General features: G+C 47.8%; 1 protein-coding gene and 1 long non-coding RNA gene across 2 annotated transcripts; both read left to right on the forward strand.

The window, feature by feature from the left end:
• Positions 1 to 3,142: 3,142 nt before the first annotated feature.
• LOC149326122 (uncharacterized) lies at positions 3,143 to 9,208 on the forward strand. The gene is made up of 3 exons (XR_016286416.1): positions 3,143 to 3,249; positions 5,196 to 5,365; positions 8,279 to 9,208. It is a non-coding gene; the product is annotated as an uncharacterized LOC149326122 (long non-coding RNA).
• Positions 9,209 to 27,125: 17,917 nt separating this feature from the next.
• On the forward strand, positions 27,126 to 52,306 carry LOC149326123 (uncharacterized). Its single transcript, XM_089565127.1, has 3 exons — positions 27,126 to 28,509; positions 48,319 to 48,488; positions 52,266 to 52,306. The coding sequence occupies exon 1, from the start codon at positions 27,159 to 27,161 to the stop codon at positions 28,392 to 28,394; it is 1,236 nt and encodes a 411-aa protein (XP_089421253.1). The 5' UTR covers positions 27,126 to 27,158; the 3' UTR covers positions 28,395 to 28,509; positions 48,319 to 48,488; positions 52,266 to 52,306.
• The last annotated feature ends 19,783 nt before the right edge of the window (positions 52,307 to 72,089 follow it).

Genomic DNA, 72,089 nt, shown 5'->3' on the forward strand with positions numbered 1-72,089 from the left:
TGGCGAATCCCATAGCAAAAGCCAAAACGCTCACCCGTGGAGAAAGTACGATGTCGCACGGTCCATCCCAGCTGCTGCCAACCAGTGTTGAGAACGGGGCCTCAATCCCACCGCTGCCACCAGTGTTGAAGATGGGGGCCACAATCCCACCGCTGCCACCAGTGTTAGGAACGGGGCCACACAACCCACCGCTGGAACCAGTGTTGAGGACCGAGGGGTCCTGGAGATGACTAACTCGTTTAGCCTCGCAGGTACCGGCTCCGAATGACGATGTCGGACTGCGTTATCGAGGAAACTGTACAGAAGGGTTTATTCTACATATTTACAGATGAGAATCGAATCGAATGCAATGCAATATCGAATGCTCCGATCACACAACAACATCCCGTTAAATACGGTTCGCGTTCCCTAGATCCCTGACTGGGGAACTTGGTTCGAATAACGTTGTCCAATCGGATGGGCCATTGATGACGCTGGCGGTACCACCCACGGCACGGGGCGGTGCTGAAGCTCTCTCGCTCTCTCACAGCTCGGGGGATGAGAAGGGGAAGACAGTCATCAAACACAGATGCGTCACCTTGACCACTGCCGCAAGTGTTCTGTGCGTTGCCTCCGTGGGAAAGCAGAATCCCGCCGACTCCTCGCAGGTGGTTGAACCTTCTCGAACTCCCCCGCCGGATGGCCGAAGCACGAGACCCATTCGACACAGCGTCTTTCAATTAGCAGCGTGACCTTGCGTAGCATCATCCCGTTCGGTGACCCGAAGGCCGACTCGGCCAACGTATACCGCTGTCCGCCGTGCTTCATGTGCATCTCTGCTTCCAGCGTTGCTGCTGCTGTCCCAAGTTCTCGCCACATCGTTGCCTAACGACGACACTCGTTTGACAGTAATTTCTCCCAGGCCCGTGGTAGACAGCGTCCTTCGATCGGTTAGGTGATTTGGAGAGCAACAGCCCCGGCCGTCGTCGTCTATGCTTCTGCCGCCGGCGCCAGGCCTCGTTGTCCACTCTTAACAGTGCAAAACGTGCGTCGTAAAAGGTGCAGGGAAATTAAATGATCTATACCGCTAATAACGAAATACGCCTCCATAATGCAACCGTCTCTCCACCGCGTTCCCAGGTACAAATTATGTAGCTCCACTTTGAGCGTAACTATACTTCCGCATAGGTATTATACAGATTGCTGTTTCAGTGTGCCTTAATCTATAAATTGAGCTCTTACGCAGAAGAGCTGGAAAGCAAACAAAATAACACTGTGCTATGGTTTTCCACGTCACTTAGAGCTGCGGGGGTTTGCTTGGTTGGCTTTATGCACACCCTCTCTTCCTCCGTTGCGCGAGACCACAGCTTACACAGGTGTTGCAACGAGTCTCACGCGCGAGCCAAACGCACACTCCCGGTAGCATATTGGCCCCGCGCTCGTGGTAAATTGGTTTTTAAGGCGGAAGCCTTTAATGCCTCATCGTTGTAAGCAGCAGTTGTCGATAGAAATGCCACGCTTTTCAATTGGTACAAACGGTCGTGACGTCACAGTGCGCGAATTTCAAACGGGGCCAATTGTACTTTGGCTACAAACCATGCAACCAATTAAAGGGACCGTATATTGATGTTCCAAGTAAGTGGGACTGTTTAGTTAATTGCTCACTTAACCAATTAGCTTAATTAACCTTTCTAGTAAGACCAGATAAATAAATAAATGAAACCGAGAAGGAAATTGGCCGAGCTCGGGAATCGAACCCCGGTCTCCGGAGTGCGAGTCGAGCACGCTACCACTCCGCCATGCCAGCCCGATGGTTTGGAATGAACAAAGGCGCGTCTAGTGAATACGGTGTCTTCTTTCACTCCCATCTTTCTCCCTTTCCGTTACGGCGAGGTTTAGGTGTCCACCGAGATATGAGAGGCATACATTTCCTTTCCTCAAAAACCACTTTACCGACGAGCAAGGGGTAGAACCGAATGGGCAATGGCGTTCTATGGACTCCCTGGCAGCGTTGCAAGATGCTGTCGCGTTCCGCTCTTAGAGGCGGGTTGGTTGGTCGGTTGGTTGCGAATGAGAGAAGGACGAAAAGGAAAGTGCACGGGGCCTGCCTGCCGACTGGCTCAAGCCGAGCCACCACCGCTGCCACGTACAGAAAGAAGAGAGTTGAAAGATGAGAAGAAAGAGAAAAACAGAGAGAGTAAAGACGCGCGTCGCAACAACCGCGTCTGCCGAAGCGGACGCTGGCTGAAAAAACAGATAAGCGGCCGTAGCCCGAAGGCTGCAACACCCTCTTAGAGGCGAAGCTTAACATCTTAACCACACATCAGTGACCCAAGCAGCAACACGAAGCTTAAGGCTTTCGCCTCACCGCACTTCAGGTCAACAAAGTGCCCCCCTGAATTTTTGAGGAAAGGAAATGGCGCAGTATCTGTCTCGCATATCTCGGCGGACACCTGAACCGCGCCGTAAGGGAAGGGAGGAAGCTAGGAATGAAAGAAGAGAAAAAGAGCTGCCTTAGTGGAGGTCTCCGGAATAATTTCGACCCCCTGGGGACCTTTAACGTGCACTGGCATCGCACAGCACACGGGCGCCTCTTGCGTTTCGCCCGCGGTCGGGTTGGCACCCGGGTACTCCGGCTCCCCCGCGCTCGTGCAGAATTGGTTCTGAGGAAAAGAAGCGTTGAAGTAACTCTCTCACTTATCTCAGTCGACACCCGAACAGCGCCGTAAGGGAAGGGAGGAAGGTGGGATTGAAAGAACAAAGGAAGAAAGAGGTGCTGTAGTGGAGGTCTGCGTAATAAGTTCGACCACATGTGGATCTTTAACGTGCAGTTATATCGCACAGCACACGGGCGCCTCTTGCGTTTCGCCTCCATCGAAATGCGGCTGCCGCGGTCGGGTTTGAACCCGGGTTTGACGGCCCTCCTTTTGTCAATTTTGACGGTGCCTCAGCGTCATTCGGAGAAGACGCTGCGTTCGGCGTGAATCTGGGGGAGAGGGAAGAGACGAGGAGTGCAAAAAAATAAACAAAATGCGCGGCTCTCTGATTGGCTACCGTTTGCAAACGTCATACGACCGGTGGCCTATCGCGAGGCCGTCGCGTTGGCGCCGCGCGAACCGGGCATGTTTTTGGCGTCCTCGTGTGGTCGGTAGCGTGGGGTGTTGTTTTTTTCCATGTCCTCGCGCCTTTTTTTTTTCGTGTTGGTGTGAAGACTCCAGTCTTGGGTTCATGGAAGCTGCTGCAGTCATACACCAAGTGCGCCTGATTACGGTAGGTGTACTGCATGTTTACTATGTTTGTTTACAGTTTCCTTTCGGTACGTGGTATGTCAAACAAGCGTGGAGAGTCTCGTTCGAGCCGCCGTGGGGTGCACACAGTGGCGGCCGGCGTAGTACGTTTTTCGCCTCGGGCCCGTCGTGGATTCGTCTCGCGCTGTGCTCGCCCGCTAACCTGCACAAGGGTTACCATCACTGCAAACTCTCTTCTGTGCGTTCCTTGTGAGCCCGCTCTTTCATAACGCGAGACGGCCTGGTATGCTTGTACACACAGGTGGAGGGAACACGCGAGCCCGTTTCGATGCGAGCCGATCGCGTGCTTGTGGCTGTTGTAAACAACGTGCTTTCGTGCGCTCTGCTTTAAGAATATATGTGGTTTGACAGCTGTGCACTCCATAGTGCTCCTTCGGTGCGTATTCCGCGTATTCCTGCAGTACGTGCGTTCGCCTCTCCCTCCGTCCTTTCCGGGGACATCAGAGCACGCCTTTACGCGCTCGCTCTGCCGCGCCTATTTCATCTTTCCGGAACTGCCCTGCAGCTCTTCGGTGGGCTGAATACTCGCCCCGGATGCCCCGGATCCTCACGCTGCAGCCGTGCGAGGCGGCGGCGGTCGGCCCGCTGGTTGTTGTATATCTTCCTGCTGCAGTGGCCGCAGTTTGGCGTGATCACTCCGAGGTCCGATGTGTGCCTGCAGCGAGCTGAGTGAGCTTCGTGCAAGCTGGCCCCGAATTTCTAGAACCAGCATTTTGCTAGAAATAATAATAGTGATCCTTTTATTTATGTCATATAAAGCTAGGACACTGGAGGCCGGCAGTAAAAGCTGTCATGCAAGACAGCTTCGCAGAGCCGCAGGCCCCCATCACACTAAACAGCATCACACCGGCATTTTTTTTTTGCTTACAAGAGAAGAGGAATAAAGTACAATACATGTTCACAATTGGGAATTCTCTTTCCTAAAGTAAATGTAACAGACATGAATATGGCGGAATTGTGGAAGAGGAGGCAATTACCAAATTACAGTTTTTCTGATGCAATAGAAAACCAGGAAGAGGTGCACAGTGACGGAGCAGTCGACCAAAGGAACAATCACAAATGCAGTTTCAGTTATCCGGCAGAAATAATAACAATACATATACAGTGATGGGGAGGTAAGAATAAAAGAAAAATGAATAAAACGCACATTGTCATTTCAAACAAGTGACGAGAGGACGGAAGCTAACCAGACACACAATTGGGAAATATCCGACTAGACAAACACGGGGGGCTGAAAAGGAAATTAAACAGCCTACAATGTTTTAAAATGATGCTGAAGTGCTAAAAATACGTCATATCTACAAGGTGCACTTGTTCTAGATGGAATCTGTTTAGTAACCTGGGCAAGTTGTCCTGTAGTGTCTTTGAAGCATAGGTTGTTTTGTAAGTTCTTACTTTCGAGGGCTCAGTGTTACCTGTCTGGCGGGCTCTAGTGTTTTCCTGCAAGTTGGCTAATTGTTTTAAAAATGAGCTCTTATTTATTTTTTCGTTTTTAAATTATTTGCATGAAATGTAGTCAGATCAATTTGGTAACTGGGATAACACTGTATTTGTCAAAAAGGGGCTGTATTTGAGAATAAAAATGCAAACATTCTGTTATTCTGAGAAATCCTTTCCGCAACTTGCGAAGCCTTAGAAAATTTCCATGTGTTGTGGTAGACCAGATTAAATGGCAATAGTTCAGACTGGAGGAAACCAATGAGTTATAAATTAACATGATAAATTTGGGGGCAAGTATGTGACGATTTCGGTATATTAACCCAATACATGTTCGAAAGCAAGAAGGTCAGGCTAGACCACGCCCACAGCCTTGCTTGCCGTATGCGTTGTCTGAGTTAGTCTCGAAATTACGTAAAAAAAAGTTTTAACTCAGTACTATTAAGTGCCAGTAATTTTGTTCTCATGCAGGCTCAGGTGTGGACGACATGCACCTAGTCGCCCTTGCAGCCGACAGAGAGGAGTGCATCTGCAGAACCACGCAGTCTGGACAAGGCAGTGGGACTCCTTCTTGGAGCCTTTCTTGTTTTCAAGACCTGTTATCCAGCCGGCTGCCCTCTCACTACGGAATGTTTGCACAGGTAAATGAGTATGAAATAATGGGAAGGACCCTTTTGATAAAGGTTTAAATTTTAGGACCAGTAAAAAATTTATTCAAATAGTATGCTTTACTGAAAATCAAGTACTTTTTCTACGTACAAAAAAGATAACCTGACCTCTGGACAACTTCCTTGGTTATGTGGGTTTGGATAGGATTCCTCAATACAAGGTACAGGACTGGAATCTTTTCTTTCAGTGATTTCTGGTTTATGCAATACTGAGTAATCTGATAACTCGGCAGCTAGTAGCAATATTGATATCATGCATCATCACTTACGATGTGTACTAAATTTATTACATTTCAGTTCGTGTTCCAGAGAAAAACAGTGGATACTGACACACAAGTTGATGACAAGGTACACACACACTACTGCCAGACTTACAGCTGATTTATTTCAGCACGCTCACATGCAGATCAAAAAATTAAGTCCAGTCATCATTTCATTCCCGATAAAAAGCACCACTCTTTCTCTGTGATAAGGAAAGACATGTTAATTATCCAGGACAGCTCATTTTTTAAAAATAATTTTTAGAAGTGCCTCAAGCAGTTCTTGCTCATGCCTGGACTTCCCCCTGCGAGTAATGCTCGCATAGTGAAACAGAGGCGGGCATTTGCTATAGTCCTGCACTTGCAAAGCAAGGCTACTACCTGTGCCTGCTTGCAACTTGTTGCTGTGTTGTTTCAGGCGTTCATTCAGGCATTGCCCAGTCTGACTGATGTATTGTTTCCCACTGGACATGGGGATTGAATACACATCCCACATTGCACACGTGAACTTCATTTGGTGGTTGTTCTTGCAGGCTCGTTCTCTTGCAGAGTCGGAGATGCATGTACAAAGACCAGATAGCTTGCAGGTGGCTCAAAACACCAAGTTGATACCAAAATTTCGTGACACTGTTTTCAACCCCTGGAAATGTTAATAGCACACACGAAAACAGCGCAAACTTCCCAAAGGACGCAGAACGAGGAGACAAGACACAGACGCTGAATAACAACTGAAATTTATTGCTCTGACACATCCGTAAATATACTCAAGTTCTTTTTATAGAAGTATGGGATAAGAATCATTGATCGCGTACTTCTATAAATTTTTCCATAGGCGGGAAAACAGTGTTAGAAAATTTGGTGCTAACGTGGTGTTTTGCAAAGACCAGACAGCCCCTCATGAGCTGTCTGGTCTTCGCGGCCGCATCTCTGGCTGTGAAAGAGAACATGCCCGCAAAACAAATCACCAAACGAAGTTCTCAAAGTGTTCGGCGAGGTTTGTGTATCAAATGCTCATGTGCTGTGGGAAAGTAGACATCGGGCAGACTGGCTATGCTTGAATGAACGCCGCAGGAAATACATTGCGTGACGGCACAGGGAGCAACCTTGTGTTGCATTTCAGGACTGTAGGAAATGTTTGCCCTTGTTTCACCGCACGAGCATTACTAGCAGGGGGAAGTGCATGCACGAGCGAGAACTGCTTGAAGCAATGAGCGGCCCTGCATAAGCCAGCTATCTATCCTCAGTATAGGGAGAGAGTGGCGCTTTTTATCGGGGATGGAAAGATGAGCGCATTTGATTTTTCATTTGCATGTGTGCTTGTTGGAGAAAATGGCTTCAAGTACGCGGATGAGCCAAAAATAAATCATCTGTAAGTCCAGCAAAAGTGCGTGTGACTTGTTCTGGTCCTGTGTCTCGGTTTTCTCAGGGTTTTTTTTTTGCTAGAACTTGAATAAATAGCTTGCTCAGCAATTCAAATTTTAGTTGATATGCTTCATGGATTTTTCAATCCTGAACATTTGTGAACATTTATTATTCATGCTAGTGCTTTTATCAAACTCGGTGCCTTTTATTCTGTTTGCAGATCCAAAGGCACCGAATTTCGGAACTCTAGGCAATGTGAGAGATAGTGAGATATGGTGTTAATTGAAAAGATTTTCAAGCCATGCTACCATTAAATATTGCACAGTGCTCTGAAGCACTGCAAATATCTGCAAAGCTGTGGTTATAACAGTGTACTGCAGGAAACACCTGGTGTAGTTATTTATGTAAATTCAAAATATTTTTGTCAACTGTGCAGCTCGCTCGGGCTTGAAGAAAGTACAGCGCAAATCTATCAGTACATGTGTTGTACACCGTGTGATGGTCACAAGTTCTTTCCTCCAGAGTGACGCATGGATCTGCCGAAGTTGTCCAGTTGAATGAGGTGCTTCTAATGCCTTCCACTTCCACACCTGGTGGCTTAAGACTGCCTAAGTTGGTTTATGTGCCGTTGCCTCCTGATCAAAGCTTTGCCTCAAGGAAATCTGATGTGTACCTCCCTCGAGGCATCCATACCATATCTGAAGTTTTAGAAAATAACAACTTTAAGCCTTTTTTCTCTTCTAACCTGAGGATCAGGCAAGATAAGTCAATTGACAAATTAAAGTACAGTGACTACATATCTTTCAAGTGATAAATGTGGAGGTAACCTCGTGGATATAGCCTGAAAGAATGATGGAATAAGGGAACAAGACAGTATACGTTTTGAACTGACATATTGTCAAATTTTTCCGCAAGCTGCGATATAGTTCAGCGGTGAGCTGTCGTCGCAGCTTGACAAAGCCCATGCCTTGCACGCCACGTAGCAAGAGGCATTTTAAAATTCCTTATGCCGAGCAAGACACTTAAAATGCAACACATTTCGCAAATGAAAGTTTTACATATGTGTTGTCTCTCTTTTATAGAAAAGTGAATTATGTTTTTATTTCACTATGAAGTATGTAATTATGGCAACAAAATTGTTCCTTGTCATTTTTTGGCTTCGTGTGGCCCTTTTCTGATGCCTTGATGCTATGCAATTTTGCACATATTCTTCAATTACCATCCTTGTATCTAATCTGGCTCTACATTATGTTCCGTTTTTCAGATGCCAGGGTCCATGGATGTTCTTGGGAGGAAGCACCTAAGGCAACAGAGGGAATTAGCAAGTTTAACGCTTTTTTTTTATTTCGGCAACTAGCAAAGCACTTATGAGCAATAAATGCCTCGAAAAGATATTTTTTGTAGCGGCTTTCATAAGATATTGCATAATCCAAACAAATTTGACTTCAGAATTATAACAAAAGATAGAAGCAAGCTTGTAGACTTCCAGTATTCTGGAAACCCTTCATCAGGAAGCCAGAGAAAATCCAAACGAAAGACAGAAACTACAGTTGAGATCATTTCCAGAACAACGAATACCAGCTTCTTAGGCTTTTAGTAACATACACAAGTATGGACCGTAAATATACAGAATTATAGATGGACTGCACAGAAAAGACACTAGGCTGTCTTATTAACCTATATGTGTTTCAGATTGACAAAGTAAACTGGAAGGATAGTCAGATTTCTGCTTTTGTGTTTTGATCTGTATAATAATTTGTAATACATTACAATAAATGGATCACAGCATGGTATCCAGCTACAACAGCTAAATAATTCAATTATTACTGTTTTCGTGTCATCAGCCAATTGATGGATTGAGATAGCTTAGGTGCATTTTCCTGTGTTCCAGAGGCAGGTTCTGCAGCATCTGGTTGGCGATGCCGTCGGGAACTGATGCACATCTACTCCGCAGGCCACTGAGCGCTGTCTGAAGCTCTCGAAAAGTAAACGGGGCATACATAACAGATGCCAACGCAGCAGGTAGAGTAGAGGAGTGAAGTCCTGAACTTGCACGCACAGACGCATCATCAAATTCCTCTCCCAAGCGTGCAACAGGTTTCTGCTTGCGAGTTGCGAGCGCTTCGAAAGGCTTTGTAGGGCGAGAGACGCCATCAAAACTGCCAATAAGTCTCCATATTTTCATCATCGGTGAAAAAACACTCACGATAAGGATTCCCATTGCTACCTGTAGAGCTCGTTTGTATATCGTCGAGTGACAGAGTTAATCCTAATCCCTGTGAGCTTCACTTTTTCTTCGTTTGTTTCTGTGTGTGAGTGTCCGCCGTAACATTCCGCGATATGTTAGATGCCATGTTTTGTAATTTCTGAAGGTGGGATTTTGATGTTTTGTTTTGTGGGATTTGCTACATGTGCATTTTTTCAAGTTCTTGTTCCTACCCATTTTTTTTCCCATTGCTCTTATTAACTTGTACCTGGCTTCTTATTTTGGTTATTTCTGTTTTCAGCCGTTTATATTTTGGGTTGTGTATTTGTTAAGTTTTCTTCGAAGAATCCCCACCTTATGTAATGCCCGCTGTGGGCCTTTAGAATATTGAAAGAAGTAAATAATGAGAATATCGTCTTCAAAGCTTTCTTGTCCTTTTTGCGTATCAGTTGTTGTTCCGCTCTTCGACGCGCTGCGCAAAGGTTCCGGAGTTTTAAACCCGGAGTTGGGAAATGATCAAACAACTTGACCGCCGTGGTTTCTGCCATTTTACTAGAAATCATTTTGTCTATAACATCACCAGAAGCACTTTCTAGATGTTCCCTGTATTTGTCTCAATTAATAACTTGACTGATTTTAGAACCACTCATTCGAAAGTCTGCAGTGAACACAAGGATTGGATAATGGTCACTTCCGATGTGGTCAGGTGCCGTGGACCACATCACACATACGTCAGGTGAATGCAGAGTTAGGTCCACAGCTGCGGCTTAGGCTGGGGGTCGAAAGAAAGTGTGACTTCCGTCATTGGCCACACGCAGCTAGGACCAAACTGTCGAAAATTTCTACAAGTTTGCGTCCTCGGAAATCTGTTCCTATCACCCCAGACAGCAATGAAGTCACCACAGGTAATTCTTGGCGCTGGGCTGCGATCACAAAGCTGCTGTAGAAGCAAATCCAATGATTCCTTTCTCCGCGGAGACACATACACTGCTGCAACAGAGAGATTTCTGGAGCCGAGGCATATCCTCAGAGCCGCTACTGCAATATTCTCAGTGCAAAGATCAGTCAAAGCCACATGAGGAAGCTCTCGGCATATGTAAAGCGCGGCACTTCCTGCAGGAAGACCTGATGCTGCAATTTTTATGTGTGAGTCAAAAATCTCCCTCTTGCCTGGTCAGCTTCCGAGAGCGCCAAAATGGGAACATGTGTGTGTTTCAAAAACAATTTCAGCTCTGCTAAACAACCTATAATCCCAGCGCAGTTCCACTTCATAATAAACTGCTCTTTTGGTGGTTTTAGTAGCATGGGGATGAATACCAGCCATATTAGTGGCTAAAGTTCGCTGCGAAGGTGACAATCATGGCCTCAAAGGAAAACAACTGGAGAAAGTTCTTCAGGGTGCGAGGCTGCATCGCCGGGACATGTGACCAAAGGGCTTGAAACAAACTACTTGGACAAAAGATGCAGGCTTAGACGCGCTCATGGCCACTGCAGCTGTTTTCCTCGCATCTTTTGAGGCAAAGGAATGACCTCCAAGTCGTAGAGAAAGATAGGCCCGTAGCGGCACTGGTCTCAAGGAAGCGTTGCGTCAATCCTTTAATCTGGGGAAATAGAGGGCACACAAACGCACATTTACAGAGAGATTTTACATGGATTGCGCGAGCGGGCGAGCGAAGGCACAGGAAGCCGCGCGTCGGCACTGAAATTGGTCAGACGGAAAGTAGACTGTAGGGGGGCCCCTCCCTTACGGCGCGGTTCCTCGGGTGTCCACCCAGATATGGGAGACAACTCCGTGATTTCTTTTCCTCAAAAACCAATTTTCATTTCACTTGCAATAGGCTGCAGCCGTCGTTCACTGGCGTTGGAGTTGACAACATCGTAGACTCCATTGATTTCGATGAAAGGAAAGGGTCATAACTCTCCCTGGGTCAGTGGACACCTCAATCTGGCTTTGAGTTACGTGGCTTTGAATTCCACCTGCAAAGAACAATGCTTTCGCGCAATATTCGGCATTCATCAAGGTAACGTTTGCCAATTTTGTTGGGGAAGCAACACTGCGGTAGGTGTGAGTGATTTCGCGGAGCCCCGGAGAGCCCCAACTGCGCATGCGCTAGGAGCGAGTGAAGTCGCTGCGCCAGCAGTGCATTCTCCAGGAGGATTGACGTCACACAGCGCACAGCTGCGGGGCTGGGGCCACCGCCGACCCCTCAGCTACGCGGGTGACTCAGAGCTACCGCCGCTAGCTATTAGAATATCGGGAAATTGACTATCGATAGTATCGATAGTTTCTTTAAAGGGACACTGAGGAGAAATTGAAGTTGGCTTGTATCGACAGAATACCAGCTCCTGATTACAAAAACGCTACTCATACTGACAACAAAGCTCTTGTAACGTAGAAAAGAGCAAGAACCAAAATACAGGTATCGCCGCCACAGGCCAAACTCGCAAGCACAAGCGTGATGACGTCATAGGACAAAGCAGTGTTGCTAGAACCAATGGTTCTATCAACTCTAGGACCCGAGAAGCCACAAATTCCTGAGGCGCAGCTAATGCATGCGCAAATGTCCTTGACGTCGCCAGATGGCGCCACGTGCCCGGCAGCTACGCGCGCTCTTGAAGCATCGGGACCAATCAGCGCCTGTTTTCAGGCGGTAGGCGGGCTCCCGGTATTCCGCTAGCGGTAACAAGGTACACGGTATGCTAAAGGTGTCTATTTGCGAGAACTTCGTTGACGACTTCGAGAACGAGGTCCATCGTAACGCTGGCAAAACGCCAGTGCAAACGTAATCGAAGCGACTGTAGCGACGGCCGCAATAGCCGATAGATGCCTTCAACGTGCGGCCGGCGGTAGCTTTCTTTTCGACTACTGCTAGGCCGCACTGCTGGCCGCTAGAAATCACGGAGTCTGCGTAACGACATGCGCACGTCATGTTTCACGTCACTTAGTCCTGTGTCGTCATAGGAGAATCCCAAGTTTGAATCAGAGCGGCGGGAAAAACTTTTTCAACTTCGAATCCAAATTTCTTAGAAATAAATGCATCTTTCGCTGCCGGCCAAGTGACAACAAAGCCATGACATGCCGAACTATCGGATTTTACTATAAAAAAAATATTAATAGTGCTCTCCTCCCTTTAAACTATCACTCGGTTCGCGCATGCGCAGCTATGGCAAATTTTGGCTCCAACGGCTCATGCGAAACGCGGCTTTGGTGCGGCTGGTGAAGTTTTTCGCTTCAAAAAAATTAACTGCTGCTGAACCTGCTTAGAGAGCGAAAGCTGTCGTATATCACGAAACGCTGCATGGCGTAGGTAACGCTGAGTGTGTATACCAGTCGAGAGAGGTCGCTCCCGCTGTGAACGCTGCGGCCTATTGCTGCAGTGCCGCGTGTCGGACACAACGTTGTCAGCGCGAACGCATGCAGCGCAAATCTCTCACCCCACCGCCGCGCACCTCAAAGCGCTATTGAGGCGTCCCCTGACCCAGGGGGAGAGCTCCTTACCTCAAAATCATCGGTGTCCACAATGTTGTCGACGACAACGCCAATCAACTCAATGAACGCCGTCGGTCTATAGCTTCAGTGCTGCGTTTCAGCCGCAACGCTGTCAATGCCAACGTATGCAGCGCGCATCTGTTTTCGAAACTCACACACTTGGTGGACACCCGAACCGCGCCGCAAGGGAAGGGATAAAAGAGGCAGTGAAAGAAGAAAGAGAGAATAGAGGTGCTGTAGTGGAGGCCTCCGGAATAATTTCCACCACCTGCGTTATCTTTAACGTGCACTGGCACCGCACAGCGGACGGTCGCCTTTTGCGTTTCGCCTCCATCGAAACGGGGCCGCCCAGGTCGGGTTAGAACCCGGGTACGCTGGCTCAGTAAACGAGCGGCTTAACCACTGAGCCGCCTCGGAGGGTTGTTGATCACTTTTTCTGACGGCGCAGAGTATACGTGTCCCCCTTGAGTCTCCTTTCCGTCTAGCCAATTTCTGTGCCGACGCGCGGAATCCTGTGCCTTCGTTCGCCCGCTTGCGCGATCCATGTGCATTTGTGTGCCCTCTATTTCCCCAGATTAAAGGATTGGCGCAACGGGTCCTTGGGACCAGTGCCGCCACGGGCCTATCTTCGAGCGAGCGGCGAGAAACGAAAAGATGAGGCTCGAAGCGCAGCCAGGACGGCGCAGCTACACGTGTCCTCTTCAAGCAAGTGCTGGAAGCGCACCGGGTGTTGAATTGATTCTGCTCCAGCGATTTGTGTCATGGTCTTTGAGGAAGTGACTGTGTTCCGGGGAAAAAAAAAAAGATGTTTCAGAACCGGATAAAATGACGGCGTGCAGTTGAGCGTGCGCACTGTAATAACTATAGGCGTCACATTGACGGTGAAATTGACAAATTGATTTTTGTCTGGGTCGGCTTCGACCCAAGGTTTGTCGGTCCTGCTTTTGTCAATTTTGACGGTGCCTCAGCGTCATTCGGAGAAGACGCTGCCTTCGGCGTGAATCAGAGGGTGGGGGTAGAGTATCGAGAAGTGCAGTGCAAAAAAATAAGCAAAATGCGCGGCCTTCTGATTGGCTGCCGTTTTCAAACGTGTACGACCGATGACCTATCATGAGGCCGTAGCGTTTGGCGCCGCGCGAACGTCGCATGCGAAGTGTTTTTTGGCCTCCTCGTGTGGTCTGTAGCGTGGTTGGTTTGTGCGGGTGTTGTTTTTTTAGTGTTCTCGCGCCATTTTTTAAAGGCGAAAGCCTTTTTATGGCTCCTAGTCGCGGTAAAGGTCACGTCCGGTGTAACGCTGTCTTCCACAGCGACTACTAAGGATAGGAGAAAACGAATCTGAATTTGCCGCGCTTGAGTTCATTTCCCGACAGAATAGAGAACGTGGTGCGAGGAAGCGGTGACGTCACGCTGCGCATGCACAGCCCGTCGGCAGTTGTTGCTTGGCGGCGGATCACACTGCTTCGACATCATTTCGTCTGATATGACGTCATCAACCAGTTTACCTCGTTTTTGAGCAATTGTTGCCCAAATTATAGATGTTTCGGGGACCTTTAGTACTAATTACGCTTGATTACACATTTTTCAATCTAATTTGACACAAATCCGGCGTTTTTCCTCCCGTTCTGTGATAATTTTCATTATGCTGTGAACACTTCCGTTGGATGTCACGTCACACCTTTCCCGTCGCTATATCTACGTCTGCGGTATACCGACCGATTTCATTGTTTTCTTTGTTTTTTCGCTATAATTGGGTTTAAATTGGTAACTATTCACTCTACAGTCATCAAACTTGGCGTCGGGGTTACATTTTGTCCCCTCTATCTGAGGCTACCATTCGTTTTCTTCTTTCAGCGGCGCTCGTCGATGAGTCGCCCCAGGCGCTGGATTTAACGCCGTACGGACAGACCGGAGAATGAGCCTTTAAAGCCGTTCGCTATAATATAGAGTTGCTTTTGTCAGTGCCTTAGTCTGTGAATTTAGCTGTTAGCCAATGAAGCTGGAAAGCAGACACAACTAAAGCGTGCTATGGATTTCCTGGCCACTTAGAACTGCGGCGTCTGCTTTGTTCGCTTCACGCACACCCTATCTCTATCCACTGCGCGTAAGCATGGCTTACAAAGGTGTTGCCTCAATTCTCACCATGCCGCCCTCGGAGGACCCGGCCGCCCAGACCATCGCCACCGGCCGAGCTGCCAGTATTATGGACCTCAGGAACATAAACACTTGAGTGCAGTGCTGTGTTACGGGAACCCAGGGGTGTGCCCCGAATTCCTAGACATAAAGTTTATCTCTGTCTGTCTCCTCAATTCTCACGCGCGAGCCACACGCACACTTCTGGAAGCAGTTGCCCCGCGCTCGTAGCGTCCACCCTGTTGGAGAAACGGTTGGCTGGAGTACGCTTTTAGCTGAAAGCACTGTTAGCCTCCGAGCCCGCCAAAACCGACTATTTGCGTAAATCCTCCGAGAGTGTCACGAAAGGAAAGGCGAATAACCGGCTCCTTTGGTCAGTGGACACATCTGTCGCGCTTTGAGATAGAGAAAAAACAACTATTATTTGAAAGGAATTCGGGGCACGTTCCGGGGTCCCCACACGACCGCACTGCACTCAAGTGTTTTTGTTCCTAAGGTCTATAACACTGGCTGCCCGGCCTGTGGCAATGGTCGGCGGGAACTGGGTGCTGCGTGCGCTAAAGGGTCTCCCAGTCCTTCCAGGTCTTGAGATTGTCTAGGCCCCGCGGGGAAGGGTGCGCCAGGCAGAGGGAAAGGATGTGGAGGGAAGAGGCGAAGGGTTCCGGGCATAGGGCAGGAGTGGGAGTTGAGTTTCCCCTTCACGTGGCGATGTGAGGAAACACTTCTTGATGATGAAATCGGGTTTCTTCATGGATTGATGGTTCGGACTCGCAAACATTCACATTACTCGACGGCAGGAAAAGAAGGTTAACTATTCACTTACACATAAGTAAACAAGAAGAAACGAGCAAGGAGAAAACTATTTACAGCATGACTGAACCATTGATTAGACGAAATCAGCCCTCTCTTAACCTAGAGCGCTTAGATTTAAGCCCTCTGTGTCCACCCTTGGCGGGGACAGAAACCAACAATAAATCAGGCGACATTTCTCACATTTCGCTGGTTAGGGAAAAGAAAATATCCGTCAGCTAATCAAGACTGAGGAAAGGATATCGGCTAACCATATACTTGGGAAAGGAGGGGTTCTGATACAAACACCACTGAATTCTCTGCATTCCGAGCCCCTGCCTTCCTCTACGTTTTCTTTTCCGCACACGTGCATACGGGACACACGTATTTCCCGGGAACAATCACTTAACTTTCTTTATAAAAAAAAAAAGAAATCTGTCGTTGAGGTGTCAAGCGCTCAGTGGCAACTCCAGCTTAACCAGGCACTTCTTCTGAGTACCCAAAGCTCAAACGACCCATTGGCGCCGCATCGCGTACCAATCGGCCACCGTACACATCCGTCCTCACAATAAGCTATGTATATGAGCAGAACCACGAAAGCACAAAAAGAAAAGTCCACTGGCCATAAAAATGACGACTGCAGGCGTTCAAACACTGAACACTTCACAAGGCTACGCACTGAAAACATATCTGTGGTAGGAATGCAAGACAGAGACCGAACGAGCGCTCTGGCGGCGGTGCCGCCGGCAACAATAGAGCAGCCACCGAGCCCCTGTCGTGCGTCCGTGGCTCCATGAATTAGGTAACCCTTCGACTGGGAACAGGTGCACATCTCAAAGTAGCTACCTCGCGCCGTACACTCTGTGCTGGAGACTGAATCGCGCATCAATAAGTTCAGCGAACTTCACACTTGGGAAAGAGGGTTGGTGGTGGGCTAGGGCAAATCTAGGGTGAGGGCAGAGTGTGTACTGTAGTCTGCGCCAGAGTGTTGTGTGTGTGTGTTGTCTAGGGAGGGGTGGTGCGGGGGACATAACTGGCGCGACGATAGGCCTGCGTGAGCTCGCTGAATGAATGCATGCGCTCCTTCGTGCATCCCCGATAATATGATTCATTGAACTACTTTTATTTCCGTGAGAAAATTCATTGCTCCCCGGCACGCAGGCCTGGCCAACAGGGAGTTGCGCCCCTCCGTTGGAGGCTTGCTGGCACTCCTTGACTGGTAGCGGCCTCTTCCGCCAGATGGATGCTGGTGCTGTGGAGCTCAGGGTCTTGTTTCTTGGCAGGGTCTCCCAAACAGCTCTGCTATCAAAAATTTTGCCAGTTCCGGTAAAATTTGGGCACTCCCAAATCATGTATGTGGTCGAGGGTCCCTCTTGCCACAAAGTGTGTACATATATATCATGCGACCCCAACTCTGGCTACACGTGGTACGCCCATACTGGGTTCATGAAAGTAATTGTCTGTAGCCGGCACTGCGGCACAGCTTCTCTATTGTTCAATGGGTCTGCTAGGGTTACCAGCCTACGTCCCAGTTTGTAATGCTGAATAATTTCGCCGTAATTTTGGAGACGCTCCTTTTTCCCCCAGCGCTCTGGGGGCTCTACGGCTAGCCGGAGGTAAGGAACTTGGGCTAGCCTCGTACCGGGGACGGTGGCGAGTGCGGCTGTCCAAATTAACTGATTCTTCCTATGCAGCGTTTGTTGGCTAAGGATGTTTGCCGCTTCCGGAGAGATCCTGCCACTTCCGAAATTTCGAATGGCAGTCTTAATGTCGCTTACTACGAATTTTGCTTTTGTTCCTACGCAGGCAAACGCTAGAGCAACTGCCTCTATAGTTTCTACGTTTCGCCTCCGGACGGCCTCCTCGAAGACTGGCGCACCTCGGCCGTTGACGACCCAAGCTACTGCGCTCCCTCCTGCCACCTGCCGCATCTCATATACGCTACGTCCTCTCTATTACCGAACCTCAGCTCTAGAGCCTCGGCTCTCTTGGCCCTGCGTTTAGCATTGAACTCAGGGTGCATATTTTTGGGGGGAGGGGGCACCATAAAACCATTCCGGCGTTCCCTGTCGATTTGAACTTTTATTTTGATCCGTCTTTCGGCATTTATTACAACTTTTGCTAGGACTACCCTGCTTGTATCCATCGTGCTGAGCCTCTCAATTTGAGACGCCCGCACCGCCTCCACTATTTCTATCCACGTGTTATGTAGCTCTAACCCAAGCAGTCGCTCCGCTGATGTATCCATGGGTGACCCTATAGTGCCTTTTTAATACGTTTCCAAATGGGGGCATCTATTTTATCACTCTCCCGGCTTTTATATCCAAGTAGGGCTTCGCGTAACTAATTCTACTATTTACGTACGTCTGTGTTAGCCTCATCAAATTCCTCCTTTTCAGTCCCCTACCTCTAACCGCAATTCGTCTTATGAGGCCTAGAGTTTGCATCGCATTGTGCTCCAACTTGATAAGGACTTCCCTGTTGTATCCGTGGGACTGGATGATTAGACTCGAGATCCTTATTTTATCCACCTTTGGCACGTGCATATCCACCACCTTAATTTTAATATCCTCGTCTTTTTTACGCCTCAGATGTTTCGGGTTATATGAAAAAAAGTTCTGACTTTTGCGCTCACCACGCCAGCCCCCTTTCGGCTGCGCACTCGACAATCATGTCGGCTGTGGCCTGTAAGCGCTCTTCCGTGCGTGCATCACTCACTCGGAAGACCCAGATATTGATATCGTCCGCGTACATGCAGAAATGTGTCCCCCCTAGCTCGTTTAACTTGTCTCGGAGGCCTCTCATTGCCACGTTGAAGAGATACGGCGACAAGACCGAGCACTGCGGCGTGCACCATGCTTCCCATGCTCAATCGCGGATGATTCTAAGCTTTGGAATCGCATACAGGCTTTCCTTCCCGATAGAAAGTCGTTGAAATATTCGTACGTTCTCTTTCTTACTCCGACCTCGCTCAGCCTGTCAAGGATCGCCTCATTTTTGACATGTGTCAAATGGTTTGGTGAAGTCTAGGCCCAAAATTACCTTATAGACTTTGGAGCTCCAGTCTGAGCTGAGGTGTTTATGTCTGAGCATCACGTCCTGCGTGCACAAGTGTGGCTGGAAGCCGACAATCTCATGCGGTCACAGTTTTTTTTTGCTTCATGAGGCTCGTCAGCCTTGTTTACACGATGCGCTCCATTAATTTCCCTACACATGACGTAAGGGAAACTGCCCTTAGTTTCGGTATGAGTATGATTCTGGCTGTCTTCCATTGCTCGGGTGTAGCTTCCCATTATTCCAGGCTTCTCCGATATATTGCGTTAAGAGTCTAAGGGATTCATCGTCTACATTACCTAGCATGTTATTCGTCATTCCGTCAGGCCCTGAGCCGATTTCATCATTAGTTATACTGGTTTCTGCCCGCATCTCCGCTTCTGTAATGGGGACGCCCAGCGCCTGATTCGGCGCCCCACCAGCTGAGTGTCGGTAGTGACAGAGAGATGTATGCGTTGGCGTTGACAACACTGTGGCAGAAACACAACATTGGAGCTGTAGGCTTCAGCCGGCGTGCATTAGCGATGGCGTTGGCAACGTTGTAGACTCCGTTGATATTGCGGAAAGAAAAGGATCCCTGGGTCAGTGGTCGCCTCAATCGGAGCTTTGAGGTACGCGGCTGTGATCTCCAACTGCAAAAAATCATGTTTTCGCCCAATACTCCGTGCTGAGCAATACTAAACCATCTGCCTGTTTTTTTGTTGCATGTTTATTTTCTTTTGATTTTGTCTGCCTGCTTTTTCATTTCTTGAAAGTGTGACACCTGCCACAGTGCTTAGCCGGAGAACACCCGCGTTCAGTCCCGGCCGCGGTGGCCGCGTTTTGTTGGATGATGATGATGAAAAGCCTTTATTTAATAAAAGAGGTGAGGCTTTCTTAAAGAGCCCCGCAATGGGTGGAGTCCCTATTCCGGGACCCCATTGGTCGAAGCCGCCAGCTTAGCCCTCTTGACCAAAGCCTTTTGGGCCTGAAGGTCCGAGCAGCCAAGCAGGGCCGCCTCCCATTCCTCTCTGGTAGGGTTGGGGTGGGGGGAGAGAGCTGAGTTGCGCTGGCAAGCCCAAACCATGTGGTAGGTGTCAGCCACCTCGCCACAGTGTTTGCACCTGCCAGTTAACGCGGGATCGAAATGTTTTAATACTGCCGGGCACAGCATTGTATTAGTGAATAGTCTAAGTAGAACGCGTTCGTTTGCTTTCCCCAGTCGGAGGAACAGATCAGGCACCAAGGTGGTGGAATTATTCCGGAGACCTCCACTACGACACCTCTTCCTCCCTAACACTTCTTTCACAACCACCCACCTGCCTTCCCTCAATGCACGGTTAAGGTGTCCACGAAGAAGTGAAGCGGTTATTGCGCGTTTCCTTTCCATAAAAACCGTTAATTCCGACGAGAGTGAGAGAGTTACTGCACCCTTCCTTTTGACGCTATCAATTTTCATGGAGTTTAATCCGAGTGCAAGAAGCACTAATACAGGCGCTACAGACATCAATCCGTGAATAAGTATATTAAATGTTCAGCGTTTGCGTAGAGTCCACGTTTAGCACTTTCTTACTGTCCCATGTAGATTCGATAGCGAAGTCCATATCTGGCATGAGACGAGCCGCTGCTGTTGACGATATAAACTTTGCTGGCGACGTAACGCAGCGGACGCAGGGGTGCTCACCTTAAGCCATTCGGGACACCTCAGATGCTTTGAGATAAAAAAAAAAAATCTCTGCATCTCCCGTAACCGAGAGTAGAGTAAACATGAAATGTTTACGGGCATAACACGTTGGTTGTAGATGGTACTAGTCAAAATCTTGAAATGGGTCTAGTGTTACACCACATTACACCACACCACACCACCCATACTGTGCACTGGTCCATGTGGACGCAATCGTTTCCTGTGAGTGTCTGGGGAATCTCTTCCGCCCTGCCCTCGTCAGCTGTATCCGGTTTCTGTTTGCCTTTCATCTTTGTAATCGTTGTTTTCATTCCTCGGTTATACGCGGAGACGACGAGCCGCACGCCTGACAAGAATGTATATGCAGCGCGTTCGAAACTGTCTGAAATGCGTAGAGGTGAAAGCGTTTTCCCCACCACTTTGCCTATGTGACACTGGTGACGTCACCACTGGATTACGTCACACATAATTGATGACGAATTAATGACAAATTACTAATTACTGATTAATGACTAAATACTAATTAACTGCTAATTAATAACGCTTAACATTCGCCTTTAGGAGTGCAACGCGACGGCGTGTTGTAGCGCTGCCAGGAACGCCACCACCCGTTCGGCGCGATGCCTTTCCCTTTGAACGCGACGCTTTTTGAGGAAAGGAAATGGCGCAGTAATACTCTGTCATCTCGGTGGACACGCGAACCGCACCGTACAAGAAGGGAGGAACGCCACCACCCGTTCGGCGCGATGCCTTTCCCTTTGAACGCACCGCTTTTTGAGGAAAGGAAATGTCGCAGTAATACTCTGTCATCTCGGTGGACACGCGAACCGCACCGTACAAGAAGGGAGGAACGCCACCACCCGTTCGGCGCGATGCCTTGCCCTTTGAACGCACCGCTTTTTGAGGAAAGGAAATGGCGCAGTAATACTCTGTCATCTCGGTGGACACGCGAACCGCACCGTACAAGAAGTGAGGAACGCCACCACCCGTTCGGCGCGATGCCTTTCCCTTTGAACGCACCGCTTTTTGTGGAAAGGAAATGGCGCAGTAATACTCTGTCATCTCGGTGGACACGCGAACCGCACCGTACAAGAAGGGAGGAACGCCACCACCCGTTCGGCGCGATGCCTTTCCCTTTGAACGCACCGCTTTTTGAGGAAAGGAAATGGCGCAGTAATACTCTGTCATCTCGGTGGACACGCGAACCGCACCGTACAAGAAGGGAGGAACGCCACCACCCGTTCGGCGCGAAGCTATCGGCGCTTGTATGCCGGTCCTGTAGGAGGGCTTAGAGAGTCTCGTTAAATCTCGTACGGTGCCCGAATCCTCTCGTTTCAGCTCCCGGATGTGTGGAATTCATTTCCCAGATGGGTGGAATTCAGTGCCCGGATGTTGGCTCTCGGTCTCGGCGTGACGTCAGCACACTGCGGACAACGCGAGCTAAAAGCATTTCATGCTTAAAAATTAGGTGCGGTTCAACTGCTGCTGAAACTGGTTAGAGAGCGAAAGCTGTGGTGTATCAGGAAACTAGACGCTGCATGGCGTACGTAACGTTGAGTGCGTATGTACCACTCGAGAGAGGTTGCTCACCCAGTGAACGCTGCGGCCTATTGCTGCAGTGCCTGCGTGTCGGCCACAGCGTTGTCAGCCCGAACGCATGCAGCCCACATCTCTCTCCCCACCGCCGCGCACGTCAAAGCGCTGTTGAGGCGTCCCCTGACCCAGGGGGAGAGCTATGCGCCCTTCCTTTCCTCAAAATAACCGGTGTCTACAACGCTGTCGACGACAACGCCAATTAACTCAATGAACGCCGTCGGTCTATAGCTTCAGTGCCGCGTTTCAGCCGCAACGCTGTCAATGCCAACGCATGCAGCGTACATCGGTTTTCAAAGCTCCCGCTCTTCGTCGGTTTCGGCGCAGCTCCTGAGCGGCTGAAGGTCACTGCACGTCAAAAGCAGACATTGCGCAGGTTCTATAGACCTGGGAGACGATGCTGCGCTCGGAGAAGCCGGTCGTGCTGACCATCGCCATCGGCCGGGCTGCCATTGTTATAGACCTTAGGAACACTGAAAACCTCTTTCATGCAATAAAGTTTCTCAATCTCTCTCTGTCTTCTAATTCACTTGTACTCGAAACTTGTGACGCCGCTAACCAAAAGCCTCCCGACACAGCCATATAGAGGTTGAGCTCATAAGAGGCGTTCTTTTCTTTTCATTCATTATACACGACGACAACATGTATTCGGCGTTAATAGGTACAAAATGTGCGTCTTATAAGGTGCAGGGAAATTGAACGATCTATACCGCTAATAATTAAATACACCCCCTAATTCAACCGTGTCTCCGTCCCGTTCCCAGGAACAAATAATGTAGCTCCACTGAGAGCGTAACTATATTTCCGCATATAGGTATTATATAGATTGTTATTTCAGTATGCCTTAATCTGTAAATTTAGCTGTTACGCAGAGGAGCTGAAAAGCAAACGAAATAAAATTCAGGGGGGCGCTTTCTTGACCTAAAGTGCGGTGAGTCGGAAACCGTAAGCACGGTGGTGCTGCTTGTGTCACTGATGTAAGAGTGGAACGCGACAGCGCCTTGCAACGCTGCCAGGGAGTCCACGGAACGCCATCGCACGTTCGGCTGTACGCCTCGCTAGTCCGTAAATTGGTTTTCGAGGAAAGGAAATGTATGTGCCTCGCATATCTCGGTGGACACCTGAACCTCGCCGTAACGGGAAGGGAGGAAGACGGGAGTGACCGAAGACACCGTATTCACTACACGCGCCTTCATTCATTCGAAACTATCGAGCTGGCATGGCGGAGTTGTTAGCGTGCTCGTCTCGCACTCCGGAGGCCCTGGTTCGATTCCCCAACTCGACCAATTTCCTACTCGGTTGTATTTATTTATTTGGCCTGACTAGAAAGGTTAGTTAGGCTGCTTGGTCAATTAAGAAATTAACTAGCCTCAGTCCCACTTACTTGGAGCATCACTATACCATCCCTTTAATTGGTTGCATGGCTTCTAGCCAAAGTACAACTCGCCCGTTTGAAATTCGCGCACTGTGACGTCACCGCCATTTCGGCCAATTGAAAAGCCTGACATTTCTGTCGACAACTGCCGCTTACAACGATGAGGCATTAAAGGCTTCCGAATTAAAAAAATTGTGCTATAGTTTTCCACGTTACTTAGAGGTGGGGGGGAGGGAGGGCTTTTGCTTGGTTGGCTTTATGCACACCCTCTCTCCATCCGTTGCGCGAGACCACGGCTTACACAGGTGTTGCAACGAGTCTCACGCGCGAGCCAAACGCCCACTCCCGGTAGCATTGGCCCCGCGCTCGTGCAAAATTGTTTATGAGGAAGGGAAACGTCGAAGTAACCCTCCCACATATCTCAGCGGACACCCGAACGGCGCCGTAAGGGAAGGGATGAAGGAGGCAGCGAAGGAAGGAAGAGAGAAAGAGGTGCCGTAGTGAAGGTCTCCGTCCGTAATAATTTCGACCACCTGGGTATTTTTAACGTGCACTGGCACCGCGCAGCACACGGGCGACTTTTTTAGCCAATTTCTGCGTCGACGCGCGGATTCATGTGCCTTCGTTTTCCTGCTTGCGCGAACCATGTGCATTTGTGTGCCCTCTATTTCCCCAGATTAAAGCATTGGCGCAACGCGTCCTGTGGATCAGTGCCGCCACGGGCCTATCTTCGAGCGAGCCGCGAGAAACGAAAAGTCGAGGCTCGAAGCGCAACCAGGGCGGCGCAACTGAGCGTGTCCTCTTTAAAAAAGGGCTGGCAGCGCACAGGGCGTATCTTATTCTGTTTAGCGCTTTTTTAGGTGAATGTTTTTCGGTTTTTCGGTTGTTGGGGCCGTGCCTGGTGACTGGGACCGTCTGAAGGAGCAGTGGCGTCACAATGGCGCCGCATCTGGTCGAGCCCTTAGGGCTCGCGTGTCAGATGAGGTGCGCGTGGTGACGGCGAAGTTGCGTATTGCTCAACGCACCCCGTCGCCTTCGTCGCTTATGTGCGCATGGAAAGAGGAGCTTTCGGAGCGCCTACAGCGCCTTTTACGTGCCTCCTCTTTGACAGCTTCTGCATGGCGTTGTCGACGCAGTCCAACTGCTCATCCCGAGGTACTTCGCTTTGCGCGTCAAGAGCTGTTGACCCCTCAAGGTGCCCCTGCCTTTGCACCTACCGCAGGGGCTATGTCCCAACCAGGTGGCAGGAATTTCAGTGCGTTTTATAACCATTTCAGGAGTATTGCTCAGTCGCTCCTTCTACTTGATCGCAATGTAGTTTCCGCAAACCCATTTTTAGCAGGCTTGCCTCAGGTTTCCACTGAACTCCATGACGGCCTTATGGCTCTGCCAACAACAAGGGAAATCAAGGAGGCGTTGGACTCCATGAAACGAGGCTCAGCACCTGGACCAGACGGCCTTCCTGTGGAGTTCTATTTACAATTCTGGGATATTGTAGGCCCCATTTTCTCGGAAGTGCTAAAATTATGCTTCACTCAGCAAGTTTTCCCTGAATCATTCAAAAGAGGCCGCATTGTCCTAATTCCTAAAAAGTCTCCTTTCTCGACATGTCCGGCAGATTGGAGCCCTATCACGCTACTAAATTCAGATTACAAAGTACTAGCAAAATTACTCGTTCGTCGTCTGCGGTCTCTCCTCCCGTTGCTTATTTCCTGCCACCAGGTTTGCTCCATCCCAGGCCGTGAAATACATAGTTTATCTTCTGTAACGCGAGACATCCTAACGTATACTTTACGGCGGCGCGCACAGGGTCTTCTTGTTTCCCTTGATCAAGAGAAGGCGTTCGACTTTTTAGAGCACGAGTATATTTACGGGACGCTGGATGCTTTCGGTTTCCCAGCTTCTTTCGTGCTTCTCATTAAAGAGATGTACAGAGATATTTCAAGCACTCTGTTCCTCGATGGCCGGGAAAGTACCGCGTTTGATGTTCGCCGTGGCGTCCGTCAAGGTTGTCCGCTCTCCCCCCTTTTGTTTGTCTTAGCATTAGAGCCTTTCCTCTTGGCAGTGAATCGCCACTCCCTTATTAGAGGTTTGGCTTTGCCTGGGAGCGAAGCGGTACGCGTCACTGCTTATGCAGATGACATCACTCTGTACTTAGCTGATGAACGCAGCTTGCTTGAAACTCTAAATGTTTTTCGTGAGTACGCCTCCTTGTCTGGAGCTGCTCTTAATTACTCGAAGAGTTGTTACTTTTTTGTGGGGTCTACCCAGACTCGTATTTCATCTGCAATACCTTTGCAGTGGTGCGCGCAGATGCGCATTTTAGGTGTGACCTACGACTGTGCTGGAATATGGGATGGTGTGTGGTCTTCGGTCGTCAACGACATTACAGCTCGTGTGCGAAGGGCGCAGACATTCGACCTGCCTCTGCTTGAGAGGCGCTACCTGGTTCAGTCAGTCATTCTCGGTGCCTTCTGGTACCTTTGCTATACTGTTAAACCACCCCTCCGTGTCATAAGGCGGGTGCAGACTACAGTTTTTTCTTTTTTTTGGTCAGGCGGTACCGAGCTTGTGGCTCGTGCTGTTCTTGGACAACCAAGGGAGAGAGGAGGTTTTGCCTTTCCAAATTTGTCTGTTACGTCCTCGCTGTTAGCTTTAAAGGGTATTTTGCCTATCCTGCTAGGAAACGCGTCTCCGGCGCGAACCCTGACTCGGTACTTTTTGGGCCCTTCTTTGCGCTTTTTGGATCCCGCGGCCCCTGTTAATCATGGACCTCATTCAGAGCAACCTTCCGCTTTCTATGCCTCGTCAGTGGCCTTTTACAGGCATGTAACAGCAGTAGCACCTGATGTCAACATCGTCGCAGACCGTGTGGTGGACATTATGGGCTCGCTATTGTTGCCTGTTGTGCCGGCGGCTCGCCGCTCACTTATGCGCCGCGTTCAGTGGGCGCGCTTAGCGTCGACACCTCTCCCAGACCATCTACGCGACGTTGTCTGGAAACTTGGCTGGGCAGTGCTCCCTACTTGTGATCGGTTAGAGCGATGGGGTGTTTTACGCTCCAGTATCTGTCCGAATTGCCCACTCCCGGAATCTAATCGCCACGCTACAGTCACCTGCGTGGTAGCGCGTGTCTTTTGGCGCGCGGTTCATGCGGGATTCCGTGGGCAGGGCATTTCGTACTTCGTCTCCCGCGGCCGATTCCCCAGCGGCCGTTTTGCTCGCCTGTTAATTGTTGCGGGTCTTTTTAGTTTATAGCGCAGTCGATGCGCCGCGGTCGCTGGTGGCTTTCGACGCCGCGCTGTGTGGCCGATTCTCGGCCGTCTCCGACGGGAGCTCATCAGTTTTTTGTCCGAGGAACTCTTTTTCTTGGGTGAGGAAGAGTTCCTCCGGCAATGGTCATGCCCATTCATTTCTGTGAATAATAGTCGTCTTGCCCTGGTTTTTAGGCCTAACTGGCGCTAAGGTGTCTTTTTAAATATTTCAATGTCAAATTATTGCCTTTTCACCCTGGTGTCAATAGGTATTCTATTCTGTTTTACATCGCCCACGAGCAATTCATATTAGTTAGAGATGTTTATGGTAGCTGTTTAATTGGCTCGCCTTACATGCTTATTGTCATGTGTTCTTGAAAATGTCACTGTACCTGGTAATCTTGGCATGTGTACATATGTAAATAAAATTTTTTCTAATCGTCTTGGTAGATTGCAACCGTGATAAGCTGTAGAAAGGAAGTGATCGGCTTCGGTGTGTGTTCCGGCCGCCGGCTTGCGTCGGTCGCCGGTGTGTGACCTTTCGACGTACTCTTTTGTTAAGGTGTCCTTCGGCTGGCGGGCGCCTCATTATGGCGAGCCAGCCACCTACAAAGGCTCTGGCCTTTGATGTTGTCGTCCCTGAGGCGGCTAGTCCGGAGGATGTCGTCGATGCGACAGCCTCCGTAGTTGGATTGGAGGAAGTGTACTGCGTCCAGCACTTTGGTGGACGCAACTACCAAGTCACTGTGAAAAGTGAAGCCGCCATGGCTAAAATAGTTGAAGCTTCCTGCCTCACCATCGGCAAGGTACGCGTCGCCATCGTTCCCCTGAGCCCGCAGGTGACCCAGGTGACTGTTCCTTTTCTGCCCGCACGTGTACCCAGTGACGCCCTTGCCAAGGCTCTCTCCGCTTTTGGCAAGGTGCTGCACATTAGTCGCGGCGTCATGGGATCGCGTCCCACTGTCACCACCGGGACCCGCTACGTGCGAATGGAAATGAAGCCAGAGTCACCCGTACCCAACTACATCAAGGTCGCGGGCCACCGCGTGACGTGTGACTACAAGGGCATGCAGCGGGTTTGCCGGCGTTGCGGGTCCACTGCGCACTTCAGGGCACAGTGCACGGCTCCTTTCTGCGCCCGCTGTGGGGTCTTTGGGCACCAAGGCCAGGGTTGCGTGCTCCCATGTCTTCGTTGTGGTGATCCGCACGCTACTGTGGCGTGCGCTATCAAGCCCTCGTACTCGGAGGCTGCGGCCCGCCCTGCGCCCCCGCAGGCCGCTCAGGGAGCGGTTGAAGCCATCAAGGAGACCGGCGGATCCAACACCGCCGCCGTTACGGGTGCTTCCGCTGCGTCCCAGCGTAACTGCGTTGAAGAGCCGGAGTCTGCTGTTGATGCGTCCAGTGCTGCACCAAGCGAGCAGACAGTAAAGGTTCCTGCTGCGTCAGCCTCAGTCTCTCCGAGCGTCCCTGATGACACAGGGGCCGAGCCTACTGTGTCCCTGGAAAAATATGAGGCTGAGAACGTGCCACCCTCAGAGCCCGCGCTAGAGCCCGCGGCCAGCGTTGCGGTTTTGAGCAGGGACGCCGACATAGCTGAGGTCGACGGTGACGACAGCAGCTTGACGTCCTCAGCCTCTTCAGTCAACCTCGTCATTGACGAGACTGTCATCACGCCTGAGGAGGACCCGACGCCGCCGTCGCCGTCTTCGTCATCGCTTGTACGGGAGCCAAGATCATCTCCAGACGCTGACCCTGTGCAGTCGCCGTCCCCTTCTACATCAAGGATCAGCGCTAGCACTTCTAGCGAACAGTCGTCGGATATTTAGATGGTCGCTTTAAGTTAGAGCTTAAAGCGTCCACATGCGTCGACTACGGACTCGGACAATTCTGCTGGTCGGCCAAGGAGGCCTCGTGCCTCCTCTGGTCCGACCCTCCGCAAAAGTGAGCTGGTTTAGCGCCGTTCGCGGCGCGCTTTGTATTGCCTAAGCATCGCGGCTGTTCAGGTTTCATTTTTTATTTCCAAAATGACTAACCTTCAAATTATTACTCTTAACGTGCAGGGGTTCCGCAGTGTTTTGAAGCAGGCAACGGTGGTCGCATTCGCTCGTTCCTCGGGTTGCGATATCGTCTGCCTGCAAGAAACCAATTTTTTTCGTCTCAGTGACATGTTGAAATTCAAATAGGTTTGGCGTCGATGCCTTCTTTTCGTACGCCAGCACGCGTTCTAGCGGCGTTGGCGTTCTTGTTTTGAACCGCTCACTTTTGCGCGATCATCATGTTATCTACGATGCGCTTGGACGCGTGTTGGCGTTCGACTGCACGTTTAACGCACTTCGCCTGAGAATTCTTTGTATTTATGCGCCTGCGCATTCCAATTTGGCAAACGCATTCTTTAAAGATTTAGATGTGTATTTTCTTGGAGGGCGTAATCTTCTGATGTTGGGCGATTTCAACTGCGTGCTCGATACGGTCGCCGATGTGCAAGGCCCTGGTAGGGGTAGGCCAGGCTGGAATGCGTGTGAGTTGCGCCGCTTAGTGAACCATTTCATGCTCACGGACGGGTATGAGCTCCTCTATGGCAACGTCTTTGTGTGGACTTGGCGTCGCGGGTTATCGTCGAGTAGGCTAGACAAGGCGTACGTTCCGGCGAGCCTTTCGCGGTCAGTGTGTGTAGCTAATGTACTGACGCTGCCATCCTCGCCGATGCACATATCAGACCACCGCCCTTTTCTTCTATCACTTAAGGTTCCGGCGCCTGCAGTATCACCTCATAGACCATGGCGGTTGGATGTACGCATACTTCACGACGCCAGCACTAAAGACGGGTTCACACGGGCCTTGCGTTTTTCGGTTTTTGGGGCGGTGCCTGGTGACTGGGACCGTCTGAAGGAGCAGTGGCGTCACCATTGCGCCGCATCTGGTCGAGCCCTTAGGGCTCACGTGTCAGATGAGGTGCGTGTGGTGACGGCGAAGCTACGTATTGCTCAACGCACCCCGTCGCCTTCGTCGCTTATGTGCGCATGGAGAGAGGAGCTTTCGGAGCGCCTACAGCGTCTTTTACGTGCCTCCTCTTTGACAGCGGCTGCATGGCGTTGTCGACGCAGTCCAGCTGCTCATCCCGAGGTGCTTCGGTTGGGCCGCCAAGAGCTGTTGTACACTCAAGGTGCCCCTGCGTTTACATCTTCCGCCGGGGCTACGTCCCAACCAGGTGGCAGGAATTTCAGTGCGTTTTTTAGCCATTTCAGGGGTATTGCTCAGTCGGTCATTCTAGTTGATCGCAATGTCGTTTCCGCAGCCCCATTTTTAGCAGGCTTGCCGCAGGTTTCCACTGAACTCCATGACGGCCTTATGGCTGTGCCAACAACAGTTAGTTAGTTTATGGGGTTTAACGTCCCAAAGCGACTAAGGCTATGAGAGACGCCGTAGTGGAGGGCTCCGGAAATTTCGACCACCTGGGGTTCTTTAACGTGCACTGACATCGCACAGTACACGGGCCTCGAATTTCTCCTCCAAAGAAATTCAACCGCCGCGGCCGGGATCGAACCCGCGTCTTTCGGGACAGCAGCCGAGCACCATAGCCACTGAGCCACCGCGGCGGCGGTGCCAACAACAGATGAAATCAAGGAGGCGTTGGACTCCATGAAACGAGGCTCAGCGCCTGGTCCAGACGGCCTTCCTGTGGAGTTCTATTTAGAATTTTGGGATATTGTGGGCCCTATTTTCTCGGAAGTATTAAAAATATGCTTTACTCAGCACGTATTTCCTGAATCATTCAAAAGAGGCCGCATTCTCCTTATTCCTAAAAAGTCTCCTATGTCGACATGTCCGGCAGATTGGCGCCTAAATTCAGATTACAAAGTATTAGCAAAATTACTCGTTCGTCGTCTACGAGCTCTCCTCCCGTCACTTATTTCCTGCCACCAGGTTTGCTCCATCCCAGGTCGTGAAATACATAGTTTATCTTCTGTAACGCGAGACATCCTAGCGTATACTTTACGACTGCGCGCACAGGGTCTTCTTGTTTCCCTTGATCAGGAAAAGGCGTTCGACTTCTTAGAGCACGAGTACATTTACGGGATGCTGGATGCTTTCGGCTTCCCACCTTCTTTCGTGCTTCTCATTAAAGAGATGTACAGAGATATTTCAAGCACTCTGTTCCTCGATGGCCGGGAAAGTACCGCATTTGATGTTCGCCGCGGCGTCCGTCAAGGTTGTCCGCTCTCCTCCCTTTTGTTTGTCTTAGCATTAGAGCCTTTCCTCTTGGCAGTCAATCGCCACTCCTTTATTAGAGGTCTGGCTTTGCCAGGCAGCGAAACGGTACGCGTCACTGCTTATGCAGACGACATCACTCTGTACTTAGCTGATGAACACAGCCTGCTTGAAACTCTAAATGTTTTCCATGAGTACGCCTCCTTGTCTGGCGCTGCTCTTAATTACTCGAAGAGTTGTTACTTTTTTGTGGGGTCTACCCAGACTCGTATTACATCTTCAATACCTTTGTAGTGGTGCGCGCAGATGCGCGTTTTAGGTGTGACTTACGACTGTGCTGGAATATGGAATGGTGTGTGGTCTTCGGTCGTCGAAGACATTACAGCTCGTGTGCGAAGGGCGCAGTCATTCGATTTGCCTCTGCTTGAGAAGCGCTACCTGGTTCAGTCCGTCATGTTCGGTGCCTTCTGGTACCTGTGCTACACTGTTAAACCACCCCTCCGTGTCATAAGGCGAGTGCAGACTACAGTTTTTTCGTTCTTTTGGTCAGGCGGAACCGAGCTTGTGGCCCGTGCTGTTCTTGGACAACCACGGGAGAGAGGAGGGTTTGCCTTTCCAAATTTGTCCGTCACGTCCTCGCTGTTAGCGTTGAAGAGTATTTTGCGTATCCTGCTAGGAAACGCGCCTCCGGCGCGAATCCTGGCTCGGTACTTTTTGTGCCCTTCTTTACGCTTTTTGGATCCGGCGGCCCCTGTTACCAGTCAGAGCAACCTACCGCTTTCTACGCTTCATCAGTGGCCTTTTACAGACATGTAAGAGCAGTAGCACCAGCTGTCAACATCGTTGCAGACCGTGTGGTGGACATTATGGGCACGCTATTGTTACCTGTTGTGCCGGCGTCTCGCCGCTCACCTATGCGCCGCGTTCAGTGCGCGCGTTTAGCGTTGACACCTCTCGCAGATCATCTACGTGACTTTGTCTGGAAACTTGGCTGGGCAGTGCTCCATACTTGTGATCGGTTAGAGCGGTGGGGTGTGTTACGCTCCAGTACCTGTCCGAATTGCCCGCTCCCGGAATCTAATCGCCACGCTACAGTCACCTGTGTTGTAGCGCGTGTCTTTTGGCGCGCGGTTCATGCGGGATTTCGTCGGCAGGGCATTTCGTGCTTCGTCTCCCGCGGCCGCTTCCCCAGCGGCCGTTTTGCTCGCCTGTTAATAGTTGCAGGTCTTTTTAGTTTATGGCGCAGTCGATGCGCCGCGGTCGCTAGTGGCTTTCGACACCGCGCTGTGTGGCCAATTCTCGGCCGTCTCCGACGGGAGCTGATCAGTTTTTTGTCCGAGGAACTCTTTTTCTTGGGTGAGGAAGAGTTTCTCCGACAATGGTCATGCCCATTTATTTCTGTAAATAACGGTCGTCTTGTCTTGGTTTTGAGGCCAAACTGGCGCTAAGGTCTCCTTTTCAATGTTTCAATGTCTAATTATCGCTTTTTCGCTCTTCTGTCAATCGGTATATATGCATTTCTATTTTACATTGCCCATTCCTGTTAGTTACTTAGAAATGTTTATGGTACCTCTTTAATTGGCTCGCCTTACATGCTTAATGTCATGTGTTCTTGTAAATGTGATTGTATCTGGTAACCTTGGCATGTGTACATATGTAAATAAAATTTTTTCTAAACTGCAGATAGTTTTTGGAAACAAAAAACGATGTTTCATAACCGGCTGAAATGACGCTGTACAGCGTGCGCACTGTAAAAAACAGCCGTCACTTTGGCGGCGAAATTGGCTAATTGCTTTTTGAGGAAAGGAAATGGCGGACTATCTCTCTCGCGTATCTCGGCGGACATCTGCGCCCCAAGGGAAGGGAGGAAGGTAAGAACGAAAGAAGAAAGAGAGAAAGAGGTGTTGTAGTCGAGGTCTCCGTAATAAGTTCGAGCACCTGGGGATCTTTAACGTGCAGATATCGCACAGCACATGGGCGCCTTTTGCGTTTCGCCTCCATCGAAACGCGGCTCGCTCGGTCGGGTTCGAACCCGGGTTTGACGGTGCCTCAGCGTCATTCGGAGAAGACGCTGCCTTCAGCGTTAATCAAGGGGTGAGGGTAGAGTATCGGCGAGGGTAAAAAAATGAACAAAATGTGCGGCCCTCTGATAGGCTGCCGTTTGGAACGTCATACGACCAGTGGCCTATCGCGAGGCCCTCGACGGCGAGGCTTGGGTTCATGGCAGCGGCTGCAATCACAAACAAACTGTGCCTGATTACGGTAGGTGTACTGCATATTTACTATGTTCGCTTACATTTTCATTTCGTTACGTTGTGTATGACACAGGCGCGGAGAGTCTCGTTCGACCCGCCGTGGGGTGCACGCCGTGGCGGCCGGCGTAGTACGTTTTTCGCCTCGGGCCCGTCGTGGATTCGTCTCGCTCTGTGCTCGCCCGCTTTCCTGCACAATGGTTACCATCACTGCAGACTCTCTTCTGTGCGTTCCTCGTGAGCCCACTCCTTTCTAACGCGAGAGGCCGCTTTGTATGCTTTGTGACGACCCCACATAATGCGCAGGTCCACACGGGACGGAGAGGCAAGAAGACACCGTATGGCTCAGTTTAAACAAAATGATGTAATCAATAATTATACATGGTACATCAGAGGCTGGGGTGTCCGAGCTTACGTGGCGACGCCGTCATGGGGGCGATGGAGGGGCTCCGGAGTTGCGATCCGTCGGTGGCTGGCAGAAACCGCGCGCCGTCCGGCTTCGGCGCTCAAGGACCCTTTTTCGTGAACGATGTCGTCCTCCGCGTGCCTTTCGTCCGCACTCGCCAGCTATATCTGCTCCGCCGGCCACGCCCGATCTCCTGTCTTCCCGACTGGAATGTTTCTTTCTTCCTCCTTTCCACGGCGGCGCCTGCGGCCCCCCGACCTCCCTCGTTGGAATGTCGTTTGTCTCCCGCCGGCAGCTTTCTTCTCTTGTCGGGTTGTCAGCCTCTCCTGTGTCCTTGTACGGCCAGGCAGCCTAATTGGGCTGGCTTTCCCTCCCGCCGGCGCCTTTGTACCATTGTACCCCTTCAGTGGCTTGCCGCCGCTGGGGGCTCCGTCAACGCGGCGCCGCCGAACGCGGACCGTACCCCTTCAGTGGCTTTGCCGCCGCTGGGGGCAAAAGATTCCGCCGAAGATATGGGCCCTGGTAGCTCACGCACGGAACGTCACACTCGCTCACCCTCCAGAAGAATGTTCTCCGAACATTTGAGTCCAGGCAGCTCCCCTTCTTTTTCTGAATCGCCTCGCGCATTCCGTCCGACAAAACACTTTTCGCTGCACACAACACCACTGCACTGCACCATATGCCGCAGCTGTCATAACTGGCGTCTCCAGGGGCAGCACTGATCTTCTTTCACAGACAAACATGAAACTCAGCACCCAAGCCTCTCCTTGCTAGTCCAAACTGGACGAAATAAATTTACCACAGTTACAAAGGAGCTCCCACTTCCAGCACAATCACGGCACAGACAAAAAAATATATAGATAACGAAAGGAAGTCGGGCATGTTCTGCATCCTGTGTAAAAGTGTTACTTAATGACAGAAAGGCTTAACTAGCAACTCCGATATCTTAACACATAAGCACATAGCAATGTTATGAGCTGCAGCATTACACAGTCTTAACCAGTCCCCAACTCCGCTCTGTTTACGCCATTAGTCCGACTTAGCTTTCCGATTTCGAAGCGGATATCGGCGTTCATGAGTCGTACCAAGTAATTCTGTGACCCCTTGTCTGCTTTGAGACTCGCGAGGGCTCGTGGCAGGAGCCTCTCTTGGCGTTATCTGCGCGGCAACCTCGCGCGCTCCTTCTTCCAGCAATGCATGAAGTAAATCCGGTGGCATTCCTGCCGTAACCTCTGGCGCTTGCCGAACAAATGCAGGAGAGGGCGTTTCTTGCGAACAATCTGCGCGCTCCGCTTCACTTCGGTCCCCATCAAAATCTGCGCTTTCCCCCTCACCGGTGCCGACTTGAGGCGATTTGCGTGTATCCTTATCAAGCGGCGGTTCACGTCTCGGACCCTGAAGTTTACCGGAGAAAGCTTCTCGACAACCTCGCACGGTCCTCTCCACCTCGTCTGGAACTTACGAGCCAACCCAATCTGTCTTTGGCAGTTTTCGATGTACACGCTGTCCCCCACATCAAACGGCGCGTCTCTAGCACCGCGATCGTGCACCTCCTTCCTGCGCTTCGCCGCTTTCTTTAAGGCCTCCTTTGCGATGTCCCTCGCCACTTGCAAGCGACGGGGGCCCTCTGGCACTTCACTAGGCTGGTCCGGGTCTCGGCCGTAGAGAAGAAAGAATGGCAATTCGCCCGTGCTCTCGTGTGCTGCGGAATTGTAGGCAAACATTGCATACGGGAGCCACAAGTCCCAGTCCCGCTGGTCGCGCGAAACAAAATGCGACAGGAACCCGGCCACGGTTTGGTTCAGTCGCTCCACCGCGCCGTTGCAAGCCGGATGGTACGGTGTTGTCTGCTTCTTAGTGATCTTAAGCAGCTCGCAAACTCTCCTCATTAGCTGCGACACGAAGTTCGTTCCCCGATCTGTGAAGAGTTGCCTCGGAGATCCATGTCGGTGCACGATCTGTTCGACAAATGCTCTTGCAACCGTGTCTGCTTTCTGATCTGGGAGTGCTACCGCTTCCGCGTATTTTGAAAGGTGATCGACAAATACTAAAATGTACCTGTTTCCAGAAGTGGTCGTGGGCAATGGGCCCATTATATCCATACCTGTCCGCTCGAAAGGAGCCGAAACCTCAGGGAACGGCTGAATTGGTGCTGGCCTGCGTCCCTTGGGTGTTTTTCTTTCCAGACAGGAATGACACTTCGCACAGTAGTCTCTAACATTCTGTCGCATGCCACTCCAAAAGTACAAACGCTCGACGCGCCTGCGTGTCTTCGCTACGCCAAAATGACCGGCGCACGGCGCATCGTGGAACGCGCGAAGAACCCTTTCTGTCCACGACCGAGGTATGACGACTCTCTCCCAAGCGGTTTTCTCTGGTCTCCCTTTCCTGGTTGGCCTCGTGCGCCGACACAGGGTGCCGTCTTTGCCAATGAAATAACCTAGCTGTTCGGGGTGAGATCATCATCATCATCATTTTATTCCAACATCAACATTACAGATGCTGAGGACCGTGAAACAAAAAGCCTCTAACTGGGCTTGACGGGGTTCACGGCCCCTAAAAATCACGGCATTGGCAACAAAACTAGAATAAAAACACAACGCATCAGACATGGGAGGATGTGGCACAAAATCAAGACATAAGCAAAACAATTACAAGATTAGTAGAGTGTTTAATGAAGTATACAATGTACGGTGCAATACAGAAAAAGGTTAGAAAGTGCAATTATTGTGGCTATGATATATTTACAAAAAAAAACAGTATTGTGGCTATGAAACAACTCGTTTGTTTAGAAGCGACGGGAGCATATTATGTAGCATCTGGTATCCATAGTTAGTGCGTGCTCGAGGTATTTCCCACAGTTCAGTACTGCGGGTATTTCGTGTTTTTCGTTTAGGTGTCAGGTTTGCTATGCCGCCTAGAATGTTTTTATTCTGTTTAATTCCGTTAGAATAACGCTTAAGGAGCATTGTTTCATAAATGTCAGGAAGTGTGATAATGTTTAGTTCCCTGAAGAGAGGTGCAGTATGACTATCGTATGCAGCGTTTTCTGTTTCTGTATCGTATTCTGTATCGTATTCTGTATTCTGTTTCTGTATCGTATTCTGTATCGTATTCTGTATTCTGTTTCTGTATCGTATTCTGTTTAATTCCGTTAGAATAACGCTTAAGGAGCATTGTTTCATAAATGTCAGGAAGTGTGATAATGTTTAGTTCCCTGAAGAGACTATCGTATGCAGCGTTTGCAACTATACGAATTGCCTTTTTTTGTAGGAGGTGAAGTTTAGTAATATTTGACAAAGTAGTTGTACCCCACACTAGGTGACAGTAGTTAATATGTGAAGTAAAAAGGGCACTGAAAATAAGGCGTTTAATGCAAACAGGAGCAAAATATCGCAATTTGCACAGGATCCCTGTAATGCGACAAACTTTAGTTGCAACTGCATCTATGTGAGCATTCCAGGACATGTTTTTTTCGAACAGAACACCAAGACATTTAACTTGCGACGCTATCTGAATATCTGCAGTGCCGAGATGGAGTATGGCCTGCGTGTCTATGTTTCGGTTTTTCGGCCTGAAAAAAACAGCTTTTGTCTTACTGTTGTTTATGGCAAGCGAATTAACGGTACTCCAGGAATGTAGTTTATTTAGAAGTACATTTGCGCGTGAGATAAGAAGCTCGGCATCAGACCCTATTAAAAGTATGCTGGTATCATCAGCGTATATGATGAATTTTGCTGTGTTGTCAATGTTTACCAGATCATTGATGTAAAAAGAAAACAGCAGAGGCCCCAAAATACTTCCCTGAGGTACTCCTGCGTGAACTGCTCGTACATCAGACAAATTATTATTGATAACAACTTGCTGGCGGCGGTATCGAAGATAGGATTTTAGCAACTGAAGAAAAACGCCACGCCACGCCGCGCCCTCTAAGCTTTCGATTATTCGCTTCAGGCCAGGATCTTTGCACTGCTCTGTGCGTAATTCGGCGGGGTCGACTACGGGGACAAACTCATCTATAGCTGACACGGCAGCTGTACGGCTGAGCGCATCAGCATTCAGATGTGTCTTTCCTGACTTGTGCTCCACCTCAAAGCAGTATTCCTGCAGCTGTAGATTCCATCTAGCGAGTCGCGAGCTAGGGTCCCTGACACTCATCACCCATTTCAGAGGATGGCAGTCTGTGACTAGCTTGAATTGGCGGCCGTAAAGGTAGCATCTGAAGTGCTTTACTGGCCAGACAACGGCGAGGCACTCCCTTTCTGTAGCTCCGTACTTCTGCTCTGTGGGGCTCAGCTGTCGGCTAGCAAAAGCCACGGGATGTTCTTTGCCCTCGATAACCTGAGATAACACAGTACCAACTGCGAACTTTGACGCATCTGTGGCCAAAACGAAGGGCAAATTAAAATCCGGGTGGCGCAACAGCGGTGCACTCATTAGCTTCCTCTTCAGGGCCCCAAAAGCATCCTCCTCGTTCTTGCACCAGCGAAAGGCGACATTTTTGGCTGTTAAGGCAGTGAGCGGCTTAGCGAGCTTGGCGAACTCCTCTATGTGCCTTCGGTAGTAACCGATCAGGCCGAGAAACTGCCGGACCTGGCGGACACTAGTCGGGGATGGAAAATCCGAGACACACCTTAGTTTCTCAGGGTCCGGTCGCACGCCGTCAGCTGAAACAACGTGCCCGAGGTATTTCACCTCGTTTTTGAGGAATTGGCACTTAGAAGGCTTCAGCTTGAGACCAGCTCCTCTTAGTCGCACCAAAACCTGCTCAATATCGCGCATGTGGTTCTCAAAACTGTCACTGTATATGATTATGTCATCCATATACACGAAGCACAGCTTCCCCAGAAGACCCGCCAGGATAACATCAGCGGTTCTCTGCCAGACAGCAGGGCTGTTGACCAGACCCATCGGCATTCTTTTCCATTCATAGTGCCCTGAGGGCGTGTTGAATGCCGTTTTCTCAGCATCTGCCGGATCCATTGCTATCTGCCAGAATCCCGCCGCCATGTCCACTACCGTGAAGTACCTGGCAGAGCCCAGCTGAGAAAGCGTCTCCTGTATATTGGGAATGGGGTATGGATCGATGCGAGTTACGGCATTTAGTTTGCGGCAGTCCACCACCAATCGATACGAGCCATCTGGCTTTTCCACCAATAGTGCCGGTGCTCCCCATGGTGACTTTGAGTGTTCGACAATGCCGCGATCAATAAGGTCCTGCACCTGCCGCTCCATCTCCTCACGTTGGGAGTAAGGAATCCTGTACGCACGTTGGTAAACGGGCGATGAAGTGCCGGTTTCTATCCTGTGCTTTATAACGCCACAGCAGCCCAAATCCAGGTTGGACGCGGCGAATACCTCTGAGTAGTCGTTCAGCAAACCAGCCAGAGCCTCCCTCTCCCTGGATTTTACGTGGGAAAGATCGAACAACGCATTTGGAGGAGCCGAAGGACTAGCATGCTCTACAGTTGCGAGTACCGTATCGGTGGGCTCATGTTTCTCTATCGCAGAGGTGAAGGAAGCCAATGTTTTGTTCTTGGGAAGGCTCAGTGGCTGCTGGCTACAGTTAACCACCCGTAGGGGCACTCTGTGGGCGTCATTAACAGTCACGAGGCACGCGGCCGCCTTCAGGCCATTACTAAGAGAGTCGACCGGTTCAAGCACTCCCACGGCGTCGCTCTCTACATCTGCAGGCACATAAGCGTACAAAATGTGCTCCGACCACGGAAGGACGACCGCCTCATCGACCAGCTTTACGGCAACCCGCGAATACACCTTCTCTAATGATCCCACTGTTTGACGGGTGTCAATATCGGTACTGCGAACCTCAGCCCTGCTCCTGTTCAAAAACGGAACTTTTGAGCCCCCCGCATTAACTTCTTATTCAGAGAATGAGACTACTACCTTCCCTTTTCTCAAAAAATCCTGCCCTAATATACCTGACACTCCGTTTGGCAGAGACACCGTGTCCGGGCATACGTAGCAGGGGTGCTCCAATGCAATTCCGCCGAGAGTGAAGTGTAACCGGTAGAGCCCACTTATGCCAAGAGGATCCCCCGTTATGCCTACAAATTTGGTTGCCATACCACCAGACGCTTCCAACACCTCGCGATCCCCTTTCCTTCGAAGCGTGTTTCATTTGTTTTTCATTTTATTTTCCAGAAAGATTCTGGCGGATTCATAGGCAAAAAGCTGTTCCTGACAGCTTGACAAAGGCCTATAAAACCACCAACGAGGCAGTAGGTGATGACCTTATGATGCAGAATATTGAAAGAAGAATAAAATATGTTTAACACACAATATATGACTACAAACATGGATAATGGCTGAGTAGAAAAATATACATTAACAAGAACGTACATTAACAAGAATGACATTTTAGAGCTTGGCACCAGTTTTACAGAAAACAGTATTAACGAAGTATCGATTATAACTTCAAAGGAAATTTACACATATTGTTTTAGAAATACAATTATGTGGCATACAAAAAAATAAGACATTAAGGCTAAGCAAATAATAGCATGAACAAACTATCCATCAAATAGTTAACCGGTAATATATCTAGGAAAAGGCACATAATACACACAATCTCGAAACAACATTATACAATTATAGCTAAAATGAGTACACTTGTGCACATCTGGTATAATTTGTAAATAAAGGTACAGCTATGTGGACAAGAATTGGTCAAGTAACTGTTTTAGTGTTGGCCTAGTTATGTGTTTGTATTTATTTAGAATGACTGGAAGATTATGCTGAAGTGTTTGCACTTTATAATTTGTGCGGAAACGAGGTATGAACCATGGATCAGTGTTCCGTGTATGAGTGTTTTTATTGAGTTCTAAAGAGGCTAATGACTTAAGGAAATGCCTGAAAGAATCAATTGCTAAATAAAATGATCGCAGGACTCGAAACTCGTAAGCACGTTTGATGCTAATTATATTGTAGGACTGAAAATATTCTGCTGTTGACGACAGGAAGTCTATATTGGCGATGTTACGAATATTTTTTTTCTGGAGTACGTATATCCTCTGGACATTTCTTTGTGATGTAGTCAACCAAACTAAATTGCAATAGTTAGTGTAGGAGGCAAACAAGGCATTGTAGACTTGTAGTTTTATTTTTGTTGGTAGAAAAGAACGGCAACGTGATAATGCCCCTGTAACTGTTGAAAGCTTTTTGCAGAGGTTATCTATGTGAGAGTCCCACATAAGATGAGAACTAAATGTTATGCCAAGTATCTTGATTTCTTCAACAATCTCAATAATTTGGCCTTCGCAGCGGATATCTTGCTCAATTTTAACTAACTTATTTCTAGCGCGAAAAATAACTGCTTTGGTTTTTGAGGGGTTGATCTTCATCTTATTTGATCGTGACCAAAATATTAATTTTTCAAGAATATTATTACCCTTTGATATAAGAGTATTAACATCACTGCCTGATAGCAAAATACTGCTGTCATCTGCGTACACGATAAATTTAGCCCCCCCCGTCAATATGGGCAATATCGTTTATATAGATGATGAAAAGTAATGGGCCCAAGATGCTACCTTGTGGTACACCAGTTAATATTGGTAGAGGTGAAGATTTATGATTGCCAAGGTGAACGCACTGAGTCCTATTTTTTAAGTATGACCGAAGTAATTCAAGAGATTTGCCACGAATGCCATAATGTGTGAGCTTAAATATTAAAATGTTGTGATCAAGAGAATCGAAAGCCTTACTGTAGTCAATAAAGAGACCAAGTGTAAAGAGTTTTTGATCAATATTTTGCAACACAAATTCTTTAAGTGATAGAAGTGCAGATTCGGTTGATCGTCCCCTTCGAAATCCAAACTGGTTATCTGAGAGCAAGTTACGCGTGTCCAAAAACTTGGTTAATCGTACAGAGATTATTTTTTCCAAACCCTTTGAAAAAACAGGTATTACAGATATTGGTCTGTAGTTTCTCGCATCATTTTTATCCCCGCTTTTATATACGATGGATACCCTAGACCTCTTCATGGCAGTAGGAAATACACCTTTTTCTATAACAAGGTTGAATATGTATGCGAGTACCGGGACAATATGCTGCAAAACGTGTTTTACGGGCGTAATCTGTAAGTTATCTATATCCAGGGCTTTGCTGTTCTTTAGATTCATAAATGTGCTGTAAATTTCATGTTCAGTTATTAAATGGAGAGCAAAACTCTCTACAGGGCTATTGTCGGTAGGCTGGACAGGAGGAAGGCAGCTGTCTTCTGCGGCAGTATCGACTAACACTTTATTGAAATGATCAGCCAGTTCTTTACCAATAAGCTCGCGGTTATTGTGTACTATTCTGTCAGGAATAACATGTTTATTTTGGCGACCTAAAACATTATTTATCACCTTCCATGCAACTTGTGGTTTTTTGCTAACGATATCAAAGAACAGGTGTTCATAATACGCAGTTTTTGCGCGCCTAAGTTCTTTATTTACTCTATTTCTATAAGACTTAAATTCTGTTAACGTTGCCAGGAACCGAGTTCGTAAGAAAGCATGGAAAAGTTTATTTTTCTTTTTAATCATCCCGAGAAGGTATGGTGTGATCCATGGTTTCCTAACTCTTTTCGATGGCTTGAAAGTTCTAAAAGGGAAGTGCATTGTGTATAGTTTTACAAAAAGTTCCATGAATTTTAAATATGCTTCATTTACATCAGTAATTGTATATATAACTGACCAGTCCTGCGCACCAATATCTCTTTCGAAAGAAAGGAGAGCCTCTTCAGAGAGGGACTGAACTGTAACTATGTCTCGTCTGTAGGTTCTCTGCCCAAGTCGGTTACAGTAGAACATAAAGATTGGACAGTGATCACTAATATCAAACGCGATTGTTCCGGCATGAGAAATGGTGTTTTCAATATTTGTAATAAAAAGGTCAAGAGAAGTGGAAGAAGAAACCGTCACTCTTGTGGCCGATGTAATTATGTTAATAAAGCCAGTTGAATAAACAGTGTTGTTAAAGTCTTGTGCATTCGAGCTATCACTGCAAACGTCTGTGTTGAAATCACCGCCACAAATCAGCGTAAAATTGCCATCGGAAACAAACTGCAAGAAGTTTTCAAAAAAATTCATGAACTCCCTTAAATTGCCCTGTGGAGGGCGGTAAACAACAGCTCAAGGTTCTGCTTTAAAGTTAGGATTTCATAGTCTGGCGTAATAATACAATATTCAGAGAGAAGTTCGTAATCCCGAGTAGGTTCAACGTAAATTGCAACACCACCCCCTTTGCGGTTAGTGCGATTCATGACAAAACTCTTATAATTGTCAAAATGAAGTATGTCGCCCTCATCATAATACCATGTCTCGGTCAACATTATTATGTTATATGAAAAAGAAAACTGACTTAGGAGATATGTTATCATGCTTTCCGGGTGCGGAGCGTGCATTAATGTGCAGAGCTGAAGTATACGATGCAGAGGGAGAGGGAACTGCTTGAGGTAAAACAAAATTGTAATATTCCATTGTCAATTTTTTGTTTTCTTAGGGTGATTGGCTATGAGGTGGTACTGAAAATATCTTAGCAAGATCGTCTTCTTGGGCAATGGGTACAATCTCAGAACCATCGGACTGCCTTGCAAGGATTTTTCCGTTTTGTGTCCACACTGACTTCCATTTGTGTTCCTTCTTACGCTTTATTGCCATACTTAGAAGCTTCTTCAGACTGGGGCATAAGTGCTCATTCACATATATCGGATTGTCATTATCCAGTCCAATGTCGCGGTTGGTGAAGCGAGCTTTCTTTCCTTTCTTTAGTGTGATGTCACGTTTCACTCTAGACTTAAATTGTACAATTTTATTTGTTTTGTCACTGTTTCGGATCGGAACCCGATGGCAAACCTCGATATCGTCTGCAGAGATTGGTTCTTTGATGACATCACCAATTTTTGATACAATGGCAGTGATGTTTTCATCTTCTGTTTTTGAAACACCCTGGATCTCAATGTTTGCATTCCTGGAGTATTGTTCAATGTGAACGAGCTGCTTTTCAAGGTCAGCATTTTTCTTTTCAAGAGCCACACATCTCTCAAGAGTTGCCTGGTTTTCTGTGGCAAGTTTAGCATTCTTTGCTACTTCCGCATCGAGTTTTTTCTTCAGTGATTCAATTTCTTCATAAGCAAACTCAAGACTCGTTGTCATGCTTTTCTGCTCAGACTTCAGATCGCGCATTTCATTACGCAAATCCCTTTCATAGGCCTCTCGGGCCGTTTTAAATTCCTGCCTGAGATCATCTTTGAGCTTCGCGTAGATTTCGTCTTTGATTTTGGCAATTTCTTTTGCCATCTTTACACAGGAAAAACAGCCCTAGTCACTTGGCAGCAGCGACGGTAGAGTATGAAAAAGGAATACACCGTACAACATACACTGCACTAACCTGCGTAAAAACGGCAGAAACAGCGTGAGGTGATGCACCCAGGTCGTCGTCGCTACTGCCAAGTGAAAGCCGGCAGCATCGTAGGCTTCTTTTTACAGCAAGAGACAGGTGACGTCACGGCCTCTGGTGTCGATAGGAAACGCTGCTGGTCGCAACGCTATCGTCCGCTTGAGCGTCGTTCTGGTGGGCGTCGTTCCGATGGGCGTAGGCGCACGTGTATTCAGCCGATCCTTCCGTAGCCACTCGTTGTACTTTCGCAGTCAATCTGCGTAAAAACGGCAGAAACAGCGTGAGGTGATGCACCCAGGTCGTCGTCGCTACTGCCAAGTGAAAGCTGCTTTCCTTAAGCAAGGTCACCTTTGACCCCGTGTCTATCAACAATTCCATGCAACAACCATTTAACTTGCAACGCACAACAGGGCATGCCTCGTCGGCCACACAAACCACCACCACCTCATTACCCACTGCTCCCTCCCCACACTCATCAGGATGGGGAGGACAACCTAGTTTTTTGTCCCTGTATCTGGAGCCTCGCTGTAGGCTTGCTTAGGGCGTGTCTCGCCTGCTTCTCTTTGTGGCTCCCCACGGCGCACGTTTGGGCAGAACCTTGCGATGTGTCCGCGACCATGGCACGCGAAGCACGCGATTTCTTCGAAATCTCGCATACCGCGCCTGTAGCTTTGTGGCGGTCTCCGGTTTCCAGCGAATGGGCGCCGTTGAGCGCCCGCTTCAACCTGGCGTTCCACCTGCTGAGATAGCAGCTGCTCTAAGCGATCTAACCGCTCTGTCAAGAGAGAAACCTCAGGGTTGGGCACCGCTCTCTCTATGACGCGAACTCTCGCTGCGGCCGCCGTTAGCGCCTCATTTCGTTCCTCATCCAATGCGGCCGCCACGGCTTGGTCGAAATTGCTCGGCTTGCGCGAGAGCACGAACCGGCGCACGGGGTCTTGCAGACCAGCCACAAACAAAGCGGTCATTTCCTCTTTAAGTAGTTCCTCCGCGTATTTCTTCTTTAGCTGGTCTCCTTCCTCCTCCCTACTCAGCGTATCGCGCGCTAGGCGCTGAAGCCGCGACGCAAACGTTCGCACGTCCTCCCCTACCATCTGTCCGGCGTCACGGAACCTCTGTACCCGCACATGACGTGGTTCAGTGTCGAAATGCTCGAACGCGAGCTTCTTAAATTCCGCAAATGATTTTGTGGATTTTACTTTTTCGTCTCGCCAAGCAAAATCATGAGCAGCTCCTGCCATCTTACACCTCGCCATTCCCAGCATTTGAGCATCGGACCATCCCCCCATTTTCCCAATCTCTTCTAGCATGGAAAAGAAATCGCAGACTGGAACCCCTGTCTTATCTCCCGTGAACGTCGGAATGACGCTTCCTAATGCCAGCATGCTTGCTCCGAGCGACGGCTGTGGAGTGGGAGCTCCGTCAGTTAGACATTTTTTTTTCGCTCCAGCCTTCCGGTGCCTCAAGCCTCTCAAATGGGGGTCAAAGTCCCACAATCAGTCCCGTGATTCCCCTTTGATTACAATTTTGAAGTCATGAATGTCGCAGCATTCAGAGGACATTTGCTTTTGAGACCCCACTTCTGACACCAGTGTGACGACCCCACATAATGCGCAGGTCCACACGGGAAGGAGAGGCAAGAAGACACCGTATGGCTCAGTTTAAACAAAATGATGTAATGCTCCGCCGGCCACGCCCGATCTCCTGTCTTCCCGACTGGAATGTTTCTTTCTTCCTCCTTTCCACGGCGGCGCCTGCAGCCCCCCGACCTCCCTCGTTGGAATGTCGTTTGTCTCCCGCCGGCAGCTTTCTTCTCTTGTCGGGTTGTCAGCCTCTCCTGTGTCCTTGTACGGCCAGGCAGCCTAATTGGGCTGGCTTTCCCTCCCGCCGGCGCCTTTGTACCATTGTACCCCTTCAGTGGCTTGCCGCCGCTGGGGGCTCCGTCAACGCGGCGCCGCCGAACGCGGACCGTACCCCTTCAGTGGCTTTGCCGCCGCTGGGGGCAAAAGATTCCGCCGAAGATATGGGCCCTGGTAGCTCACGCACGGAACGTCACAGCTTGTTCACTAAGGTGCCTCGATGCGCGCGCCCTCTCCCCCGCTCGGAGAGGGCGCGCGCATCGAGGCACCCTATTGTTCACCTAGGTGAAGGGAACAGTCGAGCCCGTTGCAATGCGAGGCGATCGCGAGCTTGTGGCTGTTGTAAACAACGTGCTTTCGGGCTTTCGTGCAGTCTGCTTTAAGATATGTGCTTTGAGGTGGTGGTGAAAAACATTTATGGGCAATTAGATTTTTTACAGAAAGGTGATTGGGGTAGGACCCTATTGGCCCTTTCCCCTCACAGTACTAGGTGGAGCCCCTATTCCGGGGCCCCATTGGCAAGCAACGCCGCCCGCGTCCGTTGAACCAAGGCCTTTTGGCTCTTTAGATCTTGACAGCCGAGCAGGGCCGCCTCCCAGTCCTCTCTGGTGGGGTTGGGGTTGGGGGGGATAGATGGGTTGGATTGACACGCCCAAACCATGTGGAAGGTGTCAGACACCTCCCCACAGAACTGGCACGTGCCATCAAAGGATGTATTGAAATGTTTAAGCACCGCCGGGCACAGTACAGTGTTAGTGAGAATTTTGATGAGGAGGCGCTCGTCAGCGCGATCCAGACCCTTACAAGGGGCCGGGTAGCGCCGGTGCTCCTCCTTGTAGTAATCGGTGATTTGTTTGAATGTAATGGCCAGATTGTCTGATTGGGAGTGCCCTTCCAAGGACAGGGAGATAGCCCGGGGAGAGAGTGCGCGGGCGGCCTGATCGGCCTGTTCGTTTCCCTGGAGTCCCTGGTGACCGGGAGCCCAAATCAGGTTGCGTGGAGTTGGATCTTCAGATCGACAGCTATATTCCAGTATGCGCCAGAGCTCTGCACCCCATAGTGCTCCTTTGGTGCGTATTCCGCTTTTGGATTCCGCCTCTCCCTCCGTCTTTTGCGGGGACATCAGAGCGTGCCTTTACCCTTTACGCGCTCGCTCTGCCGCGCCTATTTCTATTCATCTGTCCGGAACTGCCCTGCAGCTCCGGCTCCTCACGCTGCAGCCGAGCGAGGCGGCGGCGGTTGGCCCGCTGATTGTTCTATATCTTCATGCTCCAGTGGCCGCAGTTTGGCGTGATCACTCCGAGGTCCGGTGTGTGCCTGCAGCGAGCTTTGTGAGCTTCGGGAAAGCGGGCCCCGATTTTGTAGAACCAGCATTTTGCTAGGAATAATAATAATAATGATCCTTTTATTTGTGTCATATAAAGGGCTCAGGAGGCCGGCAGTAAAAGCTGTCATTGTAAGACAGCTTCACAGAGCCACAGGCCCCCCCTTACACTAAACAGCGTTAGAGCGGCATTTTTTTTTGTTAAGAGGAGAAAAGTACAATAGATGTTCACAATTGGAAATTCTCTTTCCTGAAGTAAATGTAACAGACATGAATGCGGTAGAATTGTGGAAGAGGAGACAATTCCGAAATTACTGTTTTTCTGATGCAGTAGAAAACCAAGAAGAGATACACAGTGACGGAGCAGTCAACCAAAGGAACAATCACAAATGCAGTTTCAGTTATCCAGCAGAAATAATAACAATACATATACAGTGATGGAGAGGTAAGAATGCAAAGAAAAATGAATAAAACACACATTGTCATTTGAAACAAGGGAAGAGAAGACGGAAACTAACAAGACACACAATTGGGAAATATCGGACTAGACAAACATGGAGGGCTGAAAAGGAAATAAAGCAGCCTACAATGTTTTAAAATACTGTTGAAGTGCTAAAAATATGTTATATCTTCAAGGTGTACGTGTTCTTGATGGAATCTGTTTAGTAACCTGGGCAAGTCGTCCTGTAGTGTCTTTGAAGCATAGGTTGATTTGTAAGTTCTTACTTTCAAGGGCTCAGTGTTACCTGTCTGGTGGGCTGTAGTGTTTCCTGCAAGGTCGCTAATTATTTTAAAAATGGGCTCTTATTTATTTTTTCGTTTTTAAATGAAGCGCACAAAATGTAGTCGAACAATTCGGTAACTGGGATAACATTGCACTTGTCAAAAAGGTGCTGTGTTTGAGAGTAAAAATACCAACATTCTATTATTCTAAGAAGCCCCTTCTGCAACTTGCGAAGCCTTAGCAAATTTCCATGTATTGTAGTAGACCAGATTAAATGGCAGTAGTTCAGTGTGGAGGAAACCAATGGATTATAATTTAACATGATAATTTTGGGGGCAAGTATGTGACGATTTCGGTATATTAACCCAATACATGTTTGAAAGCAAAAAGGTCAGGCTAGACCACGCCGAGAGCCTTCGCTGCCCTGTCACCTTAAGGGAGAACCGAGTGTAATCTCTGATAGCCTACGGCACCAAGCTTACCGTATGCGTTGTCTGAGTTAGTCTTGAAATTAAGCAAGAAAGATTTTAACTCAGTACTATTAGGTGCTGCTAATTTTGTTCCCATGCAGGCTCAGGTGTGGACGACATCCACCTAGTTGCACTTGCAGTTTTCAGAGAGGAGTGCATCTGCAGAGCCACGCAGTCTGCACAAGGCAGTGGGACACCTTCTCGGAGACTTTCTTGTTTTCAAGACCGGTTATCCGCCCGGCTGCCCTCTCACTACGGAATGTTTGCACAGGTAAATGAGTATGAAATTATGGGAAGGACCCTTTCGATACAGGTTGGAATTTTAGGACCAGTAAAAAATTTATTCAAATAGTATGCTTTACTGAAAATCAAGTACTTTTTCTGCGTACGAAAAAGATAACCTGACCTCTATATAACTTCCATGGTTATTTGGGTTTGTATAGGGTTCCTCAATACAAGGTACAGGACTGGAATCTTTTCTTTCAGTGATTTCTGGTTTATGCAGTAGTGAGTAATCTGATAACTCGGCAGCTCTTAGCACAGAAAGATGACGCTATTCCTATCACGCATCATCACTTTCGATGCGTACCAAATTTGTTACATTTCTGTTCGTGTTCCAGCAAAAAACCAGCGAATAGCAGCACTCAAGTCAACGAGAGGGTACACACACACTACTGCCATACTTACAGCTGATTTAATGTAGCAAGAAAAAATTAGGTCCAGTCATCATTTCATTCCCGGTAAATCGCACCACTCTTTCTCTGTGATGCTTATCCAGGACTGCTCTCATTTTTTTTTAAACAATTTTTATAAGTGTCTCAAGCAGTTCTTGCTCGTGCCTGGACTTCCCCCTGCGAGTAATGCTCGCATAGTGAAACAGAGGCGAGCATTTGCTATAGTCCTTCACATGCAAAGCAAGGTTGCTACCTGTGCCTTCTTGCAACTTGTTGCCGTGTCGTCTGAGGCGTTCATTCAGGCTTTGCCCAGTCTGCCTGATGTATTGTTTCCCATTGGACATGGGGATTGAATACATGACCCACATTGCACACATTGTGAACTTTGTTTGGTGGTTGTTCTTCCAGGCTCGTTCTCTTGCAGAGTCGGAGCTTTTATCAAAAATAACAGATTTTAAATATCTCTGGGTTTATTTTTCAGCTGACCTGACATGGAGAAAGCAGACTGAATATATATCGGCAAAGGCATCTAGAATCCTAAATTTTTTAAAAAGGAATTTTCGGGACGCTCCTCAGAAGGTTAAGGAACTTTTATACTTCACTAACATCAGGCCAATTATGGAGTACGCCTGCGCAGTATGGGACCCTCGCGTAGTAACCTTTTGTGGCATGTTGGAACGGATTCAGAATCGTGCGGCGCGGTTTGTTACCAATAAATATTCTTTTAATTATCGAAGCAACAGTATTAAGCAAGAGCTAAACTGGGACTCGTTGGAGGAGCTCCGTTTACAAATAAAATTAGAATTCTTTTGCCGCATTTATTTAAAAAATCCTGCTATTAACCCCGAAACTTATCTGCTGCCCCCTCATTTTGTATCCAGAAGGCGCGACCACGACTGGAAAATACGTGAAATAAAATGCCGTACTAACATGTTCAAACACTCTTTCTTTCCGCACGCCATAAATGAATGGAATAAGCTGCCTCATAGCATTGTTCAATGCGAGTCCGAAGAAAAGTTCCGAGCACTGTTGTCGGAACTGTGATGTGCACCCATGTTCATCTGCTGTTTTCCTGCTTTTCCTCTTCCTGTCCTTTCCCGACCAATTGACTGATGTGAATGCTCTGTTGACCCTCTTTTTCATCCTCTGCCATCCATTCTTTCCTATCCTTCACAAAAAGTTGGCACATGCTGTACGATTGATTGTTTATGTATGTATTTCCCCCTGCAATTATGCCTGCATGGCGCTGCGGAAATGTAAATAAATAAATAAATAAAAGATGCGCGTGCAAAGACCAGATAGCTTGGAGGTGGCTGAAAACAAGTTGGTACCAATATTTTTTGACACTGTTTTCAACCCCTGGAAATTTTTATAGAACACACGAAAACAGCGCAAACTTCGCGGAGGACGCAAAAAGGGGAGACGAGACCCAGGAGCTGGCTAACAACTGAAATTTTATTGCTCTGACACATCGGTGAATATACTCATGTTCTTTTTATAGAAGTACGGGACAAGAGTCATTAAGGTGATCGCGTACTTCCATAAAAATTTTCTATAGGCTGAAAAACAGTGTTAGAAAATTTGGTGTTAAACATGGTGTTTTCACCTCCTCATGAGCTGTCTGGTCTTTGCGGCCGCATCTCTGGCTGTGAAAAAGAAACCCGCTAGACCAACCACCAAACGATGTTCACAAAGTGTTCGGCGAGGTTTGTGTATCAAGTGCTCATGTGCTGTGGGAAAGTAGGCATCGGGCAGACTGGGCAATGCTTGAATGCACGCCGCAGGAAACACATTGCGTGTGGGCACAGGAAGCAACCTTGAGTTATATTTCAGAACTGCAGCAAATGCTTACCTTTGTTTCGCAGCACGAGCATTACTAGCAGGGGGAAGTCCAGGCCCGAGCAAGAACTGCTTGAAGCATTTTTAATCAGAAGCAATGAGCGGTCCTGCCTAAGCGAGCTATCTCTCCTTAGCATAGGGAAAGAGTGGCACTTTTTACCTGGTATGGAAAGATGAGCGCATATGATTTTTCATTTGCATGTGTGCTTGTTGGAGAAAATGCTTCAAGTACGTGGATGAGCCAAAAATAAATCATTTGTAAGTCCAGCAAAAGTGTGCGTGACTTGTTCTGGTCTTGTGTCTCAGTTTTCGCAGGTTTTTTTTTGCTAGAACTTTAATAACTAGCTCGCTCAGCAATTCACATTTTAGTTGATATGCTTCATAGATTTTTCAATGTCTGAACATTTTTGAACATTTATTATTCATGCTAGTGCTGTTATCAAACCAGGTGCCTTTTATTCTGTTTGCAAATCCAAAGGCACCGAATTTCGGAACTCTAAGCAATGTGTGAGATAGTGAGATATGGTGTTAATTGAATAGACTTTCAAGCCATGCTACCATTAAATATTTCACAGTGTTCTGAAGCACTGCAAATTATCTGCAAAACAGTGCTTGTAACAGTGTACTGGAGAAAACACCTGGTATAGTTATTTATGTAAATTGAGAATATTTTTGTAATCTGTGCAGCTCGTTCAGACGTGAAGAAAGTAAGGCGCAAATCTATCAGTACATGTGTTGTACACCGTGTGCTGGTCACAAGTTCTTTCCTCCAGAGTGACGCACGGATCTGCCGGAGTTGTCCAGTTGAATGAGCTGCTTCTAATGCCTTCCACTTCCACACCTGCTGGCTTAAGACTGCCTAAATTGGTTTATGTACCGTTGCCTCCTGATCAAAGCTTTACCTCGAGGAAATCTGATGTGTACCTCCCTAGAGGCAGCCGTACCATATCTGAAGTTTTAGAAAAAAAAGAACAACTTTAAGCATTTTTTGTCTTTTACCCTGAGGATCGAGTAAGATAAGTCAATGGACAAATTAAAGTACAGTGACTATGTTGCATTCAAGTGGTAAATGTAGAGGTAACATCGTGGATATAACCTGAATGGTTACATCGACAAAAGGATGATGGAATAAGGGAACAAGACAGTGCACGTTTTGAACTGACATATTGTCAAATTTTTCCGCAAGCTGAGATATAGTTTGGCGGTGAGCTGTCGTCACAGCTTGACAAAGCCCATGCCTTGCACGCCACGTAGCAAGAGGCAGGTTAAAATTCCTTATGTCGTGCATGACACCTAAAATGCAACACATTTCGTAAGTGAAAGTTTTACAGATGTGTTATCTCGCTTTCATGGAAAAGTGAATTATGTTTTTATTGCATTTATAAGTATGTTTTTATGGCAACAAAATTGTTCCTTGTCATTTTTTGGCTTCGTGTGGCCCTTTTCTGATGCCTTCATACTGTGCAATTTTGTACACATTCTTCACACATCATCCTTGTATCTAATCTGGCTCTATACTATGTTCCGTTTTTCAGATGCCAGGGTCCATGGATGTTCTTGGGAGGAAGCACCTAAGGCAACACAGGGAGCTGCAAGTTGAACGCTTCTTTTTCCATTTCGGCAACTAACAAAGCGCTTATGAGCAATAAATGCCTTGAAAAGATAACATTTTTGGTAGCGTCTTTCATAAGATAATGCATAATCCGAACAACTTTGAATTAAGAAATATATAACAAAAGATAGAAGCGAGCTTGTATATTTCCAGCATTCTGGATACCCTTGATCAAAGGGCTAGAGAAAATCAAAGTGACCGACAGAATCTACAGTTGACATAATTTCCACAACAATGAATGCCAACTTCTTAGGCTTTTAGTAACATACACAAGTATGGACCGTAACTGTAAAGAATTATAGATGGACTGCACACAAAAGACACCAGGCGTTCTTATTAACCTATAGTATGCTTGAGACTGACAAAGAAAACATGAAGGAAAGTCAAATTTTTGCTTGTATGTTTTGATCTTTATAATAATGTGTAACACATTACAATATAAATGGATGACCACATGGTATTCAGCTACAACAGCTAAATCGTTTATAATTCAATTATTACTGTCTTGGTTTCATCAGCCAATTGATTGACTGAGATAGCTTAGGAGCATCTTCCTGTGTTCCAGCGGCAGGTTCTGCAGCATCTGGTTGGTGATGCCGTCGGTGCCTGGTGCGCCTCGACTCCGCCAAGCGCTGTCTGGAGCTCTCGAAAAGTAAACGGGACATACATAACAGATGTCGACGCAGCGGGTAGAGTGCAGGAGTGAAGTCCTGAACTTGGACGCAAAAACGCATCAGCAAAAAGGTTTCTGCTTGCGCAATGCGAGCGGTTCGAAAGGCTTCGTAGGGTGAGAGACCAGCAAAACTGCCAATAACTCGCCATATTTTCGTCATCGGTGAAAAAACAGTCATGATAAGGATTCCCATTGCTACCTGGGTAGCTTGTTCGTATATTATCGAATGGCAGAGTTTATCCTAATCACTGTGCTTCGCTTTTTTCTCGTTTGTTTGAGTGTGTGCGTGTCGGCCATAACGTTCTGCGAAATCTTAGGTGCCATGTTTGGTAATTTCTGAAGGTGTGATTTTTTGTTGTTTTGTTTTCTGTTATTTGCTACATCTGCATTTTTTCAAGTACCTGTTCCTAGCCATTTTTTCTCTTCCTCTTATTAACTTGTACCGGGCTTCTTAACTTGTTTATTTCTGTTTTCAGCCGTTTATATTCTGTGTTGTAACTTTGTTACGTTTTCATTGCTAAATCCCCCCATATGTAATGCCCGCCTTGGGCCTTAGGGTATTGAAATAAATAAGTAAGAAGAATGTTGTCTTCAAAGCATTGTTGTCCTTTTTGCGTATCAGTTGTCGTTCTGCTCTTCGACGCACTGCGCAGAGGTTCCCGAGTTTTAAACCACTCAGTCGGGAAGTCATCAATCAACTTGACCGCTGTGATTTCTGCTGTTTCACTAGAAATAATTTTGACTATAACATCGTGAGAAGCACTTGCTAGATGCTCCCTGTATTTGTCTGAGTTAATGACATGACTGATTTTAGAACCACGCATTCGGAAGTCACAGTAAACACAAAGATTGGATAATGGTCACTCCCCATGGGGTTAGGTGCCGTGGACCACATTACACGGACGCCAGGTGAATGCAGAGTTAGGTCTACAGCTGTGGCTTAGGCTGGGGGCCGAAAGAAAGTGGGACTTCCGTCATTGGCCGCACATAGCTAGGTCCAAAGTGTCGAAAATTTTTAGAAGTTTGCATCCGCGGGTATCATTTTTCCTATAACACCAGACAGACTGGTGGGCCTTGAAGTCGCCGCAGGTAATTCTTGGCACTGGGCAGCGGTCACAAAGCTGCTGTCGAAACAAACCCAATGATACCTTCCTCCGCGTAGGCACATATACTAATGCAACAGAGAGATTTCGGGAGCCGAGGCGTATCCTCACAGCCGCTACTGCAATATGCTCAGTGCAAAAATCAGTGATGTTCCAAGCCACATAAGGAATTTCAGCTTATATAAAGCGCGGCACTTCCTGCAGGAAAAGACCTGATGCTGCAATTTTCATGGGCGACATATCCAGCCAAAAATTTCCCACTTGGCAGGCCAGCCTACGAGTGCGCCAAAATGGCAACACATGTGTCTTTCAAAAATAATTGCAGCTCTGCTAAACAACCTATAATCCCAGCACAGTTCCACTGCATAATAAACGGCACTTCTGGTTGGGATAGTAACTGGTTGTCGCATATGTTACTACCGTGTTAGTAACGGCAGTTAGTAACGGGAAGGTTAGTAACAGTCACTATAACCCATTGTCGTAATAAATGGAAGCTAATAGTATTTACTAAGAAAATGAAGAGAAACTCCATACTTTGCTAGATTCATCGCACGGTGTGCTGGCATGGTTTGTCAAATTTATGCATCCTGGAGAAATAAAAAAGCTTCATAGTCTCCATAATTCCCGAAACCAGACAGAGCTATGAGAGCGCGCTGGCCGTAAATCACACACTTAGGCTTATGCTTATCGCGCATTACATGTACAAATCATGCGATGTGATGGCATCAACAACCTCACCGTGCGCACGCAATGGTTCAGAAGGCAGGAAAAGCACAAATCAGAGTCACACTCGCGCACTGCGCGTGCACACGTAGATCTTTCTCAGTCTTATACACTCCGTAAATACAACTTTTTTGCTCTCACGTTTGCGTTAACAGCCCTTGGCATGGCTGTTATGGTTCCAAGATGGTGTTTTAGCATGTATGGTCAGATGTATAAGTACGCATTCTTAAGAAGAATGTATAAGATGTATAAGTACGCTTCTCATGAAGAGCGCCTGTGTCTGTCTCTGTGTCTCTTCATTGTGGATTGTCCCGTGTTTGCGCAACCTTCACCTTAACAGTAATTTACTGTCATCGGGAGTAAGCACAGGAATTTAAGGTAAGAGCTGCAGAATCAAATTAACTCGAAATTGGTGTAAATCGGCCATGTATAGGTTGGATTCCATCTGACGATGGGACATAGGTCGAGAAGCTGGTGGATTTTGCATCTGCAAAACGCTCGTGCTCCAGCAGTTTCGACCCTTTGACCCTTTGCAAAATGTGCGAGCATCCCCTGAACCACCCGACAGGAGCCTCGTGGGAACACTATAGCTCTCCCTGACAACCTATAACTTAGAAAGCATATGGCTTCCTTATATCACCTGCTCGACATCATCTTTGTGGTTCGCTTTATATATCTCGAGGCCCTGCAGCTCAGCATCTTCAAAACCACAACTAATCGTGGCTTCTCGCTACAGCGCAGTGCAATATTAAGATTTTTGGCTATGCAGATGACGTCGACCTCTTTTGTACTGATAAAAAGGGTATTGTAAAAAAACCGGCCTAAGTAAGTTGGGAGCACTGCCTCCCTGCACTGGGACAAATCTGCAGCATCTTCGTTGCCGCACTGCTGCGAGTGTGCATTAATTGCGCAAGGATGGAGGGACAAAACTCGAAGCGCTTTTCGGTACAGCCGCATAATAGAGCCATTACGGCACTGTTAAAGAATGAATGACCTTGAAATGCTAGCAGAATGTTTCTCCTTACAGTAGAGAAGCTTTCTGCTTGACTTGTATTGTGAATGATCCGCTACACGGAGCATTCTAGAAACATTCATCTCGCTGCAGCTGAACGCTGTGACCTAAGACTTTTGACCAAGACTGTACATGTGCTGCATAGGACTTTTGTGACTGCTGGGGTATATGAGAAGCAGCCGATGCGTCGATACAATATTTTGCTCCCTTGATTGGAGAGACATGGGAGAGGCCTTTTCCCTCCACTGGGCGTAGTCAAGCTGATAATGATGATGATGATAGTCTCATGAATCTGTCGTGCACCTTGTGTCCACCAACTTGTTTCAGGGCTTTTATTTTTCAAAACTACACGCCTCTCAATTTCTGGCAGCTGTGCTTAGCCTGCGTCTAAGCACTCATGTGTTTTCTGGACATGGTCATCAGAAAGTTTCGTGTTCATACATTTGTGTTCCTGACTATTCGCTTTTCATTAGAACACCTGTACCACGTCTCCAGAAGGCAGATGGCAAAAGTTCAGATCGGTCATTACTTCCTCGACCAAACTACCTTATAGCCTTACCTAGCTTCCCTTGACGCCAGTGTATCAAAGCGGGTTCAGCGCATGCACATTCAATCGCCTGCGGAAACCTTGTTTAGACTCCGCACATGCACCTTTCACGTTAAATATGCCTTTGCTCCAAGAGTGCGTTTATGCTGTGGTCAGCAAGTTGTTACGTGTGCGAGCAACGAGAAACTGTTGAACAATACGTTGTGTTGTGTTGTGATGGTCTGTTTATTTAGGACATACTTCAGCACTCTTAAAAAGGACCTTGAGATGAGGCCTTACACAATACGATTTCACCCTTTGATGAAAGACTCCGGGATTCCGTGCGAACTTTTGGTGTTCATAGGACTCTAGCCTGTAATAAAGACATGTGATGGATAAACACGCAGCACAAGTTGAATAGCGTGTTTGGTTTCCCTTTCTTGACATGTGCTCCTCCCGGAATTTTAAGGCAGAAGCCTTTAATGCCTCATCGTTGTAAGCGGGAGTTGTCGACAGAAATGTCAAGCTTTTCAATTGGTCGAAACGGTCGTGACGTCACAGTGCGCGAATTTCAAACGGGGCCAATTCTACTTTGGCTGGTAACCATGTAACCAATTAAAGGGATCGTATAGTGATGCTAGAAGTAAGTGAGAATGAGTTTAATTAATTACTTAATCACCCAGTTAGCCTAATTAACTTTTGTACTCAGGCCAGATAAATAAATAAAAGCGAGTAGGAAATTGGTCGAGTACGGGAACCGAACCCCGGTCTCTGGAGTGCGAGTTGAGCATGCTAACCACTCCGTCATGCCAGCTGCCACTCCGCCATGCCAGCTGCCACTCCGCCATGCCCCCAATGAACAAAGACGCGTCTAGTGAATACGATGTCTTTGTTCACTCCCTTCTTCCTCCCTTCCCGTTACGGCTAGTTTCAGGTGTCCACCGAGGTATGCGAGACAGATACACTCCCTTTCCTCAAAAACCAATTTACCGACGAGCTAGGCGTACACTCTAAACACAGTAACCTATAAAGTAACTTTTGGACGTGAGTAACTTTTGTCACAAAGGTTACAATTGATGTTTTTTTATGTTTTCATTACGTTTTCTATATTTTTGTGGAGCCCAAAGGTTACAACGGCCAGAAGTCAACCGTTTCAAAGGTTACGAGGAAAAAATTGCCAAGTAACCTTTGCGCAGTAACTTTTGGTCAGCACGGTAACCTATATGCGTCGTCAAGCCAGGAGATATGCACATATAGAGGACGTATGCTGCTTTACGTGCGGGAATGTGCTTTTCGGATGCAATGGGGCTGCGGTTTCGACCGCAAGGGAGATGCTTAAATATGCCGGAGACATCAACGTAAGCTATCGCATGAGCCCGATACTGATGTTTTGGGTTACAGCCACATTGAATCGCGTGTTATCAGATATCTCTCTTCACATTTACCAAAGGAGGCTGCGAATGCAATGCAAATGCAGTATTTTGCGGCTGAATATATATGAGAACACATCTTGAATGTTCGATTCCTATCGATGAACTTTGCAAAGAAACCCAACGTACTACTTCTCTAAGCATGATCTGTACCGATTTTATTGCGCGAATAACGTTAATAAACAAATATTTCAAATTACATGTAATTTCTTGATCACTCTCATAGAGCCTATTTCTCATCTTTCTCGAACCGATACGCGATAACAACGGTCGCAATTAATAGTCAAAAAGCAGACATATGGAAGGGCAGCACCTGGGAAGGCGACAGCGGACTTACGTAACCGCATTTGCAGGCCGCCGAGTGCGCGATTCGACTTCTCTTCATGTGGCTCTCTACATACGCCTCCGATGTATCATTTCAGGTGCCAAATATATATCACAAATCAAAACGTAATGATGCGCCCACGGTACGAACGGCGGCACCTGTAAGAAACGAGTAATTGGCAAAGAACTACTCAAAACATGGCATGACGGCCGCTCCAGTATGCGTGAGACGCGCATGCGCAGAAGGCCGGCGCTTCACCCAATGAAAAGCGGCGCTTCTGTTTCAAAACGCTGGGCAACGTTTCACGCCGGCAGGCATGCCGGCAAGTCTGGACGGCGGGAAGGCTCGGACGTTGCAGCGTTGCGGAGGCTGCTTTGTTCTTCGAACCGAGAGTTGGAACCGTTCGTGAACCACGCCGTCTTTTGGTGGCGTTTATGAAATGATTTGTTTGGGGTAATGTCGCTAAGCAGCAGAGACCTGTGGGGTACGTTGCGCGGCAGCTGCAACGAACCTCAATGGGACTGAAGGCGCTACGTCGTTGTGTGCTCGGCAGACAGCTCCGCGCCCTGGCTATTCGTTGCGACTACTGCAATCACGTTCCAGGGGTTCATGGAAGAATAACGGACTTGGGTGAGTGTCCTTTTTTTTTTACCATATGGACAGTAACGACCTGCGAAGTCATTTATTTCATGCTTGTCAAAGTGCGTATATTCTTTGTTTGCCAAAGCAGCTTCATTTCTAAGCCTTGTTGAGTGCACTTCGAAGCGAAATCTGGTCCAGTAGTTTGAGTGCCTCATTCACCTATTGCGCGGGGTTTCGTGCCAATATGTTTGGTTATCCAGAGTATTGGTTTTAGACTATTGTTGCCTTATGTCATTTGGGGTCATTAGGTGGGATAATACGGGACAATTCAGCGCTAATTCTTGATCGTTTGCATGCGTGCGCGCTCGATTTTTTTTTTTTTTGCATACGTACAAGAGAGCACGCTTAGAACGCACGGCGGTACTTTTTTAATTAAGGATGCGATTTGGTATTGTAAGCAATCTTATGACGAAATTCCATATCGGCGCTAGACTCCCGCCGAGGCGGCGGCAGTCGTCTCCTCGACTCACGTGGCGATCACGTGAATCTGGCTCGGTGCGCCGGTCGGTCCCAGTGCCTGCCTATCCTCTTTCCTCTCTTCCCGGCGCCGTCTGGATGCCGTTTGTGTTTGTGATGGTTGTTTTTCGCGAGTGCGGCGCGTCGACTCATCAGCGTTGGCGGCGGGAAGTGTAGCGCAGGGTGTGTGGTGCACTGGCGATCTAAGCGGACGTGTGTAAGACAGTGCGAGCCCTATTGAATTGCGCTGGCAAGAATTAAGTTGTAACTGCAATATATCCGTTGTTTGTTCTCACAAATTTGTGTGTTCGTCGAGAGTCCGTACTCGCTCCCCCTCCCGTTTTGGTAATCTCTAAAAGTATTGATTCATAGTGAAAACAGCGCGGGTAAACGAGACGAGCAAAGAAAGACACAACACATCGTCTCGTTTTCCCGCGCTGTTTTCTCTAAGACGCGGTACTTTTGTTTTGAATCTGAATTCTGGAACTTTGCACGTCGTTTCATTGATTATCAATTGATTGGTGCGCCATACGATTTTGGCAATACAACTGTGCCCATTAAAAAAATTGGCTGTGGTTTGACCAATGGCCATCCCGAGTAGAATTGCGGAAGCAACAGCGCAGCAGTCGCAGCAGCGGCGCTGCGATGGGGTAGGCACTGCGGTGTTCTTTGTATACCATGTTTCACTCTGATCAGAATATCAGCCATGCTTGAAGTATGAATGGTTGCTCACTGGCTCTAATTTAACATTCCACAGATCCCAGTGCCTGAAGAGTTGCAAGTGACTGCACCTAATGTATATATATACCTATGCTGAGTGTTTACGCTGGAAGTAGTAAAGAAGTGATCTCCATCAGCAACGGCAACCTAGAGTGTGCTCTCATCTTCTGCCTGGGGATATATTACAAAAAAAAACCTCAACTATCCACCAGTATTTTCTGCCACACTCATCCTGCTGCAGAAGATTGCCCTGCCAGACACTTCAGTGCCACGTGGACTACTGACGAACCGACTTAAGAGCTTGTTCATGCTCTTGAAAAAGAATAATTTGTTCTTATTTTCTGGAAAGATATGTGTTTCAATTGTTCACTTTCTAATATGTTCAAGAATATTTTCTACGGCTAAATTGAGCAAGTTTTTTTTTTAACTGCCGTACACTAGTTGATGTACTTATGCGAGTGTTGTCAGGCTTATAGCACTGTTAATGTTACAAGTTATTGCTCACGTCATTGTGCATCTTTGTTAATGAAGTGACTGGAGGAGTCACAAAGAGCTTTTGTTTATATAATCTAGGCAAGTTGTGCTGAATTTGCTGATGTTATGTACCTCTGAAAGCTGTTAGGTACATGCATATCTCTGGTTGCTGTTTAGCCAAGATGTTTAGATCGATTGATTGTTGTTTACGTTTGTATGCGGCCGCAAGTTTTAAAAGAACTCATGTTATCTGCACTGCTTGGACCACCTTTCTTGATCTCTAATTGTATAGTCATTTTAATCTTGTGATAATTAGAAGTGTGATTGTGTGATTAGCAGTGTGATAATTAAGATATGTGAACAAAATATTGCCTTCTCTGATATTTTTGCCGTTTATACTTTGTGTCTGCTGTATCCCTCACACAATGACAAGTTGACTTGGCACTTGGTCTTGAATAATAGAGCTTTTATGTTGTTCTTTTCGGTATTACAATTACAGTGCCTATTTTTTATTTACATTGCAATAAGAGGATATGCTGTAGCCAAGCTCTACTCGAAGCGAGACTTCATCTGAGCATGCTTAATTGAGTTGCTTGTTCAACGTGGTTCTGTTTGGCATGCCAACAGTAATACTGTAATATGGGCCCATATTTCAGTGCCTTGCATGCCCATTTATTGTGATATATTTTTTTGCAAAAATTGTGCAAAATTGGTTCCTTGAACATACCTGCATCTGTTACATTCCTTAGTTTTTCTATAATGTAGACAATATTTGGGAAGTTCTGTTGTTTTGTGTTTCCTGTAGTATTGAAAATGTTGGAGTCAATGAAAAATTGGCCTATCATATGCTGGTGTTTGTCATTTTTCTCCTTTTCTAAACCATTCTCTTCTTTGGCCAATTTTTGTTCCGTTCAAATTGAAATCCAGCAGAGCTCTGTATTTCATCACCTTCAGCAAGTTGCAACGTCATTTTTGCTATTTTTAGGCCAGCCATTGTGGCGCAGAAAGGTTACACATTTTGGAGCACGTAACCTATGGCTAACTCAATGAAGTATACCTTTGTAAAGGTTACAGCGCTAAAAAAGCTGCGTAACCTATGCGTAATAAGAAGTAACCTTTACCATTTGTAACTTTTGCAAAGGTTAAAAGTGGAAAGGTTACATTGTGTAACCTTTAAATTATAGGTATACTTCAATGTGAAAATGTGCACCTTTACAAAGGTTACCTAAAGGTTACCGTGATTAGAGTGTAGAACCGAACGGGCTATGGCGACCCCCTGGCAACATAGCAAGACGCTGTCGCGTTCCACTCTTAGAGGCGAAGCTTAACGTCTTAACCACACATCATTGACACAAGCAGCAACACCGCGCTTAAGACATTCGCCTCACCGCACTTTAGGTAAAAAAAGTGCCCCCCTGAATTTTTGCATGTGCGGGCGGAGTAGTGGTCTGCTGGTGACAATGCAGGACGCCGAGATTGCTGCATTCGACCAGCAGAAGTAAGGTGTACGGAGATGGTCAGCGAGGCTCCTGTTATTCCATACAACAACGATAGAAAGAAGCTCTACGTTACGTTGATTTTGCGGAAAGAAAAGGATCCCTGGGTCAGTGGACGCCTCAATCGGGCTTTGAGGAACGCGGCTGTGATCTCCAACTGCAAAAAAAACATGCTTTCGCACAATACTCCGTGCTGAGCAATACTAATCCGTATGCCAATTTTTCTGCATGTTTATTTTCTTTTGAATTTGCCTGCTTTTGTGTTTAAGTGTGACATCCACCGCTGTGGCTTAGTGTTTAAGGCGCTCGGCTATCGAGCCGGAGCCCACCCACGTTTAGTCCCGGCCGCGTTTTGTTGCAGGCGGAACGGATCAGGCGTCCAGGTGGTCGAATTATTAAGGCCTTTAATGCCTCACACTGTTGTGACCAGGGAATGTTAGCAAGTGTGTCCGCGTTTCGGCGTCACTGCTTGTGATAATGCGATAACATGCCGATATGGCTATTCTGTGTAGCGTGCTGCTGCCACGTGCCCAAAGATCACCGGGTGTGTTATCGTGTTTGATCATGTGACCTTCGACGCCCTTTCCCACTCGGCTATATATGTAACCTGTTCTTGTCTGCTGCTTTTCGATAAACGTTTGCCTCCACCTGTGATGCGTGCAATGCGAACATTACACTGCTTAAAAAAACTCTTTCGAGGCTGTGAATCGAACCACGGCCTTTGGCATTTGAAGTGGAGACGCTACCACTCCGTCACGAAGGCTCTTTTTCCCTTTCTTTCCTGGTATTTTATTTTGTGTGTGTATACACACACATATGAATATATATATATATATATATATATATATATATATATATATATATATATTCCCCACGATAGCTCGTGGTTTGAGGAAGAATAAAGGCGCATCTAATGAATGCACGGGATACAAAAATAAAATGAAAGAAATTAAAAAAAAAATTAAATAAAGAAAAGAATCAAAAATAAGAAATAACACAACAAACAAACAAAATAAAATATGATAAATAAAAAAACAGTGCGCCAGGAAACGCTTTCGCTTTGCAGCACTTTAGAGAGCCAAAGTGTCCTATGAATTTTTTTCGGAGACCTCCACTAGGACACCTCTTCCTCCCGAATCCTTTTTTCACTCCCACTTACCCCCCTTCCCTCAAGGCGCGGTTAAGGTGTGCACCAAGAAGTGAAATGGTTATTGCGCGTTTCCTTTAATTCCGACGAGAGTGACAGAGTTACTGCACCATTCCTTTTGACGCTGTCAATTTTTAAGGAGTTCATGCAAAGTGACACAGTTAACGTAGCATTCCTTCCTTCATAATCAAGCCTCCTGTTTTCGCGGGAGTGAAGCAGGCCTGCACGTTCCGGTATTTCAGCGCAGTTTAATCCGAGTGCCACAAACCCTAATCCAGGCGCTACAGGCATCAATCCATGAATAAGTATACTAAATGTTCAGCGTTTGTGTAGAGTCCACGTTTAGCACCTTCTTACTGTCCCATGCAGATTCGATAGAGAAGTCCATATCTGGCATGTGACGAGCCGCTCCTGTTAACGAGATGAACTTTGGCGGCGAGGTAACGCTGCGGACGCAGCTGTGTCCTCGCCTTAAGCCATCCGGGACACCTCAGATGCTTTGTGATAAAAAAAAATTGCCGACGATTACGTTAGCTCCTAATGCGAAATTTGAGCGCAGCTCATCAACTGTTTCGTCAGCAAGACATGTGTGTACAATTACAGACAACTTGTTATTTTTCACACATAATCCTTCTTCAAGGAACACTCCGCTAACAGTTCTTGATTCTCATGAAGGAAGCTTTGTGGGCGGAGAAATCGATGGATATCAGCTCGACTTGCTGCACCAATGCCTGGCTCTCTAAGACGGTGTATGCAATTATTCGCGAGACCACGGCTTCCGCAGGTGTTGCAACAATTCTAACGCGCGAGCCAAACGCACACTCCCGGCAGCATTTGCCCCGCGCTCGTGCAAAATTGGTTTCGAGGAAAGGAAATGTCGCAGTGCCGCCGCGGTGGCTCAGCGGTTATGGTGCTCGGCTGCTGACCCAAAAGACGCGGGTTCGATCCCGGCCGCGGCGGCTGGAATTTCTTTGGAGGAGAAATTCTACAGGCCCGTGTACTGTGCGATGTCAGTGCACGTTAAAGAACCCCAGGTGGTCGAAATTTCCGGAGCCCTCCACTACGGCGTCTCTCATAGCCTTAGTCGCTTTGGGACGTTAAACCCCATAAACCAACCAACCAAATGTCGCAGTAATCCCTCACAAATCTCAATCGACACCCGAAAAGCGCCGTAAGGAGAGGGAGGAAGGTGGTACTAGAAGAAAGAGAGAAAGAGGTGCTGTAGTGGAGGTCTGCGTAATAATTTCGACCACCTGGCGATCTTTAACGTGCACTGGCACCCCACAGCACACGGGCGCCTTTTGCTTTCCGCCTCCATGGAAACGGGTCCGCCCAGGTCGGGTTTGAACTAGTGATGCAAAACTGTCGATAGTACTATCGATACTATCGATAGTTGAATCACTATCGAAGTATCGATAGTTCTTTTGATAGTACTATAGACAGTTGTATAGATAGTACTATCGATAGGCGTATCGATACTACTTGTTATATATGGTGCTATAGATTCTGTAAAATCAACCACGCGTATACCACTGCATCCTAAACTTGCTTTCCTGAGCGTGTGGTATGGAGGTGGTGGTATGAGTAACTGACAGGAGTCGCCGGTTTTCGCGGCCTACGCGTCACCGAGCTCTGCAGACGTTCCCTACGTAAAGTTGCTGGATAAAATGTTAGCGTGCGAATGTCCAAGTTGCGAAGCATGTGTGCGAAAAGCATTTCTGCAGTGGTTATGCCAGCAAGACGACGTCTGCAGTGCACGATAGTGTCGTGTAAGCCAGCACAACTTGTGCTGTTTGTTCATACATTGGATGCAGTTCCAGGTATTTCCCCGAACTGTCGCAGTGCACGTTAAAGAATCACAGCTGGTCGAAATTTACCCGGAAACCTATACTACGGCACCCCTCATAGCTTGTCTCACTTTGGGACGTTAAGCATCATGAGACCGTTAAACCAATCAGGTATCGCAAATGTTATGGTTATATCGCTGGCCAACAAATGCATAACATCAATATTGTTACCATCAATAGTCTTACCATCGACAGTTTCACTATCGATAGTCTTGCTATTGATAGCGGTACTATCGCTAGTAGTACTGTCGATAGTAGAATCGATAGTATTACTATCGATAGTAGACTATCGATAATACTATCGATAGTCTATAGATAGTAGCACTATCGATAGATTTTTTACGCTATCGATAGTCAATTTTCCGATAGTTTTGCATGACTATAGTTTGAAACCGGGTACGCTGGCTGAGTAGACGACTTGTTTAACTACTTAAAGCGAAAGCCTTTAATGCCTCATACTGTCGTTAGCTGCCGTGTCGGCAGATGTGTCCGCGTTTCGATTACGTGCCTTTTATGGGCATATGACGATCGTTTTTAATCGATGGCATTCGAATATATCGGAACACGATTTAAGGCATTCTATGATAATTGCATGATAATTAGTGACTAATAGAGTGATAGTAGTTAAGCGATTAGCAAAATAACTTTTCAAGTCAGAGCAGATAAATACAGAAAACCGAGTAGGAAATTGGTCGACTCGCGGAATCGAACCAGGGTCTCCGGAGTGCGAGACGAGCACGCTAACCACATCGCCATGCTAGCTGGATGATTTGAAATGAACAGAGGCGCGTCTAGTGAATACGGTGTGTTCGTTCACTCCCTTCCCGTTACGGAGGTTCAGGTGTCCACGGTGATATGCGAGACAGATACATTTCTCTTCCTCAAAAACCAATTTACCGACGAGCAAATCGTACAGCCGAATGGGCGATGGCGTTCTGTGGACTCCCTGCCAGCGTTCCACACTAGGCGAAGTTTAACATCTTAACCACACATCAGTGACACAAGCAGCAACACCGCTTCCGTCTCACCGCACTTTGGGTCAGCAAAGTGCCCCCCTGACTTTTTTATGACGGCGCAGTGCAGGTGTCTCCCTACAGTCTCCTTTCCGTGCAGCCAATTTCTGTGCCGACGCGCGGCTTCCTGTGCGTTCGCTCTCTCGCTCGCCCAGTTCACGTCCGCGATGCGCCGCCGTAAATGTGCATTTGTGTGCCCTCTATTTCCCCACAATAAAGGATTGGCGCAACGCGTCCGTGGGATCCGTGCCGCCACGGGCGGATATTTACGCGAGCCCCGAGAAACCAAAAGACGAGGCTCGAACCGCAACCAGGCCGGCGCAACTGTGCGTGTCCGCTTTAAAAGAAGGGCTGGCAGCGCACAGGGCTGGACGGATTCCGTTTAGAGCACTTCGTTGCATACTATTTGTAGAGGACTGGCTGTCCCTTTCATGGTTTTGAGTTCAAATGAACTTCTCTTCAGAGAGACTACATCAGTTTTTGGAAAAAAAAAAAAAAAGAACGATGTTACAAAATCGGCTGAAAAGACGGTGCACAGTTCAGCGTGCGCACTGTAAAATCCAGCCGTCACTTTGGCGGTGAAATTGGCAAATTGGTTTTTGAGGAAAGGAAACGGCGCACTATCTCTCTTTCATATCTCGGCGGACATCTGAGCCGCGCCGCAAAGGAAGGGAGGAAGGTGGGAGTGAAAGGAGAAAGAGGTGCCGTAGTGGAGGTTTCCAGAATAATTTCGAACACCTGGGGATCCTTAACGTGCACCGACATCGCACAGCACACGGGCGCCTTTTGCGTTTCGCGGCTCGAAACACGACGACATGTATTCGGCGTTAATAGGTGCAAAACGTGCGTCGTAAAAGGTGCAGGGAAATTAAATGATCTATACCGCTAATAACGAAATACGCCTCCATAATGCAACCGTCTCTCCACCGCGTTCCCAGGTACAAATTATGTAGCTCCACTTTGAGCGTAACTATACTTCCGCATAGGTATTATACAGATTGCTATTTCAGTGTGCCTTAATCTATAAATTGAGCTCTTACGCAGAAGAGCTGGAAAGCAAACAAAATAACACTGTGCTATGGTTTTCCACGTCACTTAGAGCTGCGGGGGTTTGCTTGGTTGGCTTTATGCACACCCTCTCTTCCTCCGTTGCGCGAGACCACAGCTTACACAGGTGTTGCAACGAGTCTCACGCGCGAGCCAAACGCACACTCCCGGTAGCATATTGGCCCCGCGCTCGTGGTAAATTGGTTTTTAAGGCGGAAGCCTTTAATGCCTCATCGTTGTAAGCAGCAGTTGTCGATAGAAATGTCACGCTTTTCAATTGGTAGAAACGGTCGTGACGTCACAGTGCGCGAATTTCAAACGGGGCCAATTGTACTTTGGCTACAAACCATGCAACCAATTAAAGGGACCGTATAATGATGATCCAAGTAAGTGGGACTGTTTAGTTAATTGCTTATTTAACCAATTAGCCTAATTAACGTTTCTAGTAAGACCAGATAAATAAATGAATAAAGAAATGAAACCGAGAAGGAAATTGGCCGAGCTCGGGAATCGAACCCCGGTCTCCGGAGTGCGAGTCGAGCACGCTACCACGCCGCCATGCCAGCCCGATGGTTTGGAATGAACAAAGGCGCGTCTAGTGAATACGGTGTCTTCGTTCACTCCCATCTTTCTCCCTTTCCGTTACGGCGAGGTTTAGGTGTCCACCGAGATATGAGAGGCATACATTTCCTTTCCTCAAAAACCAGTTTACGGACGAGCAAGGCGTAGAACCAAACGGGCGATGACGTTCTATGGACTCCCTGGCAGCGTTGCAATACGCTGTCGCGTTCCGCTGGTTGGTCGGTTGGTTGCGACTGAGAGAAGGACGAAAAGGAAAGTGCACGGGGCCTGCCTGCCGACTGGCTCAAGCCGAGCCACCACCGCTGTCACGTGCAGAAAGAAGAGAGTTGAAAGGTAAGAAGAAAGAGAAAAACAGAGAGAGTAAAGACGCGCGTCGCAAAAACCGCGTCCGCCGAAGCGGACGCTGGCTGAAAAAACAGATAAGCGGCCGTAGCCCGAAGGCTGCAACACCCTCTTAGAGGCGAAGCTTAACATCTTAACCACACATCAGTGACCCAAGCAGCAACACCAAGCTTAAGGCTTTCGCCTCACCGCACTTTAGGTCAACAAAGTGCCCCCCTTAATTTTTGAGGAAAGGAAATGGCGCAGTATCTGTCTCGCATATCTCGGCGGACACCTGAACCGCGCCGTAAGGGAAGGGAGGAAGCTAGGAATGAAAGAAGAAAGAGAGAACGAGCTGCCGTAGTGGAGGTCTCCGGAATAATTTCGACCCCCTGGGGACCTTTAACGCGCACTGGCATCGCACAGCACACGGGCGCCTTTTGCGTTTCGCCCGCGGTCGGGTTGGAACCCTGGTACTCCGGCTCCCCCGCGCTCGTGCAGAATTGGTTCTGAGGAAAAGAAGCGCTGAAGTAACTCTCTCACTTATCCCAGTCGACACCCGAACAGCGCCGTAAGGGAAGGGAGGAAGGTGGGATTGAAAGAACAAAGGAAGAAAGAGGTGCTGTAGTGGAGGTCTGCGTAATAAGTTCGACCACATGTGGACCTTTAACGTGCAGTGCAGGTGCGCCCCGAAAAACAAGCGTTTGCGGGTAGGCAGGCTGGAAACGCTGATTGGTCAAAAAATTATGACGTCATACGCGTGACGCCATAGGTCACGTGATATTTAATGACGTCATGTCCGGTTGGGGACAGGCAGTTTTCCCTAGATTTCCCCCGCCACCGCTCGTCAGCGGACGGGGCTGCTCGCGAGGAGCCGAGAGGCGAGGAGGCAGCGTGCACTGCAGCGTTGCCTGCTCGGCGTGTCCCCGTCATGTCTTTCGACCCGCCGCGGTGGCTCAGTGGCTATGGCGCTCGGCCGCTGATCCGAAAGACGCGGGTTCGATCCCGGTCGGGGTGGTCGAATTTCGATGGAGGCTAAATTCTAGAGGCCCGTGTACTGTGCGATGTCAGTGCACGTTAAAGAACCCCAGGTGGTCGAAATTTCCGAACCCCTTTCACTACGGCGTCCCTCATAGCCTGAGTCGTTTTGCGACGTTAAAACCCCAATAAACCATAAACCCATGTTCTTCAGAGCGCGCGCGAGATTAAAAAGCGCACCTGTCGCGCTGCGTTGTCACACTGCATGCCTGCTTCTGTGCATTTCTTGCGGACTCCTTTCAGTCATACTTAGCTTTACTGTCGCGCTGCGTTGTCACACTGCATGCCTGCTTCTGTGCATTTCTTGCGGACTCCTTTCAGTCATACTTAGCTTTACTATTGACCAAAAGGCTTTCTTAAACAGTTATTTCAAGTTTTATTGCTATGTATAAAGAATATATTTGTAGCAGGTGCGTGAGCCCGAACAAAAGAAAACTGTTTTTATTCCCCTTCAGTATTCATGCTTATCGAGACTTGAGCATTTATATGTTGCAGTACAACTTTTTTCAGGCATCACAACTGATGTTTCGATGTGTTTGGTACATATTCATCTTAAGACATTTCATGTCTGTTGGGTAAAAAAAAATATACGAAATAATACTTGACTGCATCAATTGTGACTGAGGTATAGCATCACGTATAGCATGCTCTTGAAGTTCCTCTAGCTGCTGCACAGAAGTGTGTAATTGACTTCATTGTAGCTTCATACTTGCACCATTTAAACTCTGCACATAGCTCTTTTTTCACAAAAGGAAATGTGATTAGGTTTCTGAATAGAGCTGTGCACGGGCCGCAATTCCGAACCCGCGCCCGGCCCGGGACCTAACCTACCGACAGGAAGCCCGGCCCGACACTGAAGGACTCTGAGCACGCTCGTGCTCGGCCCGACCTGCAAAGCGGCGACGACACAAAAAGAGAATTTCAGGAAAAGGAGTTTATTTCAATGGCATTCAAATTTTGACCTCGCATTCCAGATCACAGTTTGGGATTATACACAAAACACAACGCATAAAGGTATAGATTTATCACTCTAAATATGCAAGTTGTTCATTGATGATGGCTTGATCGAAACAAGAGCGGCACTCTTTCATTACGAATCCTGCGGTGCTGAAATTTTTGTCGCTGCTTGAATTGGTGGCCGCAACGGCTAATACTTTCATAGCAAGAATAGAAACGCTTGAAGTACGAAGGAGAATGACAGACGTGGTGTCGTAAGCCATGGATGGCGTGCCACGACAGGAAGACTTTTTGACTTGTCAGAGGATAAGCGAGCAAATAAGCGACAGGGCGGCGCTATCCGGCGAATGCCGATGTGGCCGCGACATCCCTGCTTCTACTATTCACGGGAAGGCACGGTGCTGTGTTCACTTCGCTGACAAGCAATTACGGCGAAACGCAGCAACCAGTAGGAGCTGAGCCGTAGTGGAGCTTAAGTGGAGGCGCCAGTGACATTCTTCTAATGCCATTCATGTGGAGGGGGCCACCCCTTCGCTCTCGCCCGCGACTATTGTCCGTCTCCCCGGCCGGAACGGGAGAGAGTAGCTCCTGCCGGGTAGGCGGACAAGAGAGAAGGCTGCCGGCTCTGCGGTACGCTGCGAGTGGCGAGTGGAAGAATTTAACCTTTTCCCGATGTGCTGCTGCAAGATAGACATCTCGCGCGACTCCGTGACCCCGCGACCTCGCGTGCGCCGTACGCAGCCCTGCCTCCGCTTCCCAGAACCTTCCTTTCTTCTTACAAGGCGCCCAAAACTGGTTGCTTTTCCCCAACGTTGGTACTTGCTAGAACCAAAAATGCGTTTCCAGCCCCAGCTAGCTTTTTTTTTTAGCGTTTGTACTACCCTCCCGTCCTTGTACATTCCCTCCTGGATGGTCTAGACACAAATCACTTCCTGCTGTGCATGCAAGACGCCCAGCGCACCACAGCCATATTCGCATTTCCACATATACAGGGTGTTTCACCTAAGACTTTCTGCAATTTTTAAAAATAAGCTATTTGAATTTGATGCGCGCTTTTTCTGGCATAGCATTGTCAGTGGTCTAGTACATCATAATTCAACTAAGACGTGCTAACTAGCAGGCTTGTTAACCAATATTTAATAGTTAAGTTTTAAACTATTACCGTTGGGCTCCTTTATTATTGAGAGGCATGCAGCCCACCGTAAGTAATGTCCATATCCGTTTTTAGAATTTCGAGAGCGCGATTATCCTCGGCGCTGTGGCCCAACAAATTTCGCCTACATCGCGCCAAAATACATGCGGTTTGAGAAGCTTGCAGGCAAAGCAACCTCTCCAGTGAACCTAACTCGTCGAAATAGCCAAAATTTGCTGGGCCACAGCGCCGAAGATAATCGCGTTCTCGAAATTCTAAAAACGGATATGGCCATTACTTACGGTGGGCTACATGCCTCTCAATAATTAAGGAGCCCAACGGTAATAGTTTAAAAGTTAACTATTAAATATTGGTTAACGAGCCTGCTAGTTAGCACATCTTAGCTGCATTATGATGTACTACACCACTGACAATGCTATGCCAGAAGAAACGCGCATCTAATTCAAATAGCTTATTTTTAAAAATTGCAGAAAGTCTTAGGTGAAACACCCTGTATGATACATGCTTTGCCCAACTTAGAGCCCTGGGCGTTTGGTTGTAACACCGTATGACGCGTAATGCATTACCATCAGGCATAATTAAAATATGAGAAAATTCATCGCAAGATATATTTCCTTGTATTCTCCAAGTAAATTACTTCTATACTAACTCCTCCCTTCTGAAGTGACCAAAAGATAAAACAACTCAGCGTGTAAAAAGGTGAATGCAAAAATACACTACTTTTGTGCAAAATTCACAGGAAGTGCACTTAAATTGCCACAAGTGCATGGCCAATTAATGAAAAAAAAAACAAGGGCAAAGGACGGAGACGCACACAGGAACACAGGACGACGCTGTGTTCTGTGTTCCTGTATTCTGTGTTCCCAGTTCTGTGTCCCCGTCTTTCGCGCTGCTTTTCTTTCTACAATCGTGAACCAATTAACTCGTCCAGCTCTCCACTCTACTGGACCAATAAGGCATCAAGCTTCACAGTGCATTAGTGTTATATCTTACGCTACATATTTTCGAATTGTTTTTGCTGCAGAACAGGTATAAGAGGTCGGCATACACGTCTTTCATTTG

The sequence above is a fragment of the Amblyomma mixtum genome, chromosome 10, assembly GCF_055824585.1.
Source record: "Amblyomma mixtum isolate Tamu chromosome 10, ASM5582458v1, whole genome shotgun sequence".
Taxonomy (NCBI): Eukaryota; Metazoa; Arthropoda; class Arachnida; order Ixodida; family Ixodidae; genus Amblyomma; species Amblyomma mixtum.

Excerpts from the sequence above, each read along its gene's own strand:
- LOC149326123 (XM_089565127.1), top strand. The coding sequence starts at position 27,159 with ATGGCGAGCCAGCCACCTACAAAGGCTCTGGCCTTTGATGTTGTCGTC.